The sequence below is a fragment of the Coregonus clupeaformis genome, unplaced genomic scaffold, assembly GCF_020615455.1.
Source record: "Coregonus clupeaformis isolate EN_2021a unplaced genomic scaffold, ASM2061545v1 scaf0010, whole genome shotgun sequence".
Taxonomy (NCBI): Eukaryota; Metazoa; Chordata; class Actinopteri; order Salmoniformes; family Salmonidae; genus Coregonus; species Coregonus clupeaformis.
This window is the reverse complement of record NW_025533465.1, coordinates 1689068-1758748: the sequence shown is the minus strand read 5'-3', so window position 1 is coordinate 1758748 and position 69681 is coordinate 1689068. Positions and strand designations below refer to the sequence as shown.

The window sequence follows — 69681 nt, the reverse complement described above, 5'->3', positions numbered from 1 at the left end:
CCTCACTCTCCCAGCAGATGGTTTGGGAGCTCCAAATTTGTGAGCAAGTGCATGTGTATTGGTTTAGCGGCAGCTGTGGGAGGTAAGCTTTGCCCAATGTTCTGAGTCTAGCAGCTTCATGTGCAAGCACAGATAATAATAAGAAAAAAACCTTGAAATCTCAAAGATCAGGAAATCTCAAAAGAGCTTCTCTGCCAAGCCTTCCGTAAAATCCTCATATCATTCTCTGTATCATCTTTAGAGGCGGCCGCTGGTTTCATTCCAGAGTAATCCTTGAGATTATATCCGTGCATGGTGGACAATGAGCATATTGTTTTGATCTTGTTGCTGTAATCCAGATCAGTGCTTCAGCACCATATGCAGTAGGCTAGAGGTCAGCAGAACTGCAGCATAGACATGGTCTGTGTTGAGTCCTATTGCAGCACTGTGTACCACAGGCGGTTCAATTAGTGAAAATAAATCTGAATGTAAAATACACAGGATTATAATATTTATTTAGGGAGATCCTATCAACCAAGTGATATTTACCATTCAAGTAGATGGTAAAATAACTCCTGTAAAGCCTGATATTTCTGACAGTCATAACCATGCATTCACATTTCCTAAAAATATAACATACACACTGAGACTCAGTGATACCCCAAATTCTTACAGAGGGAGAGTGAAAACAAGGAGAGGATGAGGCCATCTGTTTTACGGTATAATCTGGAGGAGTCAAGGCTCATAAAGAAAGAGAAGACTAAGGCCAAATTGACAGTCAGTGGACGGGACGTCACGCGAGCCAGACGGATTTGCCTTGAGGAGAATCTACCCAGTGTGCACAAGTCCAATCCAGCTGAATCACTGCACTCAAATCTAATGTTTGGTTCTGGTGCTGCACTGTGGTTCCGCTAATGGAAACACCAAACATGCTGCTGTAACATTGGGTGACAAGGGCACCTTGGGTTTGCAGATGTTCACGCTGATGACAGATGGTACCGGTGCGGCTAAGGGAGCGACGGGGCGATGTCTGCGCCAGCCTTGTGCCACCTGCACCCCTCTTAAACTCCCTCTCTGCAACCCATTCCCATATCCCAAAACAGAGGGGTAAATTGTTTGTGTGTGTGTGTGTGTCTGTGTCTGTGTCTGTGTCTGTGTGTGCATGTGTGTGAGTGTGTGTGTGTGTGGCATTACTCAGCGCCGTGGGATCACAGGGTACCAGGGATTGGCACGCTGCTACAGACAGTGGGTGTGTCTGAGTCTCTGGTTGGGTCAGGTAACATAGGCAGGATAAGCTGGAAGTCCTTCAGCATTTCCACTTCCCTGGAGATGGAACATACAACAGCACATGAGGTCAAATCTATCTGCCACATCAAGCTCAGATCTCAGGGTTTGTTGGGCTCTAGAGGTAGGCCTATATCTTTTCTTTTGCAGTGAGAAAATGCTATAAGCTGCTAAAAATGTCTTACTGAGGTGGAAGTATAAAAGGTGTTTTTCCAATACTGGTATAAAGGGATATGGAAACTCAACGGATCTTAGTTACCAAAAGTATACTGATGCACAGACAGTAGTGATCGCATTTGTTGTCAACAATTACTCTAAAACAGAATAAAATGCAATCTGTCAAGTTTGGGTGAGGACACAGATTTTGAAAACAGGCATGGCTTTTTCATCATGACCACACAGTGAGGTGATGGGTTAAAACATAAAGGGGTGCCATTAATTTGCACGGTGTGCCATGTGTAAAGAGACAAATGACTAGCTCCTGAACCACAGGAAACAGAGAAGGGGAAGAAGGGCTGTGAACGGAGAAGAGAGACAGTAATTACCCCCATTCATCTTCATGGGACCCCAGCACCCTGTTATGGAGACGCGCCCCCAGCGGAGTGCATCCCCACATTTGATAAATCTCTCCTTAAATTAGTAGCCACCGGTGGATAGGGCCTCCATCACTCCTTATGCTACCATTCATCATCTCATTAAGAGTTTGGGCCAGGGGTGGGTTGAGGACTCCCAACATTGTGGGAGACTTTGAGCTCTTCCAAAGACAAGCGGTATGGTGTAGGTTATGGTTGTTTATGGTAGGCCTATGTGCAGTCACATTGGATAATGATAAGAAATCACTAATTGGTTTAATGCGGTTGCCATCTTTTGGAGGAAAATATTTTGATCACAGGCCACTTTCCCTTTACCAATTGAGAGATATGTTGCTGCTACTGTTGCTGTTAGGTCTACAATGTAACAGGATGCCAAATATTTTGTTGTTGAAATTAAATCTATCATCCGTCTGTATTTATGTACCCATGTATGTATCTCTGTATGTGTTTACATAAGCGTGAAGAGGATCCATTCATGTGAGTTAATTTGGTTAAAATGCACCAGCGATTATGTGATGGCCCACAGGAAATGCAGTGAGGCTCTGGGAGTCCCAACCTGACATTAAAACTGCACTCTTTGCTGCAAATAAAGGCCCCCCCCCCCACGAGTCCCATGGCGCTCCAAACACATCACTAACCGGATCTCCATGTGGTACATCCATTACCGTAAAATACGCCGCCACTCCCCGCTGAACGCTCTACGCTCACCCCCCTCGCATTCTCGGCAGCCCCTTCCTCCATAAAACCGCTTACGCCGACAGTTCTGAATTGGGCTGTGTCCAAGTTTATCATTAGTGGGGAGGAGCTGTAAGAGTGATCACAGCCACAAATTATGCTCCAGTGATAGAATCTGCACATGGATTATTCCATACTCCGCAGTCAGTGAGCTCTCTACCATGAAGATGTTGGTTACACCATTGACTTACAATACAGTCTAAACCACAGTCATATACCCCTCTCTTTCATTTGGATGTGATATCCCATTGTCCATTGAACTTCACAGTGATCACTCAAGTGATTTATCAAGGTCAATTGACAAATGGAAACTCAAAGCTAAAGCAAGATCTGAATTTATATAACAAATGTGTCATAGTTCCTCCAAAAACATAGCAGCACAGCCTTCTCATCTAGTCAGCTTTGTTGTTGCTTTTTATCTTCTACAGTATAAACAGTATGACATCACTGCTGGTAAATTGTATATTTTTAGATTCACTGCGCTTTTCATTTGGAATTTGTCTTCATAGCTCGTTTTAAAGAGGAGATGCTGACAAATCTGATTCTTGGTGCCAAATTCTGGATGAAGTACTTTTCATTGTTTATTTCCAACAAGAGATTACTATATTTGGGCCCATATGATTGTTATTTCTTCTTTGTCAACAAATATTAATGCTGACTGTGCAAATGTTATATCAAAGCCAAACATGTATGTGAGTGTCAGTGGAGTCTCCTCAGTGAATTTCATAAAAATATAAATAGTAAAACATTTAAAAATGTATCCTTTTTAGATAAAACTATGCTAAATATAATCACGTCACCAAATAAGTGATTAAAACACACTATTTTGCAATGAAGGTCTACAGTAGCCTCAACAGCACTCTGTAAGGTAGCACCATGGTGTAGCCGGAGGAGAGCTAGCTTCCATCCTCCTCTGGGTACATTGACTTCAATACAAAACCTAGGAGGCTCATGGTTCTCACCTCCTTCCATAGACTTACACAGTCATTATGACAACTTCCGGAGGACATCCTCCAACCTATCAGAGCTCTTGCAGCATGAACTTACATGTTGTCCACCCAATCAAAGGATCAGAGAATGAATCTAGTACTGAAAGCATAAGCTACAGGTAGCTAGCACTGCAGTGCATCAAATGTGGTGAGTAGTTGACTCAAAGAGAGAGAAAGACAATAGTGGAAGAGTTTTGAACAAATGAATTTATTCCAAAACGAAGGAGAAGCAAGAGAGATATAGAGAGATTGTCATTTTCTTTCACTTTCAGTTTCACTTACTTAGCTAGCAAATGCAGCTAGCTAGTTTAGCCTACTCAAACACCCTGCTCAAATAGAGGGATGCTATGTTAGCTAGCTGGCTATGACTATCCAACACAACACTGGAACTCTTCAGAGTCAAGGTAAGCTTTTGGTTTTACTCATTTATTGCCACCGGTGAACTGCTTCATGACTGTACACTGTAACGTTACTGCATGATTGTAGCTGGCTTACTAACGTGTTAGTTCTATTAGCTATTACATTTACATTTTAGTCATTTAGCAGACACTCTTATCCAGAGCGACTTACAGTTAGTGAGTGCATACATTATAAAATAAAAAAAATAATAATTCATACTGGCCCGCCGTGGGAATCGAACCCACAACCCTGGAAAACGCTATGCTCTACCAACTGAGCTACATCCCTGCCGGCCATTCCCTCCCCTACCCTGGACGACGCTGGGCCAATTGTGCGCCGCCCCATGGGTCTCCCGGTCGCGGCCGGCTACGACAGAGCCTGGATTCGAACCAGGATCTCTAGTGGCACAGCTTAGACCACTGCGCCACTCGGGAGCTATGTTGACTATGACCTTACTTTAGCTAATATGGTGACAACGATGTAGGCTGTGTGTAGCGGTTATGATATGGTTTGGAAGGTTTTTTCGCCTGGTCACATACAGTTGATGTGTTGTGCATTGAAGTCCACAAGCGAAGGGAAATGGTGAGAGGAATGGAGTGCATAGATGCGAGAAGGAATACAACGTGGCTGCTATGAAAGTTAACTGTGTTTACGTGTGATCAGAGGTGTATTCATTCCGCCGATTCTGTTGAAAAACGTTTCTTAAACGGAAGCAAACGGAACAAAATGGGGATAAACATACTTGAATTTGTCCAATAGAAACTCTCGTTTGCAACTGTTGGACTAATGATTACATCCTATATCAGCTAGATGCAGGCTACAGAGTGCAAGGCGGTATTGAATGTGTCAGTCACCTCAAAAACAATTATTGACCTGTGTGCACCTACGTTGTAAACTTTCATTCATAGGCTCGGTTGTAGCAACCTCATGATGGGTAAAGGGAAAATTTGAGTATCATGTAGTAGCCTAAACCTACCACTGTTACATTGAATTGGGTGAATGGAATATGAATGACAGTCATCCAATATGCTGTAATAGAAATACAGTGCCTTGCAAAAGTATTCATCCCCCTTGGCGTTTTTCCTATTTTGTTGCATTACAACCTGTAATTTAAATTGATTTTTATTTGGATTTCATGTAATGGACATACACAAAATAGTCAAAATTGGTGAAGTGAAATGAAAAAAATTACTTGTTTCAAAGAATTATACAAAATAAATAACGGAAAAGTGGTGCGTGCATACAGTGGGGAGAACAAGTATTTGATACACGATGCAAATTAATTACTTTAAAATCATATAAATGTGATTTTCTGGATTTTTGTTTTAGATTCCGTCTCTCACAGTTGAAGTGTACCTAGGATAAAAATTACAGACCTCTACATGCTTTGTAAGTAGGAAAACCTGCAAAATCGGCAGTGTATCAAATACTTGTTCTCCCCACTGTATGTATTCACCCCCTTTGCTATGAAGCTCCTAAATAAGATCTGGTGCAACCAATTACCTTCAGAAGTCACATAATTGCAAAGTCCACCTGTGTGCAATCTAAGTGTCACATGATCTGTCACATGATCTCAGTATATATACACCTGTTCTGAAAGGCCCCAGAGTCTGCAACATCACTAAGCAAGGTGCACCACCAAGCAAGCAGCACCATGAAGACCAAGGAGCTCTCCAAACAGGTCAGGGACAAAGTTGTGGAGAAGTACAGATCAGGGTTGGGTTATAAAAAAATATCAGAATCTTTGAACATCCCACGGAGCACCATTAAATCCATTATTAAAAAATGGAAAGAATATGGCACCACAACAAACCTGCCAAGAGAGGGCCGCCCACCAAAATTCACGGACCAGGCAAGGAGGGCATTAATCAGAGGCAACAAAGAGACCAAAGTTAACCCTGAAGGAGCTGCAAAGCTCCACAGCGGAGATTGGAGTATCTGTCCATAGGACCACTTTAAGCCGTACACTCCACAGAGCTGGGCTTACGGAAGAGTGGCCAGAAAAAAAGCCATTGCTTAAAGAAAAAATGGAAGAAGGTACTCTGGTCAGATGAGACTAAAATTGAGCTTTTTGGCCATCAAGGAAAACGCTATGTCTGGCGCAAACCCAACACCTCTCATCACCCCGAGAACACCATCCCCACAGTGAAGCATGGTGGTTGCAGCATCATGCTGTGGGGATGTTTTTCATCGGCAGGGATTGGGAAACTGGTCAGAATTGAAGGAATAATGGATGGCGCTAATTACAGGGAAATAATTGAGGGAAACCTGTTTCAGTCTTCCAGAGATTTGAGACTGGGGTGGAGGTTCACCTTCCAGCAGGACAATGACCCTAAGCATACTGCTAAAGCAACACTCAAGTGGTTTAAGGGGAAACATTTAAAAGTCTTGAAATGGCCTAGTCAAAGCCCAGACCTCAATCCAATTGAGAATCTGTGGTATGACTTAAAGATTGCTGTACACCAGAGCAACCCATCCAACTTGAAGGAGCTGGAGCAGTTTTGCCTTGAAGAATGGGCAAAAATCCCAGTGCCTAGATGTGCCAAGCTTAGAGAGACATACCCCAAGAGACTTGCAGCTGTAATTGCTGCAAAATGTGGCTCTACAAAGTATTGACTTTGGGTGGGTGAATAGTTATGCACACTCAAGTTCTGTTTTCTTGTCTTATTTCTTTGCTTGTTTCACAATAGAAAATATTTTGCATCTTCAAAGTGGTAGACATGTTGTGTAAATCAAATGATACAAACCCCCCAAAAATCAATTTTAATTCCAGGTTGTAAGGCAACAAAATAGAAAAAATGCCAAGGGGGGTGAATACTTTCGCAAGCCACTGTAAGTCCATGCTCATTAAAAAAATAAAGTGTCCTCCCTTCTCTTAAACGGCACTGACTGCCACTGGACTCTGTGTGTGTGTGTGTGTGTATTGTGTGTGTGTGTGTGTGCATTAGTAGGTGGAGGTAAACGTTTATTCTGGCATCCTGCTGAAGTGGCCAAACGTATTGTACATCTGGAGACTCCACGTGTGAACTCACGAAACATAATTATGAGATTAAATGAGTGCAATGTGGAAGGGGTCACAGAAATTAGGAAGGGTACAGTGACAATCATGCAATTTAAAAATTCATTTTACATGTGTTTATAAAAGTGTGGAGACATTTAATATTTAATCAAAATACCATATGGATGTCCTCTATAGGCACACTCACTGGGGTTAGAAAACTGTGAATCAATCCTTATGCATCCATCTCTACTCTCCATGGGAAGCCATGTTTAATAATAATAATAATAATATGCCATTTAGCAGACGCTTTTATCCAAAGCGACTTACAGTCATGCGTGCATACATTTTTGTGTATGGGTGGTCCCGGGGATCGAACCCACTACCTTGGCGTTACAAGCGCCGTGCTCTACCAGCTGAGCTACAGAGGACCACACCATGTTTGGTGCCAGGGCCTGCTGGTTTTCCCATCCTCTGCCAACACTCCCCAATAGATACCATGTACATTATCCTCATCCACACCATCACTGTGACCTCCACTATACCGGCCATGACCTTACCTCGATGCCTTTACAGCCAGCAGGCAGGAGGTGCTTGTCCACTAATGCGGTTCAGTTCTTTTCTCTCCTTTTCAACTCAACTCATCTTGTCCACACAATAACTCTAGAAGTGAAGGTCCCTGCATAGAAAATGAGTTTGGGTTAATGTTAGTCAGTTCATATTTTGTTATCTATTTACAGATCCTCAGATCATTTTGAAAGCTTTTTGTGATAAATAGATTGGTTTATCTTATGATGTCCTACTTAATTCTGTTAAATCTTTATATATATATATCCCTCAGTCAGAAATAGACCAAGGCAATGTGCTTGCCATGCCATCCCTTATCTTCTAACTGTTAACAAGCCTATTTGCCAGTGACTGACGTTGATTTGATCCCTAAAGCCCTGAGCTTGGTACTGGATTGCTCCTAAACCAAATTAAGCCTCTGTCATGCCCACCCCCACCTTCACCCCTCTCCTCCTCCTGCCATGGGAACCCTACATCTTTAATGACGATGGAGAGCTTTGCGCAGCTCCCGCAAAACAAAAGCGGTGACATCTGTCTCAGTAAGTGCTGCACTCAAGATCACCCCATTTGTTCTATCTCCCCTTCTTGAAAATACATCTCAAATAAAAGAGGAATCGGTGGGAGGGGGCAGCTAAAAGAGGAAAGGAGGGCAAAGTTAAAACAAAGGATCTTTCTTTCAAAGTGTGTTTTCTGGTTAATTCCCCATATAGCATTCCTAATATTCAAAGAAGGTGTTAAATAGTCTATACTTCTCCCCTGGCTCAGGTTTTGGCTCTGTTGCCCACCTGCCCACTGCTGGTTCCAGGCCCCACTTGGTTCTTGAAAGGACATTTTCCCCCAGATTAATTTATAAGTTTGAAACTCAAACCCATTGAAAAATAGTTTCCAAACTAAAAGTGGCTTGCAAGAGCATATGATGGTGGACTCATGAGAGATGTTGATATGATCATCATAATTGATGTCTGTGGCAGAATGTAACTTAATAAGACAACAAATAAGTCAGTTATTGAGCATAGCTCTATTTCATATGCACATGAGCCCTTAAAATAATGTATTTACCTTTTCCAGCATGACTTCCACTGATAAGACTGATTGGATACAGCCCACATTCTGTAGCATACAGTACAACCTTTCAAAATGAAGGCAATTTCGACCTAAACTTCAATATAGGCTATGGATAATAATTTGGCAACACAATAAGATTTGTTTTAATTATAACACTGAATAGGCCTAAAGCCTAAGAGTTTCAAATCAGAATTGTCAAGACTGTCTTTTGTCACAACACCTTTAATACCTCTATGACCCTCTAGTTTATGAAGATGACAACAATAACGGACAGGCAATGTTGTAGTCAGCTATGAGCAAGCAAATGTGACGCAACGAGGGTCCTCCGAACGTTGACACAAAAAATGGCGACCTCCATGCTGTGCAGGAGGACAGCAATATGTAGCTGGGTTATTCGAGGGGTTTCATCCTTAAAATCGTATAATCCTGCCAGCTCACACTGCGGGTTTCTACAGCAGATAGCAAATTATAATCCTAAACCACTAAAATTAAATCTGAAAGATCCATACATACCAGATAGGGAAAGCGAGAAAACTCCGGAATGGCAGAAGACAGCGAAGTATGACCGCAAGCTATTCGGGCGGTATGGCTCTTCGTCGGGAATCGACCCTGCAAAGCTGTGGCCCAACCATGCCCAGCTCAAGGAGATGATAGCAGAGGAGAGGGAATGGAACCCTCCGCTCCAGGTGATGTTGAAGAACGTTGAGGCGAAAACGAAGGAAGCAAATGCGAAACGTCTCGCGAGGTAAACATCCATGCTAACCAAGCTAATACAAGTTATCTTTTTGGGACCCGTCAAATTACATGTTTGTTTCTATGCAACATGACATACTAGATAGCATTGAGAGAAATTGAGAATGGTAGCTAACTACCTCGTTAGTTACTGCATGACATTTGCCTATATGACTCAAGGCAACTAGTTACATGGGCATGACACCTCTCAATGAGAGGCCTTTGTATGTATGAATAACATAAATAAATATGCTCAACTGTCTGATAGGCTTTGGTTCCAATTTATACTGTTCTTTGATAGTTTTGTGGAAGTACAGCATTTTCTTGACAGGTGGATAAAGCTCTGTCTAACCATACCTTTTTATAGTAGCTTTTATGATTACATGATACTTCGCTAACACCCCCTCCAATCTTCCTTTGCAGAGAGAAATTGGTTGCAGCCAATATGGCCAAGATGCCTAAGATGGTGGCTGACTGGAGGAAGGAAAAACGGGAGGTGAAACAGAAGTTGAAAGACGAGAAGGCCCGTCGTGAAAGGCTGCTAGCCGAGGCTAGAGAACGCTTTGGCTACGCAATGGACCCCCGAAGCCCCAAGTTCCTGGAGATGGTCAGTGAAATCGAAAAGGAGGAGAAGAAGAAAAGGAAGCTGATGAAACGTAGACTAAAAGAAGAACAGAGCCATGCCCCTGCTGCTGCTTCCTCGGCTGATTCCTCGCCATAAGGCACATATTGACTGACTTTGTAAATATGACTATTTAGTCAACTTTGTAAATGTATTGTCATTGTCATCTGTGTGTTTTGAATTTGGCTGCTGTAATAAATTAAACGCATTAGAAATAGGCCTAATGTCTCCATCATACCTTACTGACACTCAGGTGTCTTGTTTACTGAGCAATAGACTAGTAGCTAGTATAGAAATAAGGCTTTTCATGTGATACAAACAAGTTTATTATAGGAAAACAATTACACAATGTATTAAAAACAAACAAAATCCACATCTATATTACACCACATTTAGCCATTTGGCACACATTTCTTATCCAGAGACACAGCAGGAAAAACATAAAGAATCACATTCTTGAGTAACGGTCTGTCCTCAACAGATGACAGGAAGCTGTATGTCACATTCGGCATTTGACCAGCCGCCCTCTGTGGATTTCATATAGATGCAGGGGTGGCAGGCCGCATCGTTCTATGTGTACCAGTTGTTGTAGAAGAATGCTGCATGGTCGGTCCACATCCACTAACCCTGGAGGTAGAATCTCCCGAGCCAGGCGTAGTGGTGTGCCATTCGTGTTAGCTGCTACAAAAAGCTATACTCTGTGGGGTTCCGAGCAGAGGCCAGGGTTCACAAAGAGGATACAGACGTCCGGGCAGTTCACAGACCGTTGTTCATCAGCCTCAGCTTCCCCATTTTCTGGCAGTAGTGGCAGAGCAACCTGAACCAACTTAATTTTCTCATTCCACGGTGACCATTGGAGCACCAACCAGCGGCCCAGTCTCTTCAGCCTCCTCTGGTACTGGAACAATGTTCAGCTGCTCCACCTTCAGAGTATAGATGATCAGGACCTTCATGGTGATACTGGTTCTTTGTCTCTAGTAGTAGGTAAATCACAGGTACTCTTTCTCAGGTAGGCAAGTGATGAGTGGAAGTTGCTCTGCTGTTTATATACTGTCCTATCCCACTTGATTTTATTTTATTAGGATTTCTTAGTCCTCATTTGGACTAATCTTCCAAGCACGCGGCATACAGTAAATTATGAATATTTTTATGGTGGCCCTGAACAGATGTAATTGGCAATGTTAATTAATTATTGATAATTTTACTTTTATGTAATGGTTCACACCCTCTTTTCAAAGTGGGTGTTTAAGGAAATGATAGTAAGCAATAAGGATGTTTTCTCTGCACTTGAGTAACATGACCACTCAGTGGCGATTTTAGCATATAAATCTTGGTGGGGCAAACATTTGTTTGGGGGGGATGCATTCCAGCAAAGCCACAACACAATACTAAACAATACATTAATTGCACTATAACAGTGACAAACGGTGCCCACAAGCTGTTAAGGCTTACATAAAGCTGTCCCAACAGCAGTCCTTACCACACCTTACCACTGCTACACCTGGCTATCAGCGGAGCCTTGTCTGGCAGCGAAACAGTTAATTCAGCCTCATTTACTGACTTTAAAAAAACATAGCTGATATGGCTGACTTGCTTAAACAAATGTGGTTTCTACTGACAATTGAGATGTACAAACTATGGCATAAGGGGACGACAAGTGGATAAGAGGCAATCTGTAATTTTGATTAAGACATTAATGAGCGAGCTAGGATGGAGGTAGTCAATATAACTATTTGTTAAGCACTTTTGAAATGTACAGCGACAGAATTCAGAACATGGGCCGTTCTTACAGTGTTCTCCCTGTACACCAAGTCAGAACCGTAGGATAAGTAAAGGGGGCATATAAGCAGACAATGAAAGCTCTTACAATATTAAATGATTACATTCCTCTAAAACAGGTTATAGGCTACATGTGCACCACCAAGTCAGAAGAGTAGCCGAAATTAAGAGGGGAAAATAGACCAAATTATTAGGGTGAGGCACATGGGCTACTAACAGCTTACTACACAACATACATTTAGTATTAATTTCTTTGCTACAGTATACATATCTCCCTGGCATACTACATCATGTATGTAGCAGCATACAATATATTTTTGGACTCACCTTGTTGTGCTGTGCTCACTTGAACAGGAAGGTGGCATGGCAGTCCTTCGTGGGCATATTTTGTCATCAAACTTTGTCATCAAAGTCTGGGATTCTCTGGATTAATGGTGCTTTCAAGACAACTGGGAACTCTGAAAAAAACAAGGTTGAATCATGATGACGTCAGTGATCTTCAGGTCGTAGCTCTAGAAAGAGGCCCGAGTTCCCGATTTACAATTCCGAGTTGGATTACCGTTCAAAACGTATTTTCCCAGTTGGAGCTAGTTTTTTCCCGAATTCCCAGTTGTCTGGAACTCACTGAAGTCAGATTTCCCAGTTCCGAGTTAACAGTTGTTTTGAGCGCGGCAGAAATCATGCTGGATTGACAGCATGGCCAATGTTGAATGTTTATCATTTTAAGCTTGGAAAAGAGACCCTCAATCCCAGAATTGGGACCACACACCCACTCCACTGAATAGCAGGCTAGTGATTGCTTTGCAACCCAGTTAGCCACTGATTCTTTCCAAACCACTCTTTGTTGAATTTGCGATTTCCAATTAGTTTTGTAATGTTTACAGTGGCTTGCGAAAGTATTCACCCCCCTTGGCATTTTTCCTATTTTGTTGCCTTACATCCTGGAATTAAAATGGATTTCTGGGGGGGGGTTGTATCATTTGATATACACAACATGCCTACCACTTTGACGATGCAAAATATTTTTTATTGTGAAACAAATAAGACAACAAAACATAAAACTTGAGCGTGCATACAGTGAGGGAAAAAAGTATTTGATCCCCTGCTGATTTTGTACGTTTGCCCACTGACAAAGAAATTATTAGTCTATAATTTTAATGGTAGGTTTATTTGAACAGTGAGAGACAGAATAACAACAAAAAAATCCAGAAAAACGCATGTCAAAAATGTTATAAATTGATTTGCATTTTAATGAGGGAAATAAGTATTTGACCCCTCTGTAAAACATGACTTAGTACTTGGTGGCAAAACCCTTGTTGGCAATCACAGAGGTCAGACGTTTCTTGTAGTTGGCCACCAGGTTTGCACACATCTCAGGAGGGATTTTGTCCCACTCCTCTTTGCAGATCTTCTCCAAGTCATTAAGGTTTTGAGGCTGACGTTTGGCAACTCGAACCTTCAGCTCCCTCCACAGATTTTCTATGGGATTAAGGTCTGGAGACTGGCTAGGCCACTCCAGGACCTTAATGTGCTTCTTCTTGAGCCACTCCTTTGTTGCCTTGGCCGTGTGTTTTGGGTCATTGTCATGCTGGAATACCCATCCACGACCCATTTTCAGTGCCCTGACTGAAGGAAGGAGGTTCTCACCCAAGATTTGATGGTACATGGCCCTGTCCATCGTCCCTTTGATGCGGTGAAGTTGTCCTGTCCCCTTAGCAGAAAAACACCCCCAAAGCATAATGTTTCCACCTCCATGTTTGAAGGTGGGGATGGTGTTCTTGGGGTCATAGGCAGCATTCCTCCTCCTCCAAACACGGCGAGTTGAGTTGATGCCAAAGAGCTCCATTTTGGTCTCATCTGACCACAACACTTTCACCCAGTTCTCCTCTGAATCATTCAGATGTTCATTGGCAAACTTCAGACGGGCATGTATATGTGCTTTCTTGAGCAGGGGGACCTTGCGGACGCTGCAGGATTTCAGTCCTTCATGGCGTAGTGTGTTACCAATTGTTTTCTTGGTGACTATGGTCCCAGCTGCCTTGAGATCATTGACAAGATCCTCCCATGTAGTTCTGGTCTGATTTCTCACCGTTCTCATGATCATTGCAACTCCACGAGGTGAGATCTTGCATGGAGCCCCAAGCCGAGGGAGATTGACAGATATTTTGTGTTCCATTTGCGAATAATCGCACCAACTGTTGTCACCTTCTCATCAAGCTGCTTGGCGATGGTCTTGTAGCCCATTCCAGCCTTGTGTAGGTCTACAATCTTGTCCCTGACATCCTTGGAGAGCTCTTTGTTCTTTGCCATGGTGGAGAGTTTGGAATCTGATTGATTGATTGCTTCTGTGGACAGGTGCCTTTTATACAGGTAACAAGCTGAGATTAGGAGCACTCCCTTTAAGAGTGTGCTCCTAATCTCAGCTCGTTACCTGTATAAAAGACACCTAGCAGCCAGAAATCTTTCTGATTGAGAGGGGGTCAAATACTTAGTTCCCTCATTAAAATGTAAATCAATTTATAACATTTTTGACATGTGTTTTTCTGGATTTTTTTATTGTTATTCTGTCTCTCACTGTTCAAATAAACCTACCATTACAATTATAGACGGATCATTTCTTTGTCAGTGGGCAAACGTACAAAATCAGCAGCGGATCAAATACTTTTTTCCCTCACTGTAACTATTCACCCCTCCAAAGTCAATACTTTGTAGAGCCACCTTTTACAGCAATTACAACTGCAAGTCTCTTGGGGTATGTCTCTATAAGCTTGGCACATCTAGCCACTGGGATTTTTGCCCATTCTTCAAGGCAAAACTGCTCCAGCTCCTTCAAGTTGGATGGGTTCCGCTGGTGTACAGCAATCTTTACGTCATACCACAGATTCTCAATTTGATTGAGGTCTGTGCTTTGACTAGGCCATTCCAAGACATTTAAATGTTTCCCCTTAAACCACTCAAGTGTTGCTTTAGCAGTATGCTTAGGGTCATTGTCCTGCTGGAAGGTGAACCTCCGTCCCAGTCTCAAATCTCTGGAAGACTGAAACAGGTTTCCCTCAAGAATTTCCCTGTATTTAGCGCCATCATTCCTTCAATTCTGACCAGTTTCCCAGTCCCTGCCGATGAAAAACATCCCCACAGCATGATGCTGCAACCATCATGCTTCACTGTGGGGATGGTGTTCTCAGGGTGATGAGAGGTGTTGGATTTGCGCCAGACATAGCGTTTTCCTTGATGGCCAAAAAGCTCAATTTTAGTCTCATCTGACCAGAGTACCTTCTTCTATATGTTTGGGGAGTTGCCCACATGTGAACACCAAATGTGTTTGCTTATTTTTTTCTTTAAGCAATGGCTTTTTTCGGGCCACTCTTCCGTAAAGCCCAGCTCAGTGGAGTGTACGGCTTAAAGTGGTCCTATGGACAGACACTCCAATCTGTGAGAGTGAAGTCTTGCATCTCGCTCTTCACAATATCTGCGGTGCTGCTTGTGGCAAACGTCATTTCGCAGAGTCTACCTTTAAAAGGTTAAATACAATTTCATTAAATATGCATGTGTTTGTCTGATATGGACAGAAGTTGGACCAAACTATCTATATCTCTCTATCTATCTCTTTTTACAATGACTTAAAGCTTCATAATACATTTGAACGGTATAAAACAAATAATCCTTCATGTCATGAACCCTCTGTTTGAAGGAATATGTGTAAAGGATTTACATTAATAATTCATGTAATCTTTTATTTGATACTCAAGATTTTTATAGAAAAAAATAAACAGATTTGGATCATGTATTTGAGCCTGTGCTGTGCCAATTCATTAAGTCTTACACAAATATGACCTGTCCACTGTATTCTACAGCTCCCAATCTCTCTTTGGATATAAGGGTTTACTAGTCTATTCTTTATGGCCCTCTCTATACTTTATTTTATCCCGGAATAGCAAATATTGGTGAGAATCACTTCAAGGCTGGCAGCTCAAGATTACATTTGCCCTGTGTTGACACGAGACAACAGAGTTGCAATTGTGTTTACTTTGTGTAAAGGGGTTCATCCGCTGTGGAGCTTTGCAGCTCCTTCAGGGTTATCTTTGGTCTCTTTGTTGCCTCTCTGATTAATGCCCTCCTTGCCTGGTCCGTGAATTTTGGTGGGCGGCCCTCTCTTGGCAGGTTTGTTGTGGTGCCATATTCTTTCCATTTTTTAATAATGGATTTAATGGTGCTCTGTGGGATGTTCAAAGTTTCTGATATTTTTTTTATAACCCACCCCTGATCTGTACTTCTCCACAACTTTGTCCCTGACCTGTTTGGAGAGCTCCTTGGTCTTCATGGTGCTGCTTGCTTGGTGATGCCCCTTGCTTAGTGGTGTTGTAGACTCTGGGGCCTTTCAGAACAGGTGTATATATACTGAGATCATGTGACAGATCATGTGACACTTAGATTGCACACAGGTGGACTTTATTTAACTAATTATGTGACTTCTGAAGGTAATTGGTTGCAACATATCTTATTTAGGGGCTTCATAGCAAAGGGGGTGAATACATATGCACGCACCACTTTTCCGTTATTTATTTTTTATACTTTTCTGAAACAAGTATTTTTTTAAATTTCACTTCACCAATTTGAAGTATTTTTTTAAATTTCACTTCACCAATTTGGACTATTTTGTGTATGTCCATTACATGAACTCCAAATAAAAATCAATTTAAATTACAGGTTGTAATGCAACAAAATAGGAAAAATGCCAAGTGGGATGAATACGTTTTATATCTATTGATATATACAGTACCAGTCAAAAGTTTGGACACACCTACTCATTCCAGGGTTATTCTTTATTTTTACTATTTTCTACATTGTAGAATAATAGTGAAGACATCAAAACTAAGAAACATAGGATAGCAGAGGATAGCCCTATTTGGTAAAAGACCAAGTGCATATTATGGCAAGAACAGCTCAAATAAGCAAAGAGAAACGACAGTCCATAATTACTTTAAGACATGAAGGTCAGTCTATACGGAACATTTCAAGAACTTTTAAAGTTTCTTCAAGTGCAGTCGCAAAAACCATCAAGCGCTATGATGAAACTGGCTCTCATGAGGACCAGCACAGGAAAGGAAGACCCAGAGTTACCTCTGCTGCAGAGGATAAGTTCATTAGAGTTAACTGCACCTCAGAAACTGCAGCCCAAATAAATGCTTCACAGAGTTCAAATAACAGACACATCTCAACATCAACTGTTCAGAGGAGACTATGTGTATCAGGCCTTCATGGTCGAATTGCTGCAAAGAAACAACTACTAATGGACACCAATAAGAAGAAGAGACTTGCTTGGGCCAAGAAACACAAGCAATGGCCATTAGACCGGTGGAAATCTGTCCTTTGGTCTGATGAGTCCAAATTTGAGATTTTTGGTTCCAACCGCCCTGTCTTTGTGAGACGCAGAGTAGGTGAACGGATGATCTCCGCATGTGTGGTTCCCACCGTGAAGCATGGAGGAGGAGGTGTGATGGTATGGGGGTGCGTTACTGGTGACACTGTCTGTGATTTATTTAGAATTCAAGGCACACTTAACCAGCATGGCTACCACAGCATTCTGCAGCGATACGCCATCCCATCTGGTTTGGGCTTAGTGGGACTATCATTAGTTTTTCAACAGGACAATGACCCAAAACACACCTCCAGGCTGTGTAAGGGCTATTTTACCAAGGAAAGTGATGGAGTCCTGCATCAGATGACCTGGCCTCCACAATCACCCGACCTCAACCCAATTGAGATGGTTTGGGATGAGTCGGACGGCAGAGTGAAGGAAAAGCAGCCAACAAGCGCTCAGCATATGTGGGAACTCCTTCAAGACTGTTGGAAAAGCATTCCTCATGAAGCTGGTTGAGAGAATGCCAAGAGTGTGCAAAGCTGTCATCAAAGCAAAGGATGGCTACTTTGAAGAATATAAAATATATAATCTATTCTGATTTGTTTAACACTTTTTTGGTTACTACATGATTCCATATGTGTTATTTCATAGTTTTGATGTCTTCACTATTATTCTACAATGTAGAAAATAGTAAAAATAAAGAAAAAACCTTGAATGAGTAGGTCTGTCCAAACCTTGGGACTGGTACTATATATATATATATATATTTTTTTTTTTTTCAAAACTGCACATTTTAGAGTGACCTTTTATTGTCCCCAGCACAATGTGCACCTGTGTAATGATCATGCTGTTTAATCAGCTTCTTGATATGCCACACCTGTCAGGTGGATGGATTATCTTGGCAAAGGAGAAATGCTCACTAACAGGGATGTAAACAAATTTGTGCACATAAATTGACAGAAATAAGCTTTTTATGCATATGGAAAAGTTCTGGTATCTTTTGTTTCAGCTCATGAAAAATGGGATCAACACATTACATGTTGCGTTTATATTTTTGTTCAGTGTATGAGATCTGATTGTCAGAGACTTGAATGAGATTAACATAAAACAGTCAGATCCAAAGACATAGGGATTGAAACTGGCTAAGGTTAGGTTATGGTTACAGAGGGATGAGGCTAGGCATGGGGTTAGCAAACCACCATCCGGAACCATATGAAATCGGAAGGCTGTATATAAACTCAGCAAAAAAAGAAACGTCCTCTTACTGTCAACTGCGTTTATTTTCAGCAAACTTAACATGTGTAAATATTTGTAGGAACATAACAAGATTCAACAACTGAGACAAAAAAAACAAGTTACACAGACATGTGACAAACAGAAATTGAATAATGTGTCCCTGAACAAAGGGGGGGTCAAAATCAAAAGTAACAGTCAGTATATGGTGTGGCCACCAGCTGCGTTAAGTACTGCAGTGCATCTCCTCCTCATGGACTGCACCAGATTTGCCAATTCTTGCTGTGAGATGTTACCCCACCAAGGCACATTTCTGGGGGGAATGGCCCTAGCCCTCACCCTCCGATCCAACAGGTCCCAGACGTGCTCAATGGGATTGAGATCCGGGCTCTTCGCTGGCCATGGCAGAACACTGACATTCCTGTCTTGCAGGAAATCACGCACAGAACGAGCAGTATGGCTGGTGGCATTGTCATGCTGGAGGGTCATGTCAGGATGAGCCTGCAGGAAGGGTACACATGAGGGAGGAGGATGTCTTCCCTGTAACGCACAGCTTTGAGATCGCCTGCAATGACAACAAGCTCAGTCCGATGATGCTGTGACACACCGCCCCAGACCATGACGGACCCTCCACCTCCAAATCGATTCCTCTCCAGAGTACAGGCCTCGGTGTAACGGTCATTCCTATGACGATAAACCCGAATCCGACCATCACCCCTGGTGAGACAAAACCGCGACTTGTCAGTGAAGAGCATTTTTTGCCAGTCCTGTCTGGTCCAGCAACAGTGGGTTTGTGCCCATAGGCGACGTTGTTGCCGGTGATGTCTGGTGAGGACCTGCCTTACAACAGGCCTACAAGCCCTCAGTCCAGCCTCTCTCAGCCTATTGCGGATAGTCTGAGCACTGATGGAGGGATTGTACGTTCTTGGTGTAACTCGGGCAGTTGTTGTTGTGTTGCCATCCTGTACCTGTCCCGCAGGTGTGATGTTCGGATGTACCGATCCTGTGCAGGTGTTGTTATACGTGGTCTGCCGCTGCGAGGACGATTAGCTGTCCGTCCTGTCTCCCTGTAGCGCTGTCTTAGGCGTCTCACAGTACGGACATTGCAATTTATTGCCCTGGCCACATCTGCAGTCCTCATGCCTCCTTGCAGCATGCCTAAGGCACGTTCACGCAGATGAGCAGGGACCCTGGGCATCTTTCTTTTGGTGTTTTTCAGAGTCAGGAGAAAGGCCTCTTTAGTGTCCTAAGTTTTCATAACTGTGACCTTAATTGCCTACCGTCTGTAAGCTGTTTGTGTCTTAATGACCGTTCCACAGGTGCATGTTCATTAATTGTTTATGGTTCATTGAACAAGCATTGGAAACAGTGTTTAACCCTTTACAATGAAGATCTGTGAAGTTATTTGGATTTTTACAAATTATCTTTGAAAGACAGGGTCCTGAAAAAGGGACGTTTCTTTTTTTGCTGAGTTTAGTATACACCAGATATTGAGTCTTGATCTTGAGGATTGGTCTGAGATTACTTCAGACCAAGTAAATGCAGTCTTGCTCTTGTCATGGTCTCAGGACCCTGGGTCTCACTCTCAATATGTTAAAAAATACCTTAATATCATTGCAACCCTAAGGTGTCAGTTTCCTGGACACAGATGAAGCCTAGTCCTGGACTAAAAAGCATGTTCAATAGAGAATCTCCAGCACCCTACAATCATGTATGTACAGTTGAAGTCGGAAGTTTACATACACCTTAGCCAAATACATTTAAACTCAGTTTTTCACAATTCCTGACATTTAATCCTAGTAGAAATTCCCTGTCTTAGGTCAGTTAGGATCACCACTTTATTTTAATAATGTGAAATGTCAGAATAATAGTAGAGAGAATTATTTATTTCAGCTTTTATTTCTTTCATCACATTCCCAGTGGGTCAGAAGTTTGCATACACTCAATTAGTATTTGGTAGCATTGCCTTTAAATTGTTTAACTTGGGTCAAATGTTTTGGGAAGCCTTCCAAAAGCTTCCCACAATAAGTTGGGTGAATTTTGGCCCATTCCTCCTGACAGAGCTGGTGTAACTGAGTCAGGTTTGTAGGCCTCCTTGCTCGCACACGCTTTTTCAGTTCTGCCCACAAATGTTCTATAGGATTGAGGTCATGGCTTTGTGATGGCCACTCCAATACCTTGGCTTTGTTGTCCTTAAGCCATTTTGCCACAACTTTGTAAGTATGCTTGGGGTCATTGTCCATTTGGAAGACCCATTTGCGACCAAGCCTTAACTTCCTGACTGATGTCTTGAGATGTTGCTTCAATATATCCACATAATTGTCCTTCCTCATGATGCCATCTATTTTGTGAAGTGCACCAGTCCCTCCTGCAGCAAAGCACCCCCACAGCATGATGCTGCCACCCCCGTGCTTCACGGTTGGGATGGTGTTCTTCGGCTTGCAAGCTATCCCCTTTTTCCTCCAAACATAACGATGGTCATTATGGCCAAACAGTTCTATTTTTGTTTCATCAGACCAGAGGACATTTCTCCAAAAAGTACGATCTTTGTCCCCATGTGCAGTTGCGAACCGTAGTCTGGCTTTTTTGTGACGGTTTTGGAGCAGTGGTTTCTTCCTTGCTGAGCGGCCTTTCAGGTTATGTCGATATAGGCCTTGTTTTACTGTGGATATAGATACTTTTGTACCTGTTTCCCCCAGCATCTTCACAAGGTCCTTTGCTGTTGTTCTGGGATTGATTTGCACTTTTCGCACCAAAGTACGTTAATCTCTAGGAGACAGAACGCGTCTCCTTCCTGAGCAGTATGACGGCTTTGTGGTCCCATGGTGTTTATACTTGCGTACTATTTTTTGTACAGATGAACGTGGTACCTTCAGGCGTTTGGAAATTCCTCCCAAGGATGAACAAGACAGGTCTACAATTTCTTTTCTGAGGTCTTGGCTGATTTCTTTTGATTTTCCCATGATGTCAAGCAAAGAGGCACTGAGTTTGAAGGTAGGCCTTGAAATACATCCACAGGTACACCTCCAATTGACTCAAATGATGTCAATTAGCCTATCAGAAGCTTCTAAAGCCATTACATCATTTTCTGGAATTTTCCAAGCTGTTTAAAGGCACAGTCAACTTAGTGTATGTAAACTTCTGACCCACTGGAATTGTGATACAGTGAATTATAAGTGAAATTGTCTGTCTGTAAACAATTGTTGGAAAAATTACTTGTGTCATGCACAAAGTAGATGTCCTAACCGACTTGCCAAAACTATAGTTTGTTAACAAGATATTTGTGGAGTGGTTGAAAAACAAGTTTTAATGACTTCAACCTAAGTGTATGTAAACTTCTGACTTCAACTGTATTATAGGGTATTGTTTTTGTGTATTTGTATGATAACTTCACAAAAGGAATGTCCATGTAAATGGACAATAAAGTATATCATATAGTATAAGGATGTAGAACATTTATCCCCTGGCCTCTGCCTCACATAGTGCACACTGTTGTGCAGACGGTTTATGAAAGACACTGGGTGAGATGTCATGATCTACTGATTAAGTTCATCAAGGAAGTAGCAGGTAAGTAGCAGTATACAAAACATTAAGAACACCTTCCTAATATTGAGTTGCACCCCCTCTTTTGCCCTCAGAACAGCCTCAATTTGTCAGGGCATGGACTCTACAATGTGTCGAAAGCCTTCCACAGGGATGCTGGCCCATGTTGACTCCAATGCTTCCCACAGTTGTGTCAATTTGGCTGGATGTCTTTTGGGTGGTGGACCATTCTTGATACACACAGGAAACTGTTAAACGTGAAAAACCCAGCAGCGTTGCAGTTCTTGACATAAACCGGTGCGCCTGGCATCCACAACCATACCCTGTTCAAAGGCACTTAAATATTTTGTATTGCCCATTCACCCTCTGAATGGAACATACACAATCCATGTTTCAATTGTCTCAAGGCTTAAAAATCCTTCTTCAACCTGTCTCCTCCCCTTCATGAATAAGGGAACATAGCTTTCACCTGGATTCACCAGGTCAGTCCATGTCATGGAAAAAGCAGGTGTTCATAATGTTTTCTGTACTCCGTGTATGTACCAGTCATACATCTTTATCTGTAAAGTCATAAAACGTCACCTCTTAATCAAAGTTTGTTATTTATAGGGCAATCTGGACAACGAGGGGTTACCTTCTACTTTGAAATATGCTCCAGTAAATGATAAAACAATAAAAGACTGGCAGCAAACTGACATATTTAATGTTTTTCAAATCATTTAATCACGTTTAACCACGCCTTTCTTTGTACAAGGTCTTGAGAGTGACAGTCTAAACTTTATTTGAAGTAACGAATATGAGGTTAAACTTATTTGAACTGACTATTCTCTGTACATTTCAGCAGGGACAACGTACATAAAAAAATGTAGCATGACCTATTGATTATTAAGGTCCTTCTACACTTACTAATAAATATGTTAATACATTTGTTAAAATAACTCTGGGATCAAAGTAATGTCTTACGTTATGTAGTCTTATGTACGTCTGTCTTATTCAGTTATCACCAAAGTGGTGCTTTTGTCAAAATGCTTACAGTAATACTCAATCACTTTTAGGGAAGTTAAAAGCAAAACTATACCTCACATATCAGTACATACGAGCATTACTTCGATTGTTAATGAGTTCATTTCAACAACAACAACAAAAATTATCCACAAAACAGTGGATATACTGTAGTAAAATTGTTTTGAGCAACTGCCTCCCATCCACTGTTATGGGTAACCAGTACAGTAATATAAGTACCACACATTCAAACACTGAAGATAGAAGTTGACCCTAACCACAGATGTAGGATCAGGGTGTTCATCACCCAGTAGGTAGATAAAATGCCTCTGATCTAGGACCAGCAAATAAGGGCAACTTCTACCAACTCCCATTCAAAACTCAAGTATTTTAATCACGGAGAGACCACCATCCATGAAGGAAGGAGACTTTCCCCATCAAAGCAAGTAACATTTGGAGGCAGGGATCAAAGTGGCTGAGGATGTAAAAGAGAGCAAGTCTTCCTGGAACGTCTACACATGGCAGGGGAAGCAAGTCCAGTGCTTGCTCAGCACAATGACACCTGTTATACTACAGTGCTGTGATTTCATCTTGGTCACTAGTGTCAGCCTTGAGTTTGGAGAGGGCAGCATGGATTCTGAACTGGGTGCGTGACTCCATGGAGTACTCCTTGTAGTTATTTCTGAGGGAACAGAACAAAGTGGATAGGAATCATGAGTAAGACATAGTAACGGGGTAACGTTGTGTGTGTGTGTACTATATACAGTGAGCTCCAAAGGTATTGGGACAGTGACATTTTTTGTTGTTGGGTTTGTGCCCATAGGCCTGTTGTAAGGCAGGTCCTCACCAGACATCACCGGCAACAACGTCGCCTATGGGCACAAACCCACCGTCGCTGGACCAGACAGGTCTGGGGTGATGGTCGGATTCGCGTTTATGGTCGAAGGAATGAGCGTTACACCGAGGCCTGTACTCTGGAGCGGGATCGATTTGGAGGTGGAGGGTCCGTCATGGTCTGGGGCAGTGTGTCACAGCATCATCGGACTGAGCTTGTTGTCATTGCAGGCAATCTCAAAGCTGTGCGTTACAGGGAAGACATCCTCCTCCCTCATGTGGTACCATTCCTGCAGGCTCATCCTGACATGACCCTCCAGCATGACAATGCCACCAACCATACTGCTCGTTCTGTTCATGATTTCCTGCAAGACAGGAATGTCAGTGTTCTGCCATGGCCAGCGAAGAGCCCGGATCTCAATCCCATTGAGCACGTCTGGGACCTGTTGGATCGGAGGGTGAGGGCTAGGGCCATTCCCCCCAGAAATGTCCGGGAACTTGCAGGTGCCTTGGTGGGGTAACATCTCATAGCAAGAACTGGCAAATCTGGTGCAGTCCTTGAGGAGGAGATGCACTGCAGTACTTAACGCAGCTGGTGGCTACACCAGATACTGACTGTTACTTTTGATTTTGACCCCCCCTTTGTTTAGGGACACATTATTCAATTTCTGTTAGTCACGTCTGTGTAACTTGTTCACTTTATGTCTCAGTTGTTGAATCTTGTTTTGTTCATACAAATATTTACACATGTTAAGTTTGCTGAAAATAAACGCAGTTGACAGTGAGAAGACGTTTCTTTTTTTGCTGAGTTTAGATGAAAACTATCTTGGTAAATAGTGTGGTCTACAGCTTATCATGAGATACTCGAGCAAAACGTAGAGACTTCCTTAATATTTGATTTGGCGCACCAGCTGTTATTGACAAATAGACACAGACCGCCACCCCTTTTCTTACCGGAAGCAGCTGTTCGGTCTTGCCGATGAACGGAAAAACCAGCCAACTGTATATTATCCATGTCGTAGTTCAGCCATGACTCGGTGAAACATAAGATATTACAGTTTTTTAATGTCCCGTTGGTAGGATAGTCTTGAACGGAGCTCATCCAGTTTATTCTCCAATAATTGCACGTTGGCCAATAGGACGGATGGTAGAGGCGGGTTACCCACTCGCCGACGAATTCTCACAAGGCACCCAGACCTGCGTCCCCTGTATTTGAGTATTCTCTTCACGCGAATGACGGGGATTTGGGCCTGGTCGAGTATCTGGAATAAATCCTTTGCGCCCGACTCGTTAAAGAAAACATCTTCATCCAGTTCGAGGTGAGTAATCGCTGTTTTCATGCCGAGCTGGAATGCAAGCCTGCTACATCCTACTACAGCTTGCAGGCTGTATCGGAACAACCAGTAAGAGGTGACTCACTTGGCCTTCACCAGTAATTTGATGGCCTCCTCCTTGCGGCCCGTGTCCATGTAGACCACACTGAGCTCCAGCAGAGCGTTGGGCACCAGGTAATGGTCAAACTTGATCTTCTTCTCACTGGAGGTTAGAGAACAGACGGCCATATCATTAACCTCTTAGTCATTTACACTGAGCATGTTCATCTATCACTGACTGTCTCTAGACATTATTCAGAATGCATTTCACTGCTATGAGGTCCTACATAACACTGCATTGCTCAATTTGCTGTGATAACACACTGGTGTGGTTTAATCAAACAGAGAACACATTGATTAAATACCATGAAATTATTTCCTTTTGGCATGTATGAGTTTGTTAAAAAAACATTGACACTCTCGATCTCAGGAAGAATAGCTGCTGTTTCGGCAAAGGCTAATGGGGGTCCAAATAAACCAATAAACTCGTTTTATAACCTCTCAGCAAACATGATACATATGCGTCTGCATGCATTTACCATCTTGTTATACAACACACAGATCCAGGTGTGTATAAATGAAAGATACCCAGACTAAAATATTACCCATCTCACCTGTTGTACACCTTGTTGAAGCATTCCTCTGCAGCCTGAATGTGTCCCTGGTTCTTCAGACACAGCCCCTTCAGTAGGTGGATCACACAGCGGTCATCCACTGAATACTCATTTGCTGCCAAAACAAAAAAGAACACAGATTATAAAACCATGCATTAAAAATTACTCAACACAGGCTCAAGCAGAATGTGTGTAGAATGAGTCTTTATCCATTATCTTTTGGTGATATTATAAGAGTAGTTATTGCTTCATGGACAGCTGAGAGAAGTAGGCTGGTTTGGCCCAGTCAGTCTGACTGCCTGAAACTGGTTAGCCCCAGACAGGTTGCATTACCGGGAGATTCCAGCAGGGTGCGCTCTGCCTCCACCAGTGTCTGCAGCATGCCCTCGGTCAGCTCTGGCCGCTTGCTGATCATGGAGAAGCCGTTCCACATGTACATAATCTCCTACCGCAGTGCAGAAAGAGAGAATACTGTCAGAATCACACAAATACAACTGACCGTTAGCATTTTAGCTACAGATTTGTGTATGTCTTTATGCAGTTTTGCGTTTGTGGGGTGGGGTCTTACCAGCACAGGCACTGGGAGCCTCACTGGGCAGCTAGCTTTGTAACGTCTAGCCTTGCGAATGGCAAACTTCTCTGTGGGGGGAGACTTCCCTGCTATCTTTTGCTTGAAGGTGGACACCTGTCTAAGAGAGTGGGCAAAGACAGAAAAAGAGAAGGGGCCAGGAAAGAGAGGGGTGGTCACAATTAAAAGAAGGGACTGGGGAATTTCAAGTTACGTTTTTGTTGTTGTTGTGATGAGTTTGTTTACCTGAAGAGCTCAACCTCATCTTCCCCAAAGGGCCTAGCCTCCCCTGGAGCCAGCATGCTCAGGTAAGCAGCCTTCATGTACACATACATGGCCTGAAGGAAAGACAAGCCTTATTTCCGTCAGGACCCAGCCATACAGTAAGTAGAGTTTAATAATGTCAACAGTCTGTGGTGGGGAGAAAATACTGCATTGGCTTTAAAAGCCATACACTTAGTGGGCAGGTCAAAACCGTTGACTGAATTAAATTAAGAGTGTCTGCTCAAGTGGTTTTGTGTTTTCGATGAACATATGGGCGTGGGAATTGTGTCTTCCCAATTGGGTCCTAGGCTATACTCAACACTACAGCACACTCTCTTGCCTTGGACCAGTGGCTCTCATTGCTCAGTAGGTCTGCGTAGAAGTAGGCCATCCTCCACACGCACTTGTATGTGAAGCACCACATCAGCTCCCAGTAGCACATGTGGTGGAACTGCTTCCACTGCTGCTGAGCTTTGCAGCCATCCTCAAACAGCACCACCGCCTGGTAACACATCGCCATTACAGTACACCCCACCAGGAAAACAGGCACACACTGACTCATTCTAGGCCTATCAATAAAAACACCACTGCTAAATATGACTGAAAAAAGGGACAGATAACACAAATAGCATCACAAAGACATTTAATTTGAGGCTCACCTCATCAATGTTCCCCTTGATCGCCTCAGCCCTGCCTGCGAAGAAGAGAAATATGGCCCCCTGAAGGGAAGAGGAAAGAAACGTAAACATTGTCTGATAACCTGATAACACCATATATAATACTTTGGCAGTGGCTAGCACTTGTAAAATGACAAACTTACACAATGGTAGCTCAAGCATAAGCACCTCCTCTGACTAAATGACCTATCACATGGTCAGTGCATTACTTACCCACATTACGTCCACATTGTAAACCTATTATTTTAGATTGTTTGCCAAGACGTCTGTTGGTATCGGTACACATTGTGTTCCATACAGAGTTGAGTTTGCTTTGGGCTGGGTGAGAGCCTGGGGAGGAGGAGTGTCACTCACCTGTGGGTAGCGGAGCCGGAAAGGCTTCAGCAGCTTCTCAGCATCAGCCACGTCCCCCTCACCCGTCCCTGTAGAGTGATAAAGAAATGAAAACACAGAAACCCACAAACACAGTCTACCCTCTCTCTCTTCAGCTCTCTCACACACACACGTGTATGTTATACATAAATTATGTTGTAATGTATTTCTGTCATGTCCGGACAGCCAAGTCAGTTGTGATCTCCATTCACTTCCTGGTTGTGAGGAGTAGAGTACCAAGTATGAAGGTGAGGAAGGTGTAGTAACAGAGCAACAGCAGAGCACACAGCATGGAGCGCAGGTTGTGTGTAGTGGCACCATCATTCAGCTGGGACAGACCATACTCCTGCACACAAGAACATACAGTATATGCTGAGGGAGAGAGAAACAGAGACAACCTGTAAAGCAGGGCTGCCCAACGCTGTTCCTGTAGAGCTACCATCCTGTAGATTATCTAGCAGACCTGATTCTAATAATGACCTGCTTGATAAGGTGAATATTGGGAATTACAACTAGGTAAAAAACTACAGCAGGCTAGCTCTCCAGGAACAGGGTTGGGCAGCCCTGCTGTAAACCAATCACTTTCTATATACAAGTTCGAATGAGCAACTATACCTTGTCTCCAGAGAAGCCAGCAAACTCTAAAACTTTGAGTAACCGAGGTGGGAACATGGAGAGAGTCTGTGGAAGACAGTACAGAACCCTGTGATACAGCATAAGGTCTGACTGACATGTGGTAAAACACGTAATGATGTAACAAATGGGCCATTAATGGAATATGGGGATGCTTGTGGGACATACCAAGTTGAATGCTCCGATCCCAAAAGACACCCCTCCCTCTAAGTGAATGTGGTTGGGTCCTTGGAGAGAGCTGTTAGACTGTATGAAGGTGTGCAGCTCCCTGTGTCATAAAAGGCAATTATGTCATTCATAGTCTAACATGATTATACATAATGATATAATAGGCCGTAATAATGCGGGATTATTACACAATAAAAACACATCTAACTGACTGATAACTACAGACACTTACCAGAGAAAATGGCCATTATTGTTTTAACAACTGAACAGTCTGTTATTGTAATAGCAGTGCACAATTTGGTAAATATAATTATTGATTCCCTCTGTTGATTCACAATCACACTGTATAATGTTAGAACCATTTTCCCCTTCCTCCTGCAAACTTACTTGTAAATCAGGTAACTGTTGCGTACTTTGATTCCTCCTTTGATAAAACTCACCATGTTCTCATCCTTGAGGAAGAGGGAAAATAAAACATATTTTAACAAAAGGTGTCAACTGGTGAGACAGTAATGTACTGTATCCACAAATGAATGAGGACAGGGGAAACCTGTTGGATCACGCTTTAAACTATGCACACAGACTCAAAACACCATGAAGCGGAAGGGGCAAACTACAATGTGTTTCATCGACTGATATCTAAATCAGTTGGATACAGTTATCATACATACAGGTAACGACCAAAATAAAGGAAACACCAGCATAAAGCGTCTTAATAGGGCGTTGGGCCACCACGAGCCACCAGAACAGCTTCAATGCACCTTGGCATAGATTCTACAAGTGTCTGGAACTCTATGGAGGGATGCGACATTCTTCCACTAGAAATTCCGTAATTTGGTGTTTTGTTGATGGTGGTGGAAAATGCTGTCTCAAGCACCGCTCCAGAATCTCCCAGAAGTGTTCAATTGGGTTGAGATCTGGTGACTGAGACACACACACCCTTTAAACCCCCTATGCTCCTTTAAGACCCCTCTTTCAAAGTAACTGATCTCTTCTTCTAGCCATGGTATCTAAAATAATGGGCAACTAGGCATTTTTATACATTATCCTAAGCATGATGGGATGTTAATTGCTTAATTGACTCAGAAAACCATACCTGTGTGGAAGCACCTGCTTTCAATATACTTAGTATCCCTCATTTACTCAAGTGTTTCCTTATTTTGGCAGTTACCTGTGCATCAATGCTAAACGAAACATCAGCATTGTGTCATTAACCAGGATCAGTAAGATTTAGAATTGAGGACAGGAGGACCTGTCTTACCTGTAGGAAGGTGAGAGCTGCCCTTTGGAGCAAGCATTCAGCATAACACGCTTCAGCATGGAGAGCTTGGAGCTGTTCTGCAAACCCGCACACAAACGGTCAGTGGCTATTTGAAATCTGCCATAATAATAGGATGAGGCCCAATTAGAAAAGCGCTCTTACCTTCAGTTAGACGCTCACCAGGTGATTTACTAATATTACTAGGGGACTTTCGGCGAAACCTAAGAAGAAATGAGACCAATTATGAGCCTAACACAAAAAATCTCATTGAACAATGCATGTTTCTCATGTTAATCACATGGGCATTCATGTGGAACAACATTACAACACGACAGCCTTTCAACCACCTCCAGCAATCTCAAGTGTCCTTGCTTGCTGTAGGCCAGGGGTGAAAACGAACAGGCTCCGGACCTCATAGGGTAAGAGCTGAGTACCCCTAGACCATCAAGAGCCGCTCTGGCCATGCAAACACAGGCAAATTCCAGCACAGGCGCAAAGAGACCTGGTTGCCATGTAAATGCTCTCATTTGCCTGCAGGCTGATGGACAGGGGAATAATAGCCTTAGTGGCATATTAGGCCTAACTGTTAGAGGCCAGACCAGACCAACTGTCTGAATATTCCAGGATGTCCCTCTATTTACCTTTTGTGGATGTTGCTTGTGCCTATAATATGAACTAATGTGTTAAAGAGGACATGAAACAGATGACAGTGTCCATGTACAGTAGCATCCTCACCTCTGGCAGACCTCCTGGGCACTCTTCATGGTGTTGCCTGCATTGACGATGTCATCCTGCTGGAAGGTCATCATAGCCTGCATCTCCAGCACAGTGGCGTAGATCAGAGCATGGTACATACTCTCCTTTACCCTTCAACGCAACACACACAACATCATCATCATACACACCCACTGACAACAATCAGAAAACAGCAAGTATTTATCGTCCAGCGAACTTTTTAATTTCCTTTAGAAAAAAATGTGTCTTGCTTCCAATATAGGGACTGGCTTCACCCATTGGTAATGAGGAAATACATTGGGGAAAAAAAGTATTTAGTCAGCCACCAATTGTGCAAGTTCTCCCACTTAAAAAGATGAGAGGCCTGTAATTTTCATCATAGGTACACGTCAACTATGACAGACAAAATGAGGGAAAAAAATCCAGAAAATCACATTGTAGGATTTTTTATGAATTTATTTGCAAATTATGGTGGAAAATAAGTATTTGGTCAATAACAAAAGTTTCTCAATACTTTGTTATATACCCTTTGTTGGCAATGACACAGGTCAAACGTTTTCTGTAAGTCTTCACAAGGTTTTCACACACTGTTGCTGGTATTTTGGCCCATTCCTCCATGCAGATCTCCTCTAGAGCAGTGATGTTTTGGGGCTGTCGCTGGGCAACACGGACTTTCAACTCCCTCCAAAGATTTTCTATGGGGTTGAGATCTGGAGACTGGCTAGGCTACTCCAGGACATTGAAATGCTTTTTACGAAGCCACTCCTTCGTTGCCCGGGCGGTGTGTTTGGGATCATTGTCATGCTGAAAGACCCAGCCACGTTTCATCTTCAATGCCCTTGCTGATGGAAGGAGGTTTTCACTCAAAATCTCACGATACATGGCCCCATTCATTCTTTCCTTTACACGGATCAGTCGTCCTGGTCCCTTTGCAGAAAAACAGCCCCAAAGCATGATGTTTCCACCCCCATGCTTCACAGTAGGTATGGTGTTCTTTGGATGCAACTCAGCATTCTTTGTCCTCCAAACACGACGAGTTGAGTTTTTACCAAAAAGTTATATTTTGGTTTCATCTGACCATATGACATTCTCCCAATCCTCTTCTGGATCATCCAAATGCACTCTAGCAAACTTCAGACGGGCCTGGACATGTACTGGCTTAAGCAGGGGGACACGTCTGGCACTGCAGGATTTGAGTCCCTGGCGGCGTAGTGTGTTACTGATGGTAGGCTTTGTTACTTTGGTCCCAGCTCTCTGCAGGTCATTCACTAGGTCCCCCCGTGTGGTTCTGGGATTTTTGCTCACCGTTCTTGTGATCCTTTTGACCCCACGGGGTGAGATCTTGTGTGGAGCCCCAGATCAAGGGAGATTATCAGTGGTCTTGTATGTCTTCCATTTCCTAATAATTGCTCCCACAGTTGATTTCTTCAAACCAAGCTACTTACCTATTGCAGATTCAGTCTTCCCAGCCTGGTGCAGGTCTACAATTTTGTTTCTGGTGTCCTTTGACAGCTCTTTGGTCTTGGCCATAGTGGAGTTTGGAGTGTGACTGTTTGAGGTTGTGGACAGGTGTCTTTTATACTGATAACAAGTTCAAACAGGTCCCATTAATACAGGTAACGAGTGGAGGACAGAGGAGCCTCTTAAAGAAGAAGTTACAGGTCTGTGAGAGCCAGAAATCTTGCTTGTTTGTAGGTGACCAAATACTTATTTTCCACCATAATTTGCAAATAAATTCATTAAAAATCCTACAATGTGATTTTCTGGATTTTCTTTCCTCATTTTGTCTGTCATAGTTGACGTGTACCTATGATGAACATTTCAGGCCTCTCATCTTTTTAAGTGGGAGAACTTGCACAATTGGTGGCTGACTAAATACTTTTTTCCCCCACTGTATATACAGTAGCCAACAGTAAACACCTCTATTTATTTTTCTATCTTCCTCTATCTCTTCCATTTCACTCCAGCTTGTGTGTGTATGGTGTTCATTTTCCAGGGCCTCTGTTCTGCCCGTTGAGCCCTGGGCGTCAGCTTCAGTAAACACTCCATATCCTGGAGAAGTGACAGGGCCTGATGCCTTGGGTAGCAGGAAGTGCAACACTTCACTGTTCACTGCACTACACCACACCACGTCACACCTCAACAGTGCTGATGTTGCACTAAGTTACACACCACTCAATGACAAAAGGCTAAAGGCTGCACAAATATGCCTCAAGACACCCTGTACACACTAATTGGCCAATGGAGAGTTTGAAGCACACTTTAGTCCAGATAGAGTTGCACTGTTACCGTGGCCGCAGTTTGTCCAGGCTCTCACTGAAGTGGTTGTTGAGGAAGAGGTCCAGGGCCTCCATACACTCCTCAAGGCACGCCTGCAGGGTCATCTGTGAGGAGCTGCACACACACACACTACAATGGTTACATGGACAGTAAGTATCAGCTTTATTATTGTCTCTCTTCCAGAGAAAGAAAATGTGTAATGGAAGGGCTCTAAAGCCCATAGGTAAGGTAAGTTGCCTGCAACAGTGTCAATACACACATGCACGAGCACCCCCCTGTTCACAGCAGTCTGCACACACCGCTCAGTGTCTTACCTTGATTACTGCATTGTTAGGTTTAGAGCTTGCAAGAAAGGCGTTTCATTTTACTTGTGCACATAACATTAAAACCTGGCACGGGTAGATCCAAAGCTTTCTGGTGCACAGTAAAATGAAGAAAAATTAAGAATATCCTTTTGGCCAAGCTAGTCCTGTCAAAATTCTCTAATGTATGCATTTATTTAGAGTCAGAACTCTTAGAAATCAGCTGCAAGATGATCTAAGAAAACTAGCATTCTTGTATGACTTCAAGATAACAATAACAGTGGGTTTCCCCCTCCACAAAGAGCTCGTCAACATACAACATATGTTCAACATAAAACATGCTTTGTGAGAAGTAATATGTGTGTCTAAAGAAAGCACTAAACTGAAACGACACTTCATTTGACAGAAATAAGGAAGAAAGGAGGGTGAGAGTGAGTCATGCTAAAATAAATTATTTATCTTCAGCTATTCATGCATTGGCTGGTATTTTGTTGAATTATTTGATTAGTCATGAATCAGATGTACTCTCTTCAAAAGAAAATTCTCAAATAAACCCTCTCACAAAGTATTATTATTAAACTACCATCCTGATTCTGTCCATCTTAATGTCAACACAAAACGAATGTAGAGTAAAATAACAAATATCCTAAATAACTTCCAAATAAAGTAATGCAACTAAGTACTTGATCAGTAAGTACTTGTCTTGATTTTTTTTATATCGGCGTATTTACATTAATTAAATTGATGTTGAATAACTATATAAACCGAACAACCAAGAGAAAATTGTTCAGTGCAGTAGGCCAAGCTGTCTCGATGTTGAAACTTACTTCGCCGCGGCAGGTGCATCTTTCCCATTGGACATTTTTTTCTTCCGGGCACTCTGCCCAAAACACCTGTTTAAAAGTAGCCTACTCAGAAGGGTTTGAGGAAAAACATGAATTAGCAAATTGTTTTAATAACAAGCTGGGTGGAGGGTTGATTGATTCCGCTTCAGAACAGAAATTGAATTGAGCTGTGGAATCTTGTTGGGATTGTAATTTGAGAGGGAGAGTTGCAGAGTAGTCAAGTGCTCGAATGCCGTGTGTGGAAAAGAAGCGAGGACTGGATTGACTCCTCCTTCAACATCACCAGGCTCAATGGGTAATGTCTGGAAGGGATACTGCTTCTGTCAAATTGACGCATTTTGGCTAACTCTAACTCTTTTAGTAACCTTAATCTAATTCTCCTAACCGGCTACATCAACTCGCCTAACCTGCTGCTTAAATTCTCCTAAACCTGCTACGAAAAGTTAACTTTGACAAAAGCTGTATGCCTTCCAGACAAAACCGGCTCAATGCCACGCACACATTGCAAACCTGTCATAACCTTTAATTAAATAATGTACATAAGGGCTCAACGTCAAAATGGCTATTTCTTCGTTTAATAGTCATTGGTCTATAATATGGCCATGGCCCATTGTGTCCAATTTATGCACATCTTGGCAAACATAATAGGATAAGAAACTGCAGTTTTCCAACAGCCTACATTTTATATTAAGTAATTAATTCGGGATTATATTATTTGTGTGTGTGTGTTTGACTCAGAAAATAAAGGAAAAGGTCACACGCGAAGCCTCTCTTATATCTGACCCTTTACATATTAACATTGTTCTGTAAACTGTATAACTCACTGAAGAGAGATGGAAAACCCTAAAAGTAAACACCAGTTCAGATGAATTCCAGTCTCACTGAAGGCATATAGAGCCCAACAGCGGAGGTGTGTGGCGAGTGGCGCAGCGGTCTAAGGCACTGCATCTCATTACCTAGTGGCATCACTACAGACCTTGGTTCGATTCCAGGCTGTATCACAATCCGGTTGTAATTGGGAGTCCCATAGGGCGGCGCACAATTGGCCCAGCGTCGTCCGGGGTAGGCCATCATTGTAAATAAGAATTTGCTCTTAATGATCGGACCCTTTTTTTTCCCAATTTTCGCCTAAAACGACATACCCAAATCTAACTGTCTGTAGCTCAGGACCTGAAGCAAGGATATGCATATTCTTGATACCATTTGAAAGGAAACACTTTGAAGTTTGTGGAAATGTGAAATTAATGTAGGAGAATAACACATTAGATCTGGTAGAAGATAATACAAACAAAAAAACATGCGTTTTCTATTATTATTTTTTTCATAACCTTTGAAATGCAAGAGAAAGGCCACAATATAATATTGCAGTTTAGGCGCAATTTAGATTTTGGCCACTAGATGGCAGCAGTGTGTTTGCAAAGTTTCAGATTGATCCAGTGAAGCATTGCAATACAGGACTATTTTGTATCAAGTCTGCCCAAATGTGCCGAATTGGTCAATTGATACATTTTCAAGTACATAACTATAGAGAACATACAAAAATGATATGGTAATACAAAATGTAAGTTTACACACTCCCAGGAATGTCATACATGATGGATCAATAGCTTATACACTAACTTTCACACATCTAGATGGACGGGCGCGGTGGGTGTAGAGCCAGAGACAGCAAGGGTTCAAACTGTAGAACCCAGTTCCTACATTTGAATATAAAAATGGATTTTATCAAACAAAACTATGCTACATTTTATCTCTGGGACCCTCAGGATGACAAATCAGAGCTAGATGACTGAATATAAGTGCATTATTTACCTTCAGAGGTGAATGTATCAAACCAGTTGCCGTGATAAGTTTTTTGTTGTTGTGCACTCTCCTCAAACAATAGCATGGTATTTTTTTCACTGTAATAGCTACTGTCAATTGGACAGTGCAGTTAGATTAACAAGAATGTAAGCTTTCTGCCCGTAAAAGACATTCCTATGTCCTGGAAAGTTTGCTGTTACTTACAACAGTCATGCTAATCACATTAGCGCACGTTAGCTCAACCATCCCGGATACGGGACACCGATCCCGTAGAGGTTAACTGACTTGCCTAGTTAAATAAAGGTTAAATAAAAATACACATAAAACCTAGCGGTCAAACAGGGGAATGGTTCCAATCGTTTTTCCACCTTTAATTTTTCCTATAGGGGATTTTAGAAACACTTAAAATAAGGGCTGTGTTTCGTGTAGGCTTACCCTGGCGTAACATTTTGATAGCCATGTAAATCTCTCTCAGACAAGGTGACTTTTATCAATATACACTACCGGTCAAAAGTTTTAGAACACCTACTCATTCAAGGGTTTTTCTTTATTTTTTAAAACTATTTTCTACATTGTATAATAATAGTGAAGACATCAAAACTATGAAATAACACATATGGAATTATGTAGTAACCAAAAAAGTGTTCAACAAATCTTTAAAAAATTTTTTTTTTTGATTCTTCAAATAGCCACCCTTTGCCTTGATGAAAGCTTTGCACACTCTTGGCATTCTCTCAACCAGCTTCACCTGGAATGCTTTTCCAACAGTCTTGAAGGACTTACCACATATGCTGAGCACTTGTTGGCTGCATTTCCTTCAATCTGCGGTCCGACTCATCCCAAACCATCTCAATTTGGTTGAGGTCGGGGGATTGTGAAGGCCAGGTCATCTGATACAGCACTCCATCACTCTCCTTCTCAGCACTCCATCACTCTCCTTCTTGGTAAAATAGCCCTTACACAGCCTGGAGGTGCGTTGGGTCATTGTCCTGTTGAAAAACAAATGATAGTCCCACTAAGCCCAAACCAGATGGGATGGTGTATCGCTGCAGAATGCTGTGTTAGCCATGCTGGTTAAGTGTGCCTTGAATTCTGAATAAATCACAGACAGTGTCACCAGCAAAGCACCCCCACACCATAACACCTCCTCCTCCATGCTTTACGGTGGGAAATACACATGCAGAGATCATCTGTTCACCCACACACAAAGACACGGCGGTTGGAACCAAAAATCTCAAATTTGGACTCCTGACCAGACACATTTCCACCAGTTTAATGTCCATTGCTCGTGTTTCTTGGCCCAAGCAGGTCTCTTCTTATTATTGGTGTCCTTTAGTAGTGGTTTCTTTGCAGCAATTCGACCATGAAGGCCTGATTCACACAGTCTCCTATGAACAGTTGATGTTGAGATGTGTCTGTTACTTCAACTCTGTGAAGCATTTATTTGGGCTGCAATTTCTGAGGCTGGTAACTCTAATGAACTTATCCTCTGCAGTAGAGGTAACTCTTCCATTCCTGTGGCGGTCCTCATGAGAGCCAGTTTCATCATAGCACTTGATGGTTTTTGCGACTGCACTTGAAGAAACTTTCAAAGTTCTTGAAATATTCCGTATTGACTCACCTTCTTGTCTTAAAGTAATGATGGACTGACGTTTCTCTTTGCGTATTTGAGCTGTTCTTGCCATAATATGGACTTGGTCTTTTAGCAAATAAGGCTATCTTCTGTATACCACCAATTGAAATGGATTCCAGTTGACTACCTCATGAAGCTGGTTGAGAGAATGCCAAGAGTGTGCAAAGCTGTCATCAAAGCAAAGGATGGCTATTTGAAGAATCTCAAATATAAATATATTTTGATTTGTTTAACACTTTTTTGGTTACTACATGATTCCATATGTGTTATTTCATAGTGTTGATGTCTTCACTATTATTCTAAAATGTAGAAAAATGAGTAGGTGTTCTAAAACTTTTGACCGGTAGTGTATTCGTCTCTATTTACTCTCAGATTCAAAAATGCTAATTAGCGTCAAAGTAGACATCATGCAAAACTACAAATCCCTGCAAGCTCCTGCACTTCATCTCTAGCTGGCACCTTTGCTAACAGGTATTGTGTCAATTTAAAACTTGCACAACACAGTTCAAAGAATTGTCCATTTAAAGAAATGTAGCCAATTTAATAATTAATACATTTAACTAACATTAGGTAGTTAATCCAGAGATTCTTACCTTTGCCCCGATTTGGCAGTCTTGTCCAGATCATCATGGCATTTGTAGTTCTTTATGATTGCCACATTAGCAGCTAATTAGCATTTCATTTTTGGGAGGTAAATACAGGCGAATATATTGATAAAAGTCACCTTATCCTAGAGAGATTTACACGGTTATCAAAACGTCACGCCAGGGTAAGCCTACACGAAACACAGCCCTTATTTGAAGTGACAGACAGTCCCTGTAATCACATCTAAATGGCCTTCAAGTGCCACTTCTTTTATATTATTTTTGAACATATTCTACACCTTATGAACAATAGTTGCAATAGATGTAAAAAATTATAATAAACATGATCAAAGCAAATAATAGTTCTACCTCAATCAGCTATTTTGTTTAAATAGAAGCAGCTATTGCATAGAATTGTATCAAGTCACCTTAATCTTAAATGTAAAAATATGCATGGGAGGTAGGTTAGATTTAAATGTCTTCTCTCTACACTTCACTCATTTATAATTTCACGAGGGTGCTGTTGTCATATTTGTGAGCACTAAAATTAAACTGAGATGATTGCAGAATACATATTCTGTTGGAATTTAACATAAAAGTGGGGCGGCAGGTAGTCTAGCAGTTAAGAGTGTTGGGCCAGTAACTGAAAGGTCGCTGGTTAGAATCCCAAAGTGGAAAAATCTGCTGTTTTGCCCTTGAGCAAGGCAGTTAACCCCCAACAACAACAGCTGCCCGGGTGCCAATGACGTCGATTAAGGCAGCCCCCCGCACCTCTCTGAATCAGAGGGGTTGAGTTAAATGCGGAAGATACATTTCGGTTGAATGCATTCAGTTGTGCAACTGACTAGGTTTCCCATTCCCAGTGAAAACATAGCTTTAAAATAAATATATTTAACTTTTAATATAACCAAAATAACAGATCAGATTTCATCTAAGGAAAACACACCAACTTTTATTGTTTAGCAGAACTTTATTGTTGCCTGTGGGGGTTGTTGGTGTCCTCCAGGTGTGGATGGACCCTTTGACTTCACCAAGGATGCCTCATGAGCCCCAGCTTCACAAACAAAACCATGGCAAGGATCATGGAGGATAACTGCAAAGAGAAGAGAGGATAGGAAAACAATGACTTGAAGCCAAGCAACATTATCTGTTCAGCAACCAATTGCTATAGAATAGATAGTAAGCAAACTAAGAATACTTGTCAAAGAATGTCTCTTTAGGTCCTAATGGTGAGCTACTGTAGAAAAAGTATTACTATGCTTTAACAAGTACAGTTGTTTCCATCAATAGTCCTTAGGTCTGAGAGAGGTTAAAGTTCTCCAGAAGACCTTGAGGGAGCAGTGTAACTCATAGGGAGATTCTCAATTGGGCAAAAGTCCTCTCCTCGACTCCTCCGTCCTCCTCTCCTCCATGACCCGGAAACCGATGTGGTCAAGTGGTCGAGGACAGTTGAAAATCGTTAGTAGGCGAACAGAGGAGTTTGCTCCCCTCCTCGATTACTTTGTTCGGCAAAGGATACTGAAGTGCATCCTCCGCAAAGAGTTTTGAATCAGCTGTTTACTCGGAGGAGAAAAGCGTGCACAGATTTAAAAATGATACTTTACTAATTATTTTATCTACATTTCTTTTTACCACTTTACACATGTATTTTGCGATTCCTCCTCTGTAAACGTCATCTGCTTGATGACGAGTTAGTGGAGAAAGAGTCATTTCATACAAGCACTTTTTTTTTTTACACGTTTCTTATCCTCGACTCCTATCCTTGATTACCTTTTTCAAAAAGAGGCGAGGAGAAGACGGAGGAGAGGACGCAAGGAGTCAAGCAACACCAATTGAGATTCTCCCATAGCATACCTCCATCATACATATACAGCCAGCTGCTGATCCCAGGATGACACTCTGCTCTCTGATCACTGTGATGACCTTACCAAAGCAGCTCTTGGGGAAACACACAGGGGGCATTTGGCTTACGGCTTTACAGCATTAGAGCACAGACTGATACAACATAGTGCAGTGAGGCACTGGGTTTGGTTACCTGTGGTTGGATCATACTTGGAGTGATGGTGATACCGTCACAGTCTGCAAGGGTCTTGTTCATGCAGCATGTCTTAGGGTAGTTCAAACCCGTGGTTGTACTGAACACAGAGCCCTTGAAATCAACTGTCGTGTTCTCAAAGCCACAGCATTTGAACTAAGAGATGAAAAACCAATAAAGAAATGAGAGACATTAGCTGTAATAACTACTGTCTGGGATGCTCTGGTGGTCGAAGGAACCAAATAGTAAAGCCAAGCCTATTTGGACCTTTCCCCATTAGAGCATCTCACCTTGATCATGACTGTGTTCCATGCTGTTGAGATGGGGTCTGTTGCCGCTGGGCCCATATAGGCAGTCATCAGGGAATTCTTGCTTGCGTCACGTACCATTAAGCTAACCTGTCACATATAGACATCACAGTTTATTGAAAGGCATAGCCTGGCTAGGCTATATCATACAAATAATTCAATAATTTACAGGGCTCTACATTATGATATAGGTTCACCTACTTGATAATACAGATGCCAGCAGTGTTCAATTATTCTTACCAGATTCCGGTACGTCAAGACAAAAATAGTCCCAATGATTTCAGCAACAAACAGCATTGTCACGATGAAGAAAAACTGTTCAGGGTACAAAAAAAGCAGGGATAGTGAAAATGTTGCCTCTTATTGAAGCTTGCAGGGGGAAAAGAGTGGGACATTTACAACTCTGCAGTAGTATAACACAGTAAGACAATTATTGTCAGGTGCCTTGAAAATGACTGCACAACTGTTGTCTCTCACCAGCATGATGAAGAAGCGGTTCTCTTTCCAAGCCCCACAGCAGCCGATGAGACCCGTGAAAGACAGCACTGAGCCCATACCAATACAGATGTAGCTGATGTAGATGAGCTGAGACGAGTAGGGGCCAAGGACATCCACAAAGGTAGCTGCTCCATATCTAATCCATGCACCAAGCCCCAGCAGCACAACGCCACTTATCTGGAGGGGAGAGGATTGTGCTGTTCTTTCAGTATTTATTTTTTTCATCATCAACTAATAAATTGCATTTGAGTTGTTATGGACTTGTCTATTTTTCTTCTATGTTTTGCCAGATAGATTTCTGAGGCTAGGTAATATTACAATGACAACAGCAGTAGTTGCTGTCTTCTTCTGTGTGTTTGACTTTTGCAATGCATTCACAACCCTAGGTTTTATGAGAGGGCAACTATATTTCTGAAGATATAGCTAGCCAAGAACAGTTTACATGATAGGTTAAAAATAATGTAAATTATTTGCATTTCAAACACAGGCACAGTTCAACAGGGCTTTGTTTGCTAGCTAGGCAACAGTTAGCTACTTACAACAAGTATCACACAAAGCAGCAACATCAAATACCGCATCCATGTGTACAGTTTGTCATGTCTAGCCATTTTGCGAGTTCGACCTTCTATAATCAAAGGAGAAAAGACATGACAAAATTATACAGAACAGGATAGGCTTATAATAATACTAGCTAATGAGACACATTTTTGGTAAACAGCTGAGGGATGGGGCTGAAGAAATGTAACTACTCTCAAATTCATAGATGGAGCTATGGATGCCAGGACTGACAATCCATTAGATCCAAATGTTAACCATGTTTTGAAGCTGTACAGTGTTTGTTTATAATTACAAACAATGGAATAAATATGCATATATTATTTTGGGTTTTAATGTGGTAAGCAGTTTAACTAACGCTAAGCTCATGATAAATGTATGAGTTATATTCTTCAAGAGTAAATAGCTAGCTAATAGTATCACTAACTAAAAATATAGATACAAAAATTGATGTACCAATCCCAGATTGCCCCTTTAATGTATACGACACAACAGTGGTAGGCCTGATCACCGACAACGATGAGACAGCCTATAGGGAGGAGGTCAGAGACCTGGCCGTGTGGTGCCAGGATAACAACCTCTCCCTCAACGTGACCAAGACAAAGGAGATGATTGTGGACTACAGGAAAAAAAAGAGGACTGAGCACGCCCCCATTCTCATCAACGGGGCTGTAGTGGAACAGGTTGAGAGCTTCAAGTTCCTTGGTGTCCACATCACCAACGAACTATCATGGTCCAAACACACCAAGACAGTCGTGAAGAGGGCACGACAAAGCCTATTCCCCCTCAGGAGACTGAAAAGATTCGGCATGGGTCCTCAGATCCTCAAAAAATTATACAGCTGCACCATCGAGAGCATCCTGACTGGTTGCATCACCGCCTGGTATGGCAACTGCTTGGCCTCCGACCGCAAGGCACTACAGAGGGTAGTGCGTACGGCCCAGTACATCACTGGGGCCAAGCTTCCTGCCATCCAGGACCTCTATACCAGGCGGTGTCAGAGGAAGGCCCTCAAAATTGTCAAAGACTCCAGCCACCCTAGTCATAGACTGTTCTCTCTGCTACCGCACGGCAAGCGGTACCGGAGTGCCAAGTCTAGGTCCAAAAGACTTCTCAACAGCTTCTACCCCCAAGCCATAAGACTCCTGAACAGCTAATCATGGCTACCCGGACTATTTGCACTGCCCCCCCACCCCATCTTTTTACGCTGCTGCTACTCTGTTAATTATTTATGCATAGTCACTTTAACTCTACCCACATGTACATATTACTTCAACTACCTCAACTAGCCGGTGCCCCCGCACATTGACTCTGCACCGGTACCCCTCTGTATATATTGCCTCCCTACTGTTATTTTACTTTACTTCTGCTCTTTTTTTTCTCAACACTTTTTTGTTGTTGTTTTATTTTACTTTTTTATTAAAAATAAATGCACTGTTGGTTAAGGGCTGTAAGTAAGCATTTCACTGTAATGTCTGTATTGTATTCGGCGCATGTGGCCAATAAAATTTGATTTGATTTGATTTAATAAATTACTAACGTTAACGATCAAGTTCGAGGTGGCTAGGTTAGATTGCTAACGCGGCAAGCTAGCTATTAGCCTAGCTAGACTAGGTACTGTAGCTAGCTAACGTTAGTGACCTGACCATGGATCGCTTGCTACTGGTTCCTTTAACATGCCCAAAATTAACTAGTCAACCCTCTATGTTTAGACGTTATAGTTAAATTAGCTAGCTAAAGTTAGCATTAGCTAGCATAGGCAAAATGGTCACATGAAAAAATAAGGACCGTCTGTCCTTACTTTTAATAGGTCCAGACGATTTAGGCCTACTGCTATTAAGGCCTACTTGCTGCCAACTGTCTGTGTCTGCCTGGCCAACAGGTGTCATGTTCTCGGTCCAGTCACACACTTCGGTCAAAGACAGCACAGTATGAAGAGAGTCTAAAACTGCTTCTCCAATAGAAATCCCCGATCACACTTGTAGACGATGTCATGGCGACGTCATGGCGACGTTGGCTAGCTAAACTCTTGCGTAGAAATATGTCATCGGGTCTACCTGTCGTCTCACACCGAACTGCGCATGTGCAGTCCTTCAAATCAAATGCACTCCTTCGATATAAAGTTTTTTTTTGCGAAAATGAAAACGTGTCAGTTTGTCGTCACTTTCACGAGGTTGGAGTAATAACATCTCGAATTTAGGTTGTGCCTTTAGATTTCACTTCTCTCATTGACTTTTTGAACCACAAACACCGGCCTGGTCGGTTTGGTCTGTTTCGCAAGCGTTCCCGGAAGTCTCGCGATGTTGTGCCTCTGGGTTTAGCAACTCCGTGCTGTTGTGAATCTCCGTTTTGCATCCTTTCTGAACAGACAGACACTAAAGAAAGAATCTCCAGTAGCCAGTGGCGATTTTAGCATGTAAATCTTGGTGGGCCAAACCAAAACAAAATAGAAGTGGGATGTATGCCAGCAAAGCCATTACACAACACTAAACAATACATGAATTGCACTATAATGGTGACAAACGGTGCCCACAAACTGTTAGGGCCCACATAAAGCTGTCCCAACAGCAGAGTCCCAACAGCATGTTTTTTTGTTTGTATTATATTTTACCAGATCTAATGTGTTATATTCTCCTACATTAATTTCACATTTCCACAAACTTCAAAGTATTTCCTTTCAAATGGTATAAAGAATATGCATATCCTTGCTTCAGGTCCTGAGCTACAGGCAATTAGATTTGGGTATGTCATTTTAAGCGAAAATTGAAAAAAAGGGTCAGATCCTTAAGAGGTTAAACTTATTTTCAGAGTGTTGCAAGTTGCAACCTTTTTATTCATTCTCCAGAGCATGTGGCATCTGTAGAAAATCAATTAATAAAATAATAAAAAGTGGCACATATATATATTTCCTGACAGTGAATTGATAATGTTATTTTAATATAAACCTTGATGATACTGTGCAGAGTGGAATGGACATAGGACACATTGCATTGCTTCAATCTAAATGTAAGACAGCATCATTTTCAGGTGAAATATGTATACAGTACAAGATTTCAATACAAATAGACATTTTCCCATATCCAATAATCTTGTACAGGATTTAATTTAAGCTGGCTCAGTTCAATGGTAGGGTGCCTCTCCTTATCACAAAGCTTCCTTAGATTTTTCTTCAGCCTTGGTGATTTCAGAGATTGTTATGCATCCATCCCCATAGTTGTCCTAAGGAGGGTCCAGAGATGCCATCCAGGCAGATGTCTCTATGGCCCTCCCTCCTCCATTGGTTTTCAGTCAATCTTTGAGCCTATTATGCAGTACAAAGTCATGGAGACAACCATCGCCAATATCTAGGGAAACAGGAACAGTAAATAAATGCTTAGGTTATGCAAAACTTTTAAACAAAGCCCACTGTGCGAAACTGAACACATCACATTCTTTTTGTTGAATTTGCATATCATTTGCATCAACGCATCTACATTTGTGGTATTTAAAAAAAGATCAAAACAATGAGATTGTGACCTTGCTATGTTTGATAGAAATTGACTGAGGAAGGGAAGGAGTCAACAGTACCTCAAGGACAGCGATTCCCAATGCCACTGCCACAATGCCAATACTGTTTTGATCAATCAGTTGCTTAAACTTTTGGAAGCAGCCGGTGATTGTCTGTGGGGACACACAAATGTAATACAGTTATTTAGACAGGCGAGGCCACTGGATGTCCAACTGTAAAGTGTGTTACATTCCTAAATGGGCCTTCCATTGATGAGTTTGAGTATGGATGGAGTGTGATTAACTTGTTGAGGTGATGAGTTCAGAGCTCGTACCAAGTTTGGACCCGCACTGACTACAGCATTTGTATCATTACAAAAGCTGGAAAAAGCACTGTGGCAGCACTGTTGAGGATAGAGATGGGTGTCTTTTTCAAATGGAGAGCCAGTGAAGTCTGTATAGTTATAGAATCCACAGCACTTCAGCTAGAGTGGACACAGAGACAGTTCATATTAGAAAAATTATATTGACAAAACTGAAAGATTTCTAATACACAGGCAAATATAATGACATAATAATGTTATTTGAGACATTATTTGTAGGCCTAATATGTTATTTCCAAGGTATTAAAACAGTCCGGCAGGATATTGTAAAGTACCGTATCCATAGTAGCATTCCAGAGAGCGGTGACGTCTGAATTTGCTCCATAGTCCTTCCTAATGTTCTGAACCGCTTTGGTGCCCAGTTTCTCAATCAACTCACCTGCCTGAAAGACATAACACAAATCACACACTCTTAGAAAAAGGGTTCCAAAAGGGTTATTCGGCTGTCCCCATAGGAGAACCCTTTCTGGTTCCAGGTAGAGTTCCAGTTAGAACCCTTTTGGGTTCCATGTAGAATCTTCTGTGGAAAGGGTTCTCATGGAACCCAAAAGAGTTCTACCTGGAACCAAAAAGGGTTAATCAAAGGGTTCTCCTATGGGGACAGCCAAATAACCCTTTTAGGTTCTCGATAGCACCTTTCTAAGAGTGTCATCAAATTCTCCACAGAGTCCTTACCCCCCTTTAGCAATATGAGGTGAGTGAATGGGCTCTCTATGTACGCTTACCAAGGGTTTAAATACCAGGATCACCACTGCTCCAGCCACCTCTGCGATGAACACCACCAACACGATCACAAAGAACTAGAAAAAGAGGAAAATGAGACCGTAAGGAAGAGAGATTGAGAGATTGACTGAGAAAACTGTTTACAGTGTATTTACACACATTTGATACATACTGAACAAAAATATAAACACAACATGTAAAGTGTTGGTCCCATGTTTCATGAGCTGAAATAAAAAGATCCCAGAAATGACCCATAAGCACAAAAAGCTTATTTCTCTCAAATTTTGTGCAGAAATTTGTTTACATCCCTGTTAGTGAGCATTTCTCCTTTCCTAAGATAATCCATCCACCTGACAGGTGTGGCATATCAAGAAACTGATTAAACAGCACGATCATTACACAGGTGCACTTTGTGCTGGGGACAGTTGTGCAGTTGTCACGCAACACAATGCCACAGATGTCTCAAGTTTTGAGGGAGCGTGCAATTGGCATGCTGATAGCAGGAATGTCCACCAGAGCTGTTGCCAGAGAATGTAATGTTAATTTCTCTACCATAAGCCGCCTCCAACGTTGTTTTAGAGAATTTGGCAGTACGTCCAAACGGCCTCACAACCGCAGACCACGTGTAACCACGCCAGCCCAGGACCTCCACTTCTGGCTTCTTCACCTGCGGGATTGTCTAAGACCAGCCACCCGGACAGCTGATGAAACTGTGGGTTTGCACAACCAAAGAATTTCTGCACAAATTGTCAGAAACAGTCTCAGGGAAGTGCATCTGCGTGCTCGTCATCCTCACAAGGGTCTTGACCTGACTGAAGTACGGCGTCATAACCAACTTCAGTGGGCAAATGCTCACCTTCAATGGCCACTGGCATGCTGGAGAAGTGTGCTCTTCACGGATGAATCCCGGTTTCAACTGTACCGGGCAGATGGCGTCGTGTGGGCGAGCGGTTTGCTGATGTCAATGTTGTGAACAGAGTGCCCCATGGTGGCGGTGGGGTTATGGTATGGGCAGGCATAAACTACCGACAACAAACACAATTGCATTTTATTGATGGCAATTTGAATGCACAGAGATACCGTGACGAGATCCTGAGGCCCATTGTCGTGCCATTCATCCGCCACCATTACCTCATGCACAGCCATATGTCGCAAGGATCTGTACACAATTACTGGAAGCTGAAAATGTCCCAGTTCTTCCATGGCCTGCATACTCACTAGACATGTCACCCATTAAATATGTTTGGGATGCTCTGGATTGATGTTTACGACAGCTTGTTCCAGTTCCCGCCAATATCCAGCAACTTCGCACAGCCATTTAAGAGGCATGGGACATCATTCCACAGGCCACATTCAACAGCCTGATCAACTCTATGCGAAGGAAGGGCCTCCTGAGTGGAGCAGCGGTCGAAGGTACTGCATCGCAGTGCTAGAGGCGTCACTACAGATCCGGGTTCGATCTCGCGCTGTGTCGCAGCCGGCCGCGACCTGGAGACCCATGAGGCGGCGCACAATTAACCCAGCGTCGTCCAGGTTAGGGGAGGGTTTGGCCGGCTGGGATGTCCTTGTCCCATCGCGCTCTAGCAACTCCTTGTGGTGGCCGGGCGCATGCACAATGACTTTGGTCACCAGCTGTACAGTGTTTCCTCCGACACATTGGTGTGTCTGGCTTACGGGTTAAGCGAGCAGTGTGTCAAGAAGCAGTGCGGCTTGGCGGGTCGTGTTTCGGAGGACGCATGGCTCACGACCTTCGCCTCTCCCGAGTCTGTACAGGAGTTGCAGCGATGGGACAAGACTGTAACTACCAATTGGATATCATGAAATTAGGGAGAAAAAAGGGGTACAAAAAAAAAAATATATATAATAATAATAATATGCAAAGTAGTTGTCGCCCTGCATGAGGTAAATGGTGGTCACACCAGATACTGACTGGTTTTCTGATCCACGCCCCTACTTTTTTTTAAAGGTATCTGTGACCAACAGTCATGTGAAATCCATAGATTAGGGTTTAATTAATTGATTTCAATTGACTGATTTCGTTATATGAACTGTAACTCAGTCAAATCTTTGAAATTGTTCCGTTTATATTTTAGTTCCGTGTAGCTACCTACTCTACTGTGGAAAATCCTTAAAGGAGAGATGAGGAGCTTGACAATCAAGCTTGTTGACTGAGTCAGTATAAAACACACTGGTGACAACATATACTGAATAGCTCAGGTTTGAGGTGACCTACCAAGAGCAGCATACACCTGCTCTCCTTCATAGCGCCACAGCAGCCCAGGAAGCCTATAACCAGCAGCACTGCCCCCACAGCAATCAACAGGTAGCCCACGTTGAGGATCTGGCTCATCTCCGCCGGAGCGTCTTTTATCCCCTGGAGGAACCCCAGGATGGAGCCGCTGTCCACCTTCACCCAGATCCCCACGCCCAGGATGGCAGCGCCCGCCAACTGGGGGAAGAGAGCATAGCATTGTTGGGTGGTTTCCATTCATTCAATGAAGACCACATCAACTGCTGCCCTTTGTCTTACCTAACATGCACATACAGTGCCTTCTGAAAGTATTCATACCCCTTGACTTATTCCACATTTGGTTGTGTTACAGCCTGAATTCAAAATGGATTAAATTGATTTTTCCCCTCACCCATCTACACACACACACACACACAATACCCCATAATGACAAAGTGAAAACATGTTTTTAGAAATGTTAGCACATTCCTTGAAAATGAAATACAGAAATCCCATTTACTGTACATAAGTATTCACACTCTTGAGTCAATACTTTGTAGAAGCACCTTTGGCGGCGATTACAGCTTTGAGTCAGTGTATGTCTATCAGCTTTGCACATCTGGATTTGGGGATTTTCTTCCATTCTTCCTTGCAGATTTTCTCAAGCTCTGTTAAGTTAGATGGGGAGCGGCGGTGAACTGGAATCTTCAGGTCTTTCTACAAATGTTCAATTGTATTCAAGTCTGGGCTTTGGCTGGGCCCCTCAATGACTTTAATATTCTTGTTCTGAAGCCATTACAGCGTTGCTTTGGGTGTATGCTTGGAGTCATGGTCCTGTTGGAACGTAAATCTTCACCCCAGTCTAAGGTAGTTTGCACTCTCAAGCAGGTTCTCATTAAGGATTTGCCTGTATTAGGCTCCATTTATTGTTCCCTCTATCCTTACCAGTCTCCCAGTCCCTCCTGCTTAAAAGCATCCCCATAGCATAATGCTGCCACCACCATGCTTCACGATAGGGATGGTGTTAGATAGGGATGGTCTCATCAGACCACAGAATCTTTTGCCTTGTGATCTCAGAGTCTTTCACGTGCCTTTTTGCAAACTCCAGGGAGTGCTGTCATGTGCCTTTTTCTCAGTGGTGTCTTCTGTTTGGCCACTCTCCCATAAAGCCCAGTTGGTGAAGTGCTGTAGAGACTGTTGTCCTTCTGGCAGGTTCTCAGCCAAGGAACTCTGTAGTTCTGTCAGAGTGGTCATTGGGTTCTTGGTCACCTCCCTGACCAAGGTCTTTGCCCGGTTGCTCAGTTTGGTTGGACGGCCAGCTCTAGGCAGAGTCTGGGTAGTTCCATATTTATGGAGACGACTGTGCTCTTGGAAACGTTCAACACTCTAGAAATTATTGTATACCCTTCCCCAGATATATGCCTCATCAAAATTCTATCTCGGAGAGTTCCTTGGACTTCATGGTAAGGTTTCTGCTCTGACATGCACTGTCAACTGTGGGACCTTATATAGACAGGTGTGTTTCTTCCTACCATATCTCAGACTGCCCATCTTAATCTTTTCTTTTTATTGGCCAGTCTGAGATATGGCTTTTTCTTTGCAACTCTGCCTAGAAGGTCAGCATCCCGGAGTTGCCTCTTCACTGTTGACTTTGAGACTGGTGTTTTGCGGGTACTATTTAATGAAGCTGCCAGTTGAGGACCTGTGAGAAGTCTGTTTCTCAAACTAGACACTCTAATGTATTTGTCCTCTTGCTCAGTTGTGCACCGGGGCCTACCACTCCTTTTTCTATTCTGGTTAGAGCCAGTTTGCGCTGTTCTGTGAAGGGAGTAGTACACAGCGTTGTACGAGATCTTCAGTTTCTTGGCAATTTCTCGCATGGAATAGCCTTCATTTCTCAGAACAAGAATAGACTGACGAGTTTCAGAAGAAAGTTATTTGTTTCTGGCCATTTTGAGCCTGTAATCGAACCCACAATTACTGATGCTCCAGATACTCAACTAGTCTCAAGAAGGCCAATTGTATTGCTTCTTTAATCAGCACAACAGTTTTCAGCTGTGCTAACATAATTGCAAAAGGGTTTTCTAATGATCAATTAGCCTTTTAAAATGATAAACTTGGATTAGCAAACACAACGTGCCATTGGAACACAGGACTGATGGTTGCTGATAATGGGCCTCTGTACGCCTGTGTAGATATTCCATAAAAAAATCAGCCGTTTCCAGTTACAATAGCCATTTACAACATTAACAATGTCTACACTATATTTCTGATCAATTTGATGTTATTTTAATGGACAAAAAAATTGCTTTTCTTTCGAAAACAAGGACATTTCTAAGTGACCCCAACCTTTTAACGGTAGTGTATATATATATATATATTTTTTTTTAATAGCTCCTTCGCATTCTCTGACATTCATTCATTAACATTAGATTATTTCACACTCTATAAAATGGTCCAAAATGACATGTCTGTGTCATAAAAAGTAGTAAAACCACGACAAATGTCATGTCTGTCCTTTTGTTTCATGTTCTCATAACGTTTTCCCGTTGCAGTTTAGATACTGTTTTTCTGGGACACAGAATAAGGCTAAGGAGTGATAAGGAGCGATAAGGAGTGTTTTGAGTGCCTGCAAATTCATTATTGTGAAGCATAAATGAACTCCATTGCTATTATCATCAATAATTTACTCAGAAAGATGAAAACATATCCAACTTACAAAGATGATGCCATTGAAGGCAAACATCATGACTTTGAGAAATCCGAAGCAACCCATTCTTGATGAATTATTCTGCCTGGAAGAAAAGAAGAGGAAAAGGGAGAGAAAGGGAACAATGTTATGATTAATCAGCTATGGTAATGATGAGAATGTTTACAAATTCTATGGGACTTTGAATCATTAAGATGAGATCAGAGGTCAAAAGTCGGAACTAAATCTACTGCCTTTGTCAATAGCCTGCTGTCTATAGGCCTGGTTAGAGGAGGAAGCATAATGAGCAAAGGTTCTCTTTAATTAAATGGTGAAGTACCATCTTAATATGACAGCTAAAGTATGTACTTCTTACCTTGTTATTTATCAATGATATTTTGGAAATTGCATGTTGAGGGTTTTGGTCACAATCTTATCTTGCAAACTTACACCAGGAACCTTTCTGCACTTCCTGAATAAACATTTGACTCATTTTGAATGATATTGGAAGGTGACAGTTATGGTTTTGTGGACACAGAATCAGTCACTAAGGAAGCAAACATAAATTCTGTCAAACAACAAAGACAAAGCGTTTCTTTACAACTTTAGAGTTGTTCCGTGTCATTTGCAATGAATTGTTATGTCTGGCTATTTACGAGACGGATTAACAATTCTACACACTCCTTGATGCTGTTTGCTGTCTCTGACTTACCAGGAAACCAGCCCTTTGTCATCTACAGTAAGACGTGGGAGGGAAGGAGTGGGGAAAAACCCCAGCCACTTAACTTATCCTCCCTATCGCCGTATCGTTCTAGAACAGTCAAGAGCGCCCTTGCTTTTTTTTTTACTAATGTCATATGACATTTACTGACCAGTCCACTTTCCCAACACCAATGAGAGTTAAGTGAGCCTTTGCTTTAGAATGAAGGAAAGTCCACAGGCAATGACAAGGCAGCATGTCCCACTGTATTTTCATTTAAATGGACCCCTGAACAAATAAAAGGATGATCAGTGTTATGAAAATAGATTAAAATGATACAGAGGCAGACCATAATACCATGTCTGAAAACCCTCCTTTACCTGGGGCCACTACATTTTCAATGCAAAAGACATCTAATTACAAGAAAACTATCAAAATGTTGAACATGGTCTGCTCTTCAGATGAGAACAGTGTCCATCACCTGTCCAGACTGTACAAGGAAGTTGTAAGGAACTTAATCTTCCTCGCCCTCAGTGTCAATCGGGGGCCTATTAAACACAGGAGCCCACTACACACACACACAGATACATTGCAGGTTTATGACCTGTCACATTTTGCTAGTTAAACCATCTGTGGATCATCTCATCCTGCTCTGTTTTATGACCCCATGTGGTGCCCTTTACCGCTGTGTGCGTTTAGGACTGTCTGTCCCTAGTGTGTCTGACTGCATATGACCCCATAGGACGGGAAAAGTGATTGAGTGACTAAACGACAGCTAGTTTGTACTGTACTCTTAATAACGGCAATAACAAAACAACAGCACTCTGTGGCAGTAGCACCAGTAGTGTGACAGGGAACTCTGTCAGGGAGTTTCTGATTGACGCGTGTCATTTTCTTTGTGATTGTTTGATTACAGTATCCATAATAGTGTGTTTATCTTATACGGTCCCAGATAGAGTACTTAGAAAGAGAAATGACATCGGCATACAGTACAAGTACTGAGAGATGGATGCTAAATGTCAGGATGTTTATCACTGTGTCAATGTTTAGCCATGAGCATCAGGTTAATCATATGAAAGGGGCCAGTGGGCGCATAGCAACACATCTTGAGTTGGTTTTCCCCCTTTCATTCCCAGAGCTTTTCTTGCAAGTGGCCACTCAACTTCCGCCTTCACAAAGCCATAGGCAACAGCAGTGGACATAGTTGGCCTGGTGATGTATTAACAACCACAGTCACATCTAAATGACTAACAAAACATCCCAGCCAGGAGCCATGAACATTCAGTACAAAGACACCAACAGAAATGTTGAGGACTGCCATTTTGAGCTAGACTGTGAATTATAACCTCAGGGCACTGTATTGTAATGAGTCGACACATTATATTGGTCCTTTCATGTTTTGAAAAATAAATGGACACTGTTATTTACCCTTGTTTGAAGGCAAATGCAACACGAAGGTGAGTATAATATACAGTAGCTAGGGCCCTTAGGACTTTACATGCTTTGAAAATTAAAATGCAATAAACACAAAGCAGCTAAATAACCCACAATCCCAATGTAAAGAACATAATTTAGATAAGAGAAACCTAAAAACGAAATCAATAGCTACAATGATCAGGTGAATTTCCTGGAAAGTGTTCTTTAAGCTGCTGAATAATATGACAGAGTGAGTGGCATAGCTTTGTTGATATCATGTTAGGAATAATGTGGTATTCCGTCATGAAGACTGGGATAATGAATTAATCCTCTAGGGAGCCAGTGGGGACACACCTGGTGACAAACATTTCCCTTGTTATTCTCACTTACAATAACCTACCTTACAATGGAGTGGTACAACAGGTTACGTTGAGACCAGTGGAGGCTGTTGAGGGGAGGACGGCTCATAATAATGGCTAGAACGGATCCAATGGAATGGCATCAAACCATGTGTTTGACGTATTTGATACCATTCCACTGATTCCGCTCCAGCCATTACCACGAGGCCGTCCTCCCCAATTAAGGTGCCACCAACCTCCTGTGGTTGAAACGTAGAGAGAAAGAGAGGGAGTCTGAGGCTTACCTTCACTGAGGTGATGGAGGCTGTTGCTGGGAGAGCGAGTGTGGGTTTACAGGAGTGTGGGAGTCAGTAGACTGGCTGATTTACCGTGTCCTCAGAGAGTGTCCTGTATTGCGTTTTTCTCTCTCCTACACACACTCTCTCTCTCTTGTTCTCTTACTGTGCTTCTCCGTGGCTGCAGGTTGGTTATAAACAGGGAGGGAGGGAAGGGGAGAGCTGAGGCAAAAAGGTGGGTTTGAGGCAGGCTTCAGAGGCAAGGAGCTCACTTCCCTGTGGAGTAGAAGTCCCACCTGAGGGAGTGTCACAGCAATGTTAAAGCTACATACACACAGGCATAAGCACATTCTTTTATCACCATTTTTACCTGTGGCATCACTGTATATTCAAGTGGGATTTTGGAGACGTGAATGGTATGGAAGCAGAGAAGGAATATATATCTATAGATTTTAAAGAAAATAGTACATACTATAAGACCTAACTTAATTTTTCACATGACTATGTGAGTTCCATTGAAGTCATTGTTTTATAGACATAAGATAATTAATCAGCCGGAATGTTTCTCTTGCTTAGAAATTAGCTCAGACTTTGACCTCATAAGTCTTCCTATGACACACACTTTTTTGTATATATTTTTAAAAAATGTAACCCCCCTTTTTCGTGATTACGATCTTGTCTCATCGCTGCAACTCCCCAACGGGCTCGGGAGAGGTGACGGTCGAGTCATGCGTCCTCCGAAACATGACCTGCCAAGCCGCGCTTCTTAACACCCGCTCGCTTAACCCGGAAGCCAGCCGCACCAATGTGTCGGAGTAAACACCGTTCAACTGACGACCAGGTGCCCGGACCGCCACAAGGAGTTGCTAGAGCGCGATGAGCCAAGTAAAGCCCCCCCTGCCAAATCATCCCCTAACCCGGACGACGCTCTGCCAATTGTGCGCCGCCCTATGGGACTCCCAAATAATGTTGTTGACTCATCCTATACTCGTATGTGGCCAAAGCTTAAATTGGAGAAAACCCCCTTTTTTTAAAACACCTCAAACTTGTATCTCAAACAGACGGTTTCAACAACGCTTACTATTTCCTCATAGAGTATGATGTCATCCTACTGAGGAGGATGAGCTGCCCAATCAGCGGTCTACTCATTAATATTTTTTTACAACCGGTATACGCCCAACACCATTCTGTTGTTGGGTACGCCCACACCATTCCAACAAAGAAAAGCTGATTTTTAACATACTTAATTTAAATAAATTGGAAGTAAAACTATTTAACTCATATTGTAATGAATTACCCTATCGGTCATATTTAATAGAAATCTGGAAATACTGGACAGTTACTTTAATACAGTACTGCGGTGAGTATATGATTTTAGCTAAGTCTAATGACCATTTATATCAGGTTAGAGCATTAGCATTCAAGTACCTTGACTAGCATTCAAGTACCTTGACTTACTCAACATCAATTAAATTATTTTGAACATTTATGTCACACCAGCCATTGGTGTCACATCTGGTATGTGTCTTACATTCATCCCACCATGCACTAAAAATACATGTTTGCCAGTTCATTGTGTGTCAACACTCACATTATGACTTTCCTTGCCACATCAGACAATCCTAAACTCCAATAGAGTACTCCTTTTTTAATTTTACATTTGTCTCAAACAAATGTCTCTTCCAGAAATATGTACATAATCTATTTAGGTCATATTCACATATTTTACATTGATAATTTCAGTGATACAGAAAACAGGAAAATAACATTACTATAAATTAGCGATTCTGCTTTGGATCTTTAGAAAAAAAAGGTTTTCAAAAAGGACATTTGCCATTTTAGAACCACAAGACAACATCACTCTGTTCATAGACATACAGCACAACATAGACAGACCTGAAAGATGATGCAAGACTTTCACTCAAAAAGACTACTCCTTGGTCAGGTCAACGACAAAGACTGTAGACCAAAATATTACCAATTCTCTACTTCAATGTAGGCAGCCCACTTGTGTGACAACACAACTCTTCTTGCTGAATACATGACATCATGTCCTTTACATCCATGTACATTGTTACAATTAATACTCAATAGGTTACATTTTCATTTCCCCATGAATATGTAAGTTATGTTAGTTTGGGAATTTTACCAGCAGGCATCAGTTCATGTACATGTATTGACGTGAGAACACAACCATTAACAAAAATGACTTTTTTTCCAACAAGTACATTACAACTATGTGGATGACAAGTGTATAAAAATGAATTTAAAAAATAGAAAATCAATGGATATGTTAATAATATGGTATAGAGACAGTATGGTTTAGAGGCGTACAACACGTTATGTAAACAACTGTGCTGAAATGTACTACACCAACAGCAAGGCTGCCTCTGTGAGCTGTGTCCAGCACAGCTTTGAGAGCAGGGTCTAAAGCCCATTATAGGGAGGGAGAATAAGCAATGTCCTTAGTGTTCATTCAAAAGAGCTGCTCTTTCCCCAAAAGGGCATACCTGTCTCTATGGGCACTCTTCCTCTCTTGTTCTTTGTGTCAGACAGATTCAGTCCCTTTCTGGTCTGACCCTGGCCAGTTAATATTTAGTGCACATTCCAGCAGCACTGCCCTTCACGTTGCCTGTTTGTCTGGGTGGCTCTTTAACTTGTGGAACTTAACGCTGTCAAGCTTTTCAAACCTCTTGCCGCAGTGTTCGCAGGTGAAGTTGTAGTGGGCCTCGGGGGTGTGTTTCTTCATGTGCCAGTTGAGAGATGCTCGCTGGCGACACTGGTACCCACAGATCTCACACCTGCAGAAGAGGTAGAGGGGTGGAGGAGGGAGACAAGATGAAGGGGAAACATTAAAGATTATTCTAATCTGCAGAAAATGTTTTTAGGAGTGCAACCAGTAATGTCATTTCTGTTTGGCAGACAAAATTGCATATATTGTACAAAACATAAATATAAAATGTGTAGAGAAAATGAAATAAACTGTCTGGGAGTAAAAACATGTGAGTGATCAAAGTGTTTCACTCACTGAAGGGGCGTCTCTCCTGTGTGCGTGCGCCGGTGAACCTCCAAGTGATTCTTCCGTTTGAACGATTTCCCACACGTTTCACAGATGAAGTCTCGGACTCCTACACAAAGTTTGATGAAGAATTAGATCGGCATCTGCGACAAACTTTGTTGAAAAATGAGGGGACAAAGTTAGTTGGGATTGGGCACGGTCTGGAGGCGCAGAATTCAGATGCTTGTAATGTTGAGTCACTATGACTCAACATCAACCTCTCTGCTGATTGGGGCTCTCATCATTTAGATTGTATTTGGAAGTGGTTCAGAATCACCATTAGACATTATTGCTGAATGCAGCCAGTGTATTTAACAGCCATTGTATTTGGTAATTTTACATGGCCATTCTACAGACCAGTGTAAAGTTGGGTGATTTTATAACCAGGTCAGCAATCATTTCACGGGCAGCACGGTTAGATGAGAAGCGATTGTGAAGCATCACTCCTTAAAGTTCCATGCGGTCAAAACCATTCACTTTAGAGACGGGTTAACATCCAAAGCTGTATTATACATGTCATAGCAGGATACAGTGGGGAAAAAAAGTATTTAGTCAGCCACCAATTGTGCAAGTTCTCCCACTTAAAAAGATGAGAGAGGCCTGTAATTTTCATCATAGGTACACATCAACTATGACAGACAAAATGAGAAAAATGTTTCCAGAAAATCACATTGTAGGATTTTTTATGAATTTATTTGCAAATTATGGTGGAAAATAAGTATTTGGTCAATAACAAAAGTTTCTCAATACTTTGTTATATACCCTTTGTTGGCAATGACACAGGTCAAACGTTTTCTGTAAGTCTTCACAAGGTTTTCACACACTGTTGCTGGTATTTTGGCCCATTCCTCCATGCAGATCTCCTCTAGAGCAGTGATGTTTTGGGGCTGTCGCTGGGCAACACGGACTTTCAACTCCCTCCAAAGATTTTCTATGGGGTTGAGATCTGGAGACTGGCTAGGCCACTCCAGGACCTTGAAATGCTTCTTACGAAGCCACTCCTTCGTTGCCCGGGCGGTGTGTTTGGGATCATTGTCATGCTGAAAGACCCAGCCACGTTTCATCTTCAATGCCCTTGCTGATGGAAGGAGGTTTTCACTCAAAATCTCACGATACATGGCCCCATTCATTCTTTCCTTTACACGGATCAGTCGTCCTGGTCCCTTTGCAGAAAAACAGCCCCAAAGTATGATGTTTCCACCCCCATGCTTCACAGTAGGTATGGTGTTCTTTGGATGCAACTCAGCATTCTTTGTCCTCCAAACACGACGAGTTGAGTTTTTACCAAAAAGTTATATTTTGGTTTCATCTGACCATATGACATTCTCCCAATCCTCTTCTGGATCATCCAAATGCACTCTAGCAAACTTCAGACGGGCATGGACATGTACTGGCTTAAGCAGGGGGACACGTCTGCACTGCAGGATTTGAGTCCTTGGCGGCGTAGTGTGTTACTGATGGTAGGCTTTGTTACTTTGGTCCCAGCTCTCTGCAGGTCATTCACTAGGTCCCCCCGTGTGGTTCTGAGATTTTTGCTCACCATTCTTGTGATCATTTTGACCCCACGGGGTGAGATCTTGAGTGGAGCCACAGATCGAGGGAGATTATCAGTGGTCTTGTATGTCTTCCATTTCCTAATAATTGCTCCCACAGTTGATTTCTTCAAACCAAGCTGCTTACCTATTGCAGATTCAGTCTTCCCAGCCTGGTGCAGGTCTACAATTTTGTTTCTGGTGTCCTTTGACAGCTCTTTGGTCTTGGCCATAGTGGAGTTTGGAGTGTGACTGTTTGAGGTTGTGGACAGGTGTCTTTTATACTGATAACAAGTTCAAACATGTGCCATTAATACAGGTAACGAGTGGAGGACAGAGGAGCCTCTTAAAGAAGAAGTTACAGGTCTGTGAGAGCCAGAAATCTTGCTTGTTTGTAGGTGACCAAATACTTATTTTCCACCATAATTTGCAAATAAATTCATAAAAAATCCTACAATGTGATTTTCTGGATTTTTTTTTTCTCAATTTGTCTGTCATAGTTGACGTATACCTATGATGAAAATTACAGGCCTCTCTCATCTTTTTAAGTGGGAGAACTTGCACAATTGGTGGCTGACTAAATACTTTTTTTCCCCACTGTACATATGACTACATTACTACTATCTCATGCGCCAATGTATATCAGTATAGCCCAGATTTAGAGTTGTTTGTATGTGTGTGCCCACCTGAGTGGATGATCATGTGGCGATGCAGGTGGTTTGACAGATAGAACTTCTTGCCGCAGCCAGGGTGGGGGCACACCTTGGTCCTCCCCTTCCTGTGAACCAGATTCACATGGTTCTGCAGGGAACATACAAAGAACAAAAAGTACATATTATGAATCACAGCATGAAATGGTAGTTACAGCAACATGTACATTTCTATTTCCTTTATTCGGAACTTGGTCGAGGTGTTCCAAATCAAGGCAAAATCTGAAGTGGAGAGTGCCTGAAAGAGTCTATTTACCTGAAAGCTGCTGATGGCTACATAGACCTGACTACAGCCTTCATACGGACAGTGGAACATCTTGAGCATTCCGTCTGCCTCGATGACAGGACCTCGTCTGCTCCTCCTACATCTGAAATAGAAAAGGGAGCGATGCCTGTGGTTAGTCTACAGAAGTGCTCTGAGGAAGTCAAGACGGGAATGAAAATGGCATGTCCATCCAAGTTTGTCTCTACAGATGTGATCCCCATAATTCTCCATGCTGGCCACTCACCTGCTCAGGCCTCTTTGTAGCTCCCTCTCACAGGTGGGCTCCAAGCCATGAGACTCAACACTGGGCTGGAGCAGCTCCTTGTCACTCAGGCCTGAGGGGTTGATGAGAACAATGTCTCAAACCATTGGAATAGCAACATATTCTTCATTGATTCTTGTCAATGTCAGTATCCTTTAATAAGCATATACAGCAATTACAGCATATTCTAATGCATTATCTGTCAGTGTAAGCAAAGGCTAAAATACTCTGTGCCAGCAGTACCTGTGATGGAGTCTTCCTCTGTCGTCCTAAAGTCTGCCCCTGACTGGCACATTTGGTTGTAAGCCACGCCCTCTATGACAGTGCAGGTGACCTCCTCCACGTCTCCGCCCCCCATGTTGAGCTGGATGCCCTCGGACGCCAAAGCCTCGTAGCTGGGGCCAGTGATGATGATCAGCTAGGAATGACAGGGAGAGGGACATAGGATAGGCTACATGTTAATATGACTACTATATAAGGCAGTGCTTTCAGAGACGACAAATACTTGATTTTGATAAAATTCCAAGACAAATGACTAATGAGTATAAGACCCAACACGTTTTTTTTTTTACCTGAGAACCCTCCAGAGTTCCTCGCTGGTCTGGTATCTCACAGCTGGTCCCCACAGTCTGTAGTGTCTGAGAATCAAAGAGCTCCCCCTGCCCAGGCACCTGCATAGAGACTGGGACTGGATGGAGGTTGGGCTGAGTGTCTACACCAACTGTGTCACACATTTTCTGTGTGGTGTCCTCCTCATCGGTTTTGTCCAGTCTGTCAGTTAGGGATGCAGTCACTACAACACACTCGTAGCCATCTTGTGATGTACCCACTCCTTCATCTCCTCTGTCTCTTCTCAGGTCCTCCGCCTCCTCCTCTGGGTTGATGTCCTCCCCTACAGCATTGTAACCTGTCCCCTCGTTGTCAGACTCCTGGGCTTGCTGTCTGCCTGCCTCCATCACCACCTCCATCTCCCAGACAGACTGGTTCTCAGAGAGGTGCTCCGTTAGTGGAGTATCCCTAGATGGGGCCTCCATCCCTGGGAGCTGGCTGAGTGCCGTGGCCTGCTCCACCTGATTGATAGTCACCGGAGCTCCGGCCACTTCCAAATCCCCTCCTGCATCTAGGAAAGGGTACAGAATACAGATGCATTTAAATACAGGTTACCTGGTTTATGTCAAATCAGTGGTTCCCATACTGTTACATGTGACCCAGAACAATTAAAAGCCAAATTAGTATCTGAATGTACTGTATCTCTTACCAGTGAGCTGTCTGTGGGCATCTGTCTCTCTCCTCCTCCTCCTTGTCATGATTCCTCCGGTTTCCTCTGTCCCAGTGTCCCTGTCAACTTCCTCCTCCGTCTCTGTCTCCATCTCAGGATCGCTGGTCCCTCTTGGTGGCGAGGAGAGGTGCTGCACAAATGAATGGTCGGCATCACACTGCCAGATAGCAGAGGTGGAGAATCCAGGTTGTGGTTCCAGAGCTCTGAGCTGCGGTTCATGTGGGCAGGTCTGGGAGTGATCCTGGTACCAGGTCACCATGCTACAAAGGCTAGACACTCTCTCCTTCTTCCCTGTAAGAAAATAAGTATCAACAGCGACATAAATGTATCAATCAATCCCTCGTGTAGGGCTACCTTTCTTCATGGGTAAGTGGATAAAATGTGTCTTTCTTTCTTACCTCTTTTCAGTTTTGTACATACTTCGGGGGTGGTCTTCCTAGCGGCCAGGAATATAAATATGACAGTAACTTTATTGCATGAGGATACTGTGTTAACGTTAAGCACTATTGAGTTGATAGCACGAGCTAGCTAACCCAATTGATTAAAGGGGGAAAGGACTCACATTTATCGGAATGTCAACAGAGGACGAGAGAGGGGATATGCTACCTAAACAATATTAGTTACTAGCTAGTTTGATATTCTGATTTTATGTATTATTCGTAAACATACCCTCCGTATTTTTTCTGGTATCTCTCCCCATACGTGGAGTTGAGCAGGATTAGGTACTCGGCAAGTCCAGCGTCACTCAAACTCGTTCGCCGGCGAAGCTCACTCCAAACCTTGTGAGATTCTCCAAGATAAACTCGCCTAACATCATACTTCTTGCGGGACTCGAGACGTCTTTGTGCTCGGTCAGAATCCGTGAGCCTGGGACGGCCTCTACAACGCCTCAAAATTGATTTTATTTGATCCCCGGCTTCTTTAGCGTCCAGGGGACCCTCTTCTCCTCCATAGCCATCCGCCATCTTGACAACAGCTGTCTGTTGTTGTTATTCCTAGCGGAAGTTGTCTTACGGGAAGTGACACCACGTGGCGGGAAACGAAAATGTTCTTTGCACATCATGCAGAACGTTTTATCAACGATAAACCAAGTTCATACATGTAGATAGATAGCTAAAGTAAGATATGGCCGATATTTTGACGCTCGTCTTTAAGACATTTATCCAACACTCTGGAAAAACAAAGGATTTGAAAATCATAGCACCATCAAAATGCAGTACATTGGTGGTCGGAGACTGTAGCATCAACCGTTCGTTGCTGCTACTTGCGGCGGTGACGGCTGCCGCTGAATTGGGGCTCAAAGTGTCATTTTTCACTCAAGTTCAAATTCAGAGCCTTCCAGGATCGTTGCAGGAATCCATGTCCAACCTGAGCCCTGAAACTTTGAAGGTAATTAGCTATTCTTGTACTACTAGGCCTTAATAAAAGCTACCTAGTTTGGCTAGCATTGGTCCAGCATCTGTGTTATTTTGCACAACCTTGATAAACATAACACACAACACTCTCCATTGAACTCATCGTTGGTTAGCTCACTGACATTACAATTTCTTATCTTGACACCAAGCACTTTAAAAAATGCTTTCCTGAAAAGACCTAAGCAAACAGTTCTGATGATTATTGGCATTACTTTATTGCAGAAAATCAAGTTTGCATACCCCAGGTCCTTGGAAGATTTGCTTCAGGACGTGGCCTCTTTGCATGAATCAGCCTCTGGATCTGCTGCCCCTCCGTCGCTGATCATCGTGGACGGACTGGAGGGCTACCTGCGCGGGCCTGGGGTGAGTGGTGGCCTTCAGCAGGCAGAGCAGTCCTCTGCTGCACACATCTCTGCTCTGCTGTATGACACGGCTGCATTTCTCACACAGACCTTGGAGGAGAGAGCCGCTAGCCTGGCTCCCTGTCGGGTCATAGCCTCGTTCCAGTCCGAGTGGGAAGGGCATGCTGGTGGGGACCCCTCAGCCCCAGACCCTGTCCTCTCAGTGTTAGACCGCTACTTTCAGGTTAGGTGTACCTTGGACCGAGACTGGAACTCTGCCCCTGCTGTAGCAGGACCACAGAACACGTGGCATGTTTACCTCTCTGGTGCTGGGATCACAGAAGCCTCTCTTGCTAAGGATGAGGAGGACTCAAGTCTGGCACGAGAATGGCGACTGGTCATTCGCCCCAATCGCTCAATGGAGTTTACAATGGTTTGAAATCCATTCAATGACTTACCAGTGGACGAGGAAGAAATAAGAGACATGCAAAAAACATATATACTTATATCAAGCAATTGCATTCCCAAAGACTGAGATGCAAGAGGAACAGTTTTTTCCAATGCACAGAATGGTTTTCACTAGTGTTTAAAAAAAGTTTTCAGCAAGGTTTTTGCGTGAATTAAACTCAATCTTACTGTTCCTGACTGCTCTGCCACACTAATTTTAGTTTGTTCTCCTCCCTTGCCCTGTTGTCTTATCTCTCCTACACAATGTGACTTCACATTTACCCATTCAACTCCCATTACATTACTTTTTTTGTCTAACCGTTGTACCTGTGGTGCTTTCGAAGATCATTTGTAGAGGGAAGATTAGGCTGATGCTATAGACGGGATAGCAGAGAACGTCACAAACGATCCACACGCTTCAATGGGGCAGAAAGCCGTGTGTTGTCATTCTGGATGGCCAGATAGCTAGCAACAATGACAAGAAACTGCCATGTGGGGAATCTTAAGTGGCTCGTTTCAGCTAGTTTTATCTTGTTCTTGATACCATGTCTTGTTTTGACTGATGTCACTTCTATGCTAATATGGCAAAAAGTTGCTAGCTAGCTAACCAACAACTGTAACAATTTATTTGAGAGACAACAAGTGCTCATTGTACAACTTTAATAAACATTGGAGACTAAATATAGTGTACATTTTGTCAACAATCTAAGCCAACCTCATCCATTTTCCCCCATAGTTGTGCACCCGTCGGTTTTATTGCTAAACAACCAACCCATCTATAGCTATTAGCTATCAGGGACTATTAGAATGTCTCCCCACGTTTTTCTCAACTAAAGGACAACAAGAACATCAAATGGTACACAGTATACAAGCATTTCGCTACACCCGCAATAAAATCTGCTAAATATGTGTATGTGACCAATAACATTTGATTTGATTTGCTTTAATGGCATACATTTTTAAGTCATATTAGTACAAAAATACATTGTGAAGATATCTAATATGGCGGCGCATCAGAATTGCTTAACATTTATGTTATATTTTAGGCATGATATTGACATTTTTGTTGACTATAAAGAGATACAGAAATTATAGATTGCCAGAAGTTCAGTTTAGGTAATCATCACAGTATTATCATAACATGTAATGAAAAAATGAGGGAACATTCACCAGTTTGTTTAGAAACTAACACTGAAAATAACCGAAAAGCTAAGGATTTAAAAATAGACATTAGGAACTAGTTAATATTCTAAATGTTTAATAAACTAAAAATAAACAAAACATGTTTGATTGGAGCCTTTATTCTAAACAAATTTTCACGTTGGTTGTTTTAAAAAGATTTTCCCTTATTTACTAGGCTATGTTCTATACCTGTGTTCTGTGAGGGGATTGTGCTCCTTATCTTCTCTGGACAGATCAGGACCTCAGCTCATTATGCTAAGATATACGTCACTCATAAGGAAATTGTTGTGAACTTCACTTGTTATGACATCAAATACCCTTTTCCCCAATGCCTATTCAACTACTGTCCACATTCTAAGGCCGGGACAATACCACTATCTCGGCAAAGAAACAAGACATTAAACGGATTTAACTTCTTTAGGAAATCATTTTATTGTCATCCAGAGTCATGTTTATTTATTTTCCAAGCTATAGCACACTATTTTACCTACAGCAGGTTTTTAAAGGACCAAAGAGTTTAGTCTGCTTTGTGTTTTCATTTTTGCCATGGAAGAAGTATTGCGATACCCTACCACCCTCAAACTAAACTCTGGACCTCGAAACCAGTTCCACTGCATTTTTTTCATTGTTCCCCTCTAATCAGGGACTGATGTAGACCTGTGACACCAGGTGTATGCAATTAATTATCAGGTAGAACAGAAAACCAGCAGGCTCCGGACCTCGTAGGGTTAGAGTTGAGTATGCCTGCCCTACCACATTGAGTTGTCATATTCACATGTGCTTATGTATACAACTGTATTTTTACAAATGGGACAACTTAAAAAAGGACAGTTTTTTCAATCTAACTATACATTTAGCCAAACCACAATTTTTGTTTGTTGGGTGGGAGGAATTACCTACATTTTCAACAAACTGGTGTTTATTTAAACCAACAAAAAAAAAATGTAAATTATTTACAGTTTCAACAATTATGGCCTCTCAAAATGTATGATAATATGTAAGATTCAATGAGGTGACAATTAGATAGACAGATATACAAACATTCATACACTGGAACCATGATGACTTTTACAACCTTTGTTGATCTAAGCATTGCAAGCAAGAGGTGTACAATAGCATCATACTGAAATGTGACACATTGCCTAAACACTTTCCTGCACATCCTACAGTACCTCTTCATTCTTGCAGGAGCTTCATGTTAAGACCAGGGTTACACCAAGTGATACTCTTGTACAATACACAATAGACAAACACAATATTTACAATTAAGTGTCAACTTTATCTAGTTATTCCAGTAAAAATATAGAAAATAACCTTATAAATGTACCTACAAGATCCAATGATCTTAGATTATACACATTACATGTGTTTTATAATATCAGCTTTAGAGTGTTTCAGTTGTTCATGTATTTCTCAAACAGCTGCCTTCTGATGAAGGGATATTGTGAGAATGAGCTTATGACATCCAAAGAAATATACAATCCTTATCAGGGATAATTTTGACTTTTCCTTACCAAAGCTTTTTAGTTTACGGTACATTTTAGTTTGTCTGTTATCGCATAGTTATGAGAGTAGCCTACATCCTGGCTTTTTACATTCCACTGACAAGAAGATCGAGTCAATGTAGAAGCCTTGGCCAAACATCCCAATGGCAAATATTCAACTGTTTTTCAGCTTCATTGGACCTTTAAGCCTCAGTTCATAGCCTGTTACATAGCTTAGCCTTAATTCAGAATGCAAAGTGGACGGGCGTACCTATGGGTCTTCTGTGTGCAGGGATCTCGTTCTTGTACTCATTGGTATAGATAACTCCCTTCCCAATGTCATCGATCTTACTCGAGCTCATCGGACTGTAATCCATGGAGACACCCGAGTCGGCCACTGCCATGTAGGTGTACCCGGGGCCCTTGGGCGGCCAGGTGTGGTTTGGGTACTCAAAACTGGACTGTGACGAGAGGCGGCCCGACCCTGAGCTCTGTTGGAGGGAGCCTAAGTCTGAGCGAGATTCAGAGGATGCCCTTCCAGAGGCAAAGAGAACCTGCAGGGGCAAGGTTTCCTCCAATATGTCATCAAGAGGCTCCTCCCCACTGTGGTTCTGAGCGTTGAGGGTGACGTAGGCATCGTGGGACTCCAGTAGAGACGACTGGGACCGGGGTGCAGGGTGCTGATGAAAAGCCCGGAGCTGGTCCATCAGCCAGTGCTCCTGGGGGGTTTCTCTCCACCCCTCCATCAATGCAGAGTCCACCCTCTTTAGCTTCTTGTCTTCATCCTCCTCCTCCTCTCCTTTTTCACCAAGTGCCTCTGAGGCCTTGGGCGGCAAAGCGGGACCAAGGCTAACCTCTGAGAGGACCTCTAGTGGAGCCGGGAATTCCTCGGAGTAGAAGTAGGCTGGCCTCAACCATAAGCCTCCAGTGCTGTGGCCCAACCACTCCTATTGACAAACCGAATGAGAGAGGTTCAGGAGTCTGCACTAATATTGAGTCAAGATGAACAGACTACAATACACACAAAGGATATAGATAAACACTGCACAAGGTACTTCATACTGAGTTTCATATTCCAAGGATACAAAGACTCACCTGAAAGTCACCGCCATAAACCGTAAAGAGGCCTTGGAACTTGCTTTCAGGGGTGGGAATGATTGGCCAGATGTTCTTCAACAGGAACCTGAGGACAATATTGTACAGCCTTATTCCATAAATCTACCACTGAGGATGTCTCTACAGAGGATATCTCTAAAGAGTGTAGTTACAGTGGTATACTAAGAACTATGGAAAGTTGTTGTTTATGGAAACTGACCTGCAATGGGACATGAGCACAATGAGAGACAGCAGGGTGAGGACGAGAGCGATGATGAGACTCAGGGACACGATGAGAGGGTCCAAGTCTGCAAATAAGATGGCACAGCAACAAGGTTACACCAGGGATGAAATCCAAGGGAGGGATCCCTCACAAATAGAATAAAGCTGTTTAGCTCATAAGACAAACACATTCTTTTGGTGACAATGTGAATGTTGCTGCAGGAGAAAGAAGCTTACCACCAGGCATTGTTTCCATCAGTACCGGGTCAGTCCAGGCGCTCCAGTAGCCGCTGTAGCTGATGCCGTCCAGTTTGACACGAATGCGCACATTGTACTTGGTCCCTGACTGCAGACCACGCAAGATGAGCTCAGAGCTGGCTTGCACCTCCTCCACCTGAAGACAAGACGATAATGCATTGTCATTGACACATCTCTGCAGAAGGCCAATAAAGGAACGGCACCATTATTCACAAAGACTTCAAACGTTTCTCTTGTCTGGTAACAAACTTCTACCTCTGATATAAGCGTGTGTGTTGGTGAGGTGTGTGTTGTTCAGTACCTTTCCAATGTGGCTCCCTGCCATGGCGTAGCTGACCTCGTACATCATGCTGTCGCTCATGTACTTGAGAGAGGGAGGCAGCCAGCTGGCCTTCAGCTGCCCCTGCTTCCCTGTACTCGTCACTGTCAGATTGGCAGGCGGGTCTAACAGGACTGACACACAGACAGGAGAAGAACATTTCATTCCTAAATCCTGAGAAAAACAAATGGAATAGTTCCCAAAAGTCACCCACAACGAAAACTCTATAACTCACAGACAAGTTCAACGAAGAGACTGCGGTTGTGGATCAGCAGGCCATCCTGAAACACCCGAATGTCAAGGGGCACAAATAATTGAGTCTGGGACAACCTGCAAAAATACAGTCTCTTGCCGCCTGCTGCTGGTAGGGCAGTTACGGCACACTCACAGCTGTTCTCATTCCTGCAGAGGAGGAGAGACATTTGGATTGTTTACACACTTTGTATCAAGTTTCTAGGCTAAATATACAATTGAGGTGATCATACTTCAAAACACATATTCATAGCAGGTACCCTCTACCAAGACCCTCTACCAAGACAGCGTGAGAGGATATGGTACACGCAGCAGCAATTATTAACTGAACACTTTGCCAGATCATGACTTACTGGTATGTGTATATGAATGAGTACTGATCAGCAGAGCCAGCCCTTTTCTCATCCTCCTCCCAGAAGCAGGTGAGGTCCCACATCCCCTCAGCAAAGCACTTTGGATTCTCTGGCTCAACATGGAGGAGCAGAGCCACTGTGTGGACAAGGGAGGGAAGGCTTAGTCCACAAGGAAAATGGGTTTTGGGACCTTATTGGTTTTGACAATTTAGTAAACACTGCTGAAGACTTAAAGTAAGTCCCCAAACCACTCCAGAGGAATGACTATTGATGATTAGTGATTATTATTAACAGCTATTAAATTCACCAAAATGTGCAAGGAAACACCAAAAAAAACTTTAGACAATTGATAACATGTCTCAAAATCTTAACCCAAATCTAAAACATCAAACATATGTCGAAATACAAAATATAACATGATTTAAAAATAAGTGTTGTAATTGTAAACACTTGTGTTATAGAAGGTGAAGAAAACAAGTAGGATATTTGGGGAAAATGTGTCCTACCTTTAGTTTCCAAAGCTTGTGCACCATGCACGATGGACGCCTTCTGAGCGTAAAATAATACACAAAATACCAACAGCTTATTCAGGTTATCATTTGTCATTTTTTTGTCTCCTCTGAGAACAAAGCGGCCTACGCGTTCTGTTGTACTGCATAACTGGTAGACAACCTGCTCCAAACGTCTGTTTTCTCCTTCTCGCTTCGTGACAGTCGGTCTCTGAGATACTATGTATAGCGCAACTCAGTTGTGTGCGTGCATCACAGGAGATAAGGTGTGAGCAAGTGTCCAAGCCAAGCTGTTTACTTTCTTCTCAAACCCAACTGTAGAGGTGGAGCATTCAAAGTCACAAAGTATTTTCACTCATGTCTGTGGGCGGGACTAGAATAAGTTTACAACGTGCTTCCAACGGGACAATATGTCCCACCAAACCACAGGAACCCTTGGAGAAAGCTGAGGGCCACAACACAACTCTAAGTGACAACTGCATTTAGTTGTAGTGGGCTATTTTTTCGACATGCATAATTGAGGTTCCTTATTGTGAGGAACAAAGGAGGCACGTGGCAGACATACACAGGTAATGGGGTACAAGTGTAGGCCTAATAACTGAAACCACACATGGAGCCAGTGAACTCACAACTCACGTAAACGGTCTCTTATCTCTGACCTACACCCATGTTTTTGAGCTCGACCTGCGCTATCTGTATTGCAAGGAGTAGTGTCCCGTGATAAGCATGGGGGCGTTTAGACTCATCCCAACCCGAGTGGCGCAGTGGTCTAAGGCACTGCATCGCAGTGCTAGCTGTGCCACTAGAGATCCTGGTTAGAGTCCAGGCTCTGTCGCAGCTGGCCGCGACTGGGAGACCCATGGGCGGCGCACAATTGGTCCAGCGTTGTCCAAGGTAGTGGAGGGTTTGGCCGGCAGGGATGTGGGTTTGTTTCCCATGGGGGGCCAGTATGAAAAAGGCTGAGGATTCCTCCTCATTTGGCACTAAGGAAGATCACTGATAACTCTAGCAGGCACCAGTATATGATGTAAGACTATGATGTAAAAATATTAAAAGGTTACAAAACATTGGAAGGAGATTAACTGCAAAGGACACAAAGGCTGTGGGTAACTGGTAGGTGACAGGAAAGGGCACCAGGAAACCTCTTATTGTTGAGGAGGACCATGGCAGTGTGGTTTTCTGTGTCGTTAGATAAAAAAACACCACAAACCCC

At 42.6% G+C, this 69681-nt stretch overlaps 7 protein-coding genes across 9 annotated transcripts; 2 read left to right on the top strand and 5 right to left on the bottom strand.

Annotated features, from left to right (window-relative positions):
• The first annotated feature begins 8928 nt into the window (after positions 1–8928).
• On the top strand, positions 8929–10182 carry LOC121550495 (growth arrest and DNA damage-inducible proteins-interacting protein 1). Its single transcript, XM_041862768.1, has 2 exons — positions 8929–9354; positions 9765–10182. The coding sequence occupies exons 1-2, from the start codon at positions 8954–8956 to the stop codon at positions 10060–10062; spliced, it is 699 nt and encodes a 232-aa protein (XP_041718702.1). The 5' UTR covers positions 8929–8953; the 3' UTR covers positions 10063–10182.
• A 12397-nt stretch (positions 10183–22579) lies between these two features.
• On the bottom strand, positions 22580–34037 carry LOC121550455 (tetratricopeptide repeat protein 39A). Of its 2 annotated transcripts, none has more exons than XM_041862723.1 (18): positions 33791–34037; positions 32671–32790; positions 30382–30513; positions 29809–29867; positions 29647–29723; positions 28773–28837; positions 28386–28485; positions 28200–28265; positions 27822–27930; positions 27567–27634; positions 27195–27254; positions 26876–27037; positions 26518–26609; positions 26272–26392; positions 26037–26148; positions 25704–25818; positions 25136–25252; positions 22580–23564 (listed from the first exon to the last, which is right to left on the bottom strand). In XM_041862723.1, the coding sequence occupies exons 1-18, from the start codon at positions 33823–33825 to the stop codon at positions 23453–23455; spliced, it is 1722 nt and encodes a 573-aa protein (XP_041718657.1). In that variant the 5' UTR covers positions 33826–34037; the 3' UTR covers positions 22580–23452. The 2 variants fall into 2 exon arrangements, with proteins under 2 accessions (XP_041718657.1, XP_041718658.1); XM_041862724.1 differs by having other exon boundaries at positions 32671–32775.
• Positions 34038–38818: 4781 nt separating this feature from the next.
• LOC121551963 (tetraspanin-16-like) lies at positions 38819–43212 on the bottom strand. Of its 2 annotated transcripts, XM_041864645.1 has the most exons (8): positions 43026–43212; positions 41209–41294; positions 40649–40846; positions 40412–40486; positions 40154–40261; positions 39864–40019; positions 39683–39766; positions 38819–38921 (listed from the first exon to the last, which is right to left on the bottom strand). In XM_041864645.1, the coding sequence occupies exons 1-8, from the start codon at positions 43111–43113 to the stop codon at positions 38856–38858; spliced, it is 861 nt and encodes a 286-aa protein (XP_041720579.1). In that variant the 5' UTR covers positions 43114–43212; the 3' UTR covers positions 38819–38855. The 2 variants fall into 2 exon arrangements, with proteins under 2 accessions (XP_041720579.1, XP_045068340.1); XM_045212405.1 differs by lacking the exon at positions 39683–39766.
• Positions 43213–44022: 810 nt separating this feature from the next.
• Positions 44023–53761, bottom strand: LOC121550919 (tetraspanin-1-like). Its single transcript, XM_041863368.1, has 8 exons — positions 53495–53761; positions 50766–50841; positions 48050–48265; positions 45819–45893; positions 45369–45476; positions 45046–45195; positions 44792–44884; positions 44023–44568 (listed from the first exon to the last, which is right to left on the bottom strand). Exons 2-8 carry the CDS (start codon positions 50820–50822, stop codon positions 44509–44511), a joined length of 759 nt encoding a protein of 252 aa, XP_041719302.1. The 5' UTR covers positions 50823–50841; positions 53495–53761; the 3' UTR covers positions 44023–44508.
• A 1357-nt stretch (positions 53762–55118) lies between these two features.
• Positions 55119–61662, bottom strand: LOC121550982 (zinc finger protein 653-like). The gene is made up of 10 exons (XM_041863468.2): positions 61261–61662; positions 60990–61027; positions 60571–60882; positions 59885–60432; positions 59556–59730; positions 59295–59385; positions 59042–59153; positions 58762–58876; positions 56514–56613; positions 55119–56286 (listed from the first exon to the last, which is right to left on the bottom strand). The coding sequence occupies exons 1-10, from the start codon at positions 61554–61556 to the stop codon at positions 56109–56111; spliced, it is 1965 nt and encodes a 654-aa protein (XP_041719402.1). The 5' UTR covers positions 61557–61662; the 3' UTR covers positions 55119–56108.
• On the top strand, positions 61612–63285 carry LOC121550983 (ATPase SWSAP1-like). Its single transcript, XM_041863469.2, has 2 exons — positions 61612–61980; positions 62229–63285. Exons 1-2 carry the CDS (start codon positions 61717–61719, stop codon positions 62784–62786), a joined length of 822 nt encoding a protein of 273 aa, XP_041719403.1. The 5' UTR covers positions 61612–61716; the 3' UTR covers positions 62787–63285.
• Positions 63286–64383: 1098 nt separating this feature from the next.
• Positions 64384–68773, bottom strand: LOC121550985 (erythropoietin receptor-like). The gene is made up of 8 exons (XM_041863473.2): positions 68466–68773; positions 67960–68095; positions 67590–67756; positions 67337–67488; positions 67015–67171; positions 66776–66863; positions 66556–66643; positions 64384–66407 (listed from the first exon to the last, which is right to left on the bottom strand). The coding sequence occupies exons 1-8, from the start codon at positions 68563–68565 to the stop codon at positions 65706–65708; spliced, it is 1590 nt and encodes a 529-aa protein (XP_041719407.1). The 5' UTR covers positions 68566–68773; the 3' UTR covers positions 64384–65705.
• Positions 68774–69681: the final 908 nt, after the last annotated feature.

Excerpts from the sequence above, each read along its gene's own strand:
- LOC121550495 (XM_041862768.1), top strand. The coding sequence starts at position 8,954 with ATGGCGACCTCCATGCTGTGCAGGAGGACAGCAATATGTAGCTGGGTT. Across the intron at positions 9,355-9,764 it reads AATGCGAAACGTCTCGCGAG|AGAGAAATTGGTTGCAGCCA; the intron begins GTAAACATCCAT and ends CTTCCTTTGCAG.
- LOC121550455 (XM_041862723.1), bottom strand. The coding sequence starts at position 33,825 with ATGTCCAATGGGAAAGATGCACCTGCCGCGGCGAA. Across the intron at positions 28,486-28,772 it reads AACAGTTACCTGATTTACAA|GGAGCTGCACACCTTCATAC; the intron begins GTAAGTTTGCAG and ends TTTATGACACAG. Across the intron at positions 27,038-27,194 it reads TCAAGGGGAACATTGATGAG|GCGGTGGTGCTGTTTGAGGA; the intron begins GTGAGCCTCAAA and ends ATGTGTTACCAG.
- LOC121551963 (XM_041864645.1), bottom strand. The coding sequence starts at position 43,113 with ATGACACCTGTTGGCCAGGCAGACACAGACAGTTGGCAGCAAGTAGGC. Across the intron at positions 40,847-41,208 it reads TGCTTTGTGTGATACTTGTT|ATAAGTGGCGTTGTGCTGCT; the intron begins GTAAGTAGCTAA and ends TCTCCCCTCCAG. Across the intron at positions 40,487-40,648 it reads ACCGCTTCTTCATCATGCTG|TTTTTCTTCATCGTGACAAT; the intron begins GTGAGAGACAAC and ends TACCCTGAACAG.
- LOC121550919 (XM_041863368.1), bottom strand. The coding sequence starts at position 50,822 with ATGGGTTGCTTCGGATTTCTCAAAGTCATGATGTTTGCCTTCAATGGC. Across the intron at positions 45,196-45,368 it reads GGAATGCTACTATGGATACG|CTGAAGTGCTGTGGATTCTA; the intron begins GTACTTTACAAT and ends TGTCCACTCTAG. Across the intron at positions 44,569-44,791 it reads TGGGAATCGCTGTCCTTGAG|ATATTGGCGATGGTTGTCTC; the intron begins GTACTGTTGACT and ends CTGTTTCCCTAG.
- LOC121550982 (XM_041863468.2), bottom strand. The coding sequence starts at position 61,556 with ATGGCGGATGGCTATGGAGGAGAAGAGGGTCCCCTGGACGCTAAAGAA. Across the intron at positions 60,883-60,989 it reads ATGTACAAAACTGAAAAGAG|GGAAGAAGGAGAGAGTGTCT; the intron begins GTAAGAAAGAAA and ends ATTTTCTTACAG. Across the intron at positions 60,433-60,570 it reads TGCCCACAGACAGCTCACTG|ATGCAGGAGGGGATTTGGAA; the intron begins GTAAGAGATACA and ends ACCCTTTCCTAG.
- LOC121550983 (XM_041863469.2), top strand. The coding sequence starts at position 61,717 with ATGGCCGATATTTTGACGCTCGTCTTTAAGACATTTATCCAACACTCT. Across the intron at positions 61,981-62,228 it reads TGAGCCCTGAAACTTTGAAG|AAAATCAAGTTTGCATACCC; the intron begins GTAATTAGCTAT and ends ACTTTATTGCAG.
- LOC121550985 (XM_041863473.2), bottom strand. The coding sequence starts at position 68,565 with ATGACAAATGATAACCTGAATAAGCTGTTGGTATTTTGTGTATTATTT. Across the intron at positions 67,489-67,589 it reads TCTCTTCGTTGAACTTGTCT|TCCTGTTAGACCCGCCTGCC; the intron begins GTGAGTTATAGA and ends TCTGTGTGTCAG. Across the intron at positions 67,172-67,336 it reads CAGGGAGCCACATTGGAAAG|GTGGAGGAGGTGCAAGCCAG; the intron begins GTACTGAACAAC and ends TCTTGTCTTCAG.